The 61,342-nt window shown below is 40.6% G+C and overlaps 1 protein-coding gene across 1 annotated transcript; it reads right to left on the bottom strand.

The window, feature by feature from the left end:
* Positions 1–7,769: 7,769 nt before the first annotated feature.
* On the bottom strand, positions 7,770–51,609 carry CAB39 (calcium binding protein 39). The gene is made up of 9 exons (XM_068406953.1): positions 51,502–51,609; positions 29,587–29,743; positions 21,566–21,730; positions 16,720–16,838; positions 13,605–13,773; positions 12,826–12,885; positions 12,119–12,184; positions 11,114–11,257; positions 7,770–10,252 (listed from the first exon to the last, which is right to left on the bottom strand). Exons 2-9 carry the CDS (start codon positions 29,698–29,700, stop codon positions 10,064–10,066), a joined length of 1,026 nt encoding a protein of 341 aa, XP_068263054.1. The 5' UTR covers positions 29,701–29,743; positions 51,502–51,609; the 3' UTR covers positions 7,770–10,063.
* Positions 51,610–61,342: the final 9,733 nt, after the last annotated feature.

Genomic DNA, 61,342 nt, shown 5'->3' with positions numbered 1-61,342 from the left:
TGTAAGAGGATTGAAACACAGTATTGCATTTTGAATTGACTCGGACTAACCAAACTGTGCAATGCCCCAGAGGATCCACATCACTTTCGGATACTTTCAGATGGAGACAGCCCAGCCAGAGAGCCCAGCCTCAGACAAAGCGAGGGCTGTGTCTACAAATTTCACATGGCCCTGTGTGACTGCCACGCTTCTGACAGCCACGGCCACAAGTGTCACAGGTGCCTGCTGGGCAGGGCAGGGGGTGGTATTCAAGAATCCTCCCCAGTTACAGAGCAGGGTAGAAGGTTACAGCAGCCCCATGCAGGGATCTCCACCTGCAAGACACAGGCCTAGACACAAGCCTTCCAGTGAGGGAGGAGGCATTCTCAGTAATCCCCAGATGCCTTCTGAGCTAGCATTTCCATCTCCACGTCCTTTCCTCCCTGCTGGAACCACCTCTTCCACTGGAGAGGAGAGCATCCTGCTTTCTCCCATCCCCTTCCTCTCTCAGCTCCCATCCCTGCTCCCTCACCCCTCGTACCCCGACTGCTACTCCAGAGTAACGTACCTGCTGGCGGCTGCCACTCAGCAGCTCCACACTGATGCTGGGAATAGCTGTAGCTGTCTCCTCCTCCCCATCCCACTTCCTTTGCTGGCTGTCTTTATGCCACACAGAGACACTAGTAAACTGGGCAATGCACACATGTAGAGCCACAGCGGCCACCTCCATGCTGCTTTCCACCTGTAAGCCTGTCACAGGGAACATGAATTAGGAGACAAATCCATTGGAAAGCAGACTCCCTCCAATCCTTTGCTCATCGAGCAAAAATCTCTCCTACACCTGGGAATGCTCCCAAGGCTTGGTTTTCATTCATTTCTTTTTGCATTATAAACAAAAACGCCCGACCTCTTGCACTTGGCTAAAAGGAGGCCCTCCTCCACCCACTCAGTACTGACCAGTAATGCCTTGAGACGTGGACTGTCCTAGAGGTCAGCTCTAAAGCCCTCCAAGCCACCAGTAATCTTCTTTCACATTTCAGTGGGCTCTGGATCAGGACACAATATGCACAGAAATATCAAGGAAGCCAGATCCGAAACCTGAAACTGATGTCACCATAAATAACCAGTGTCTGGCCCAAATCCGCTTCTGTGCCCTCCGCTGCTGTGGAGGCAAAAAGGGACAGAAAACTACTCACTTTGGCACAGGAGTTTTCTTTGAGGTGTGGAGAACCTCAGATCAGAACTGGTAGTACTCTATCTGGGTAGCAATACCTTCTCACTTACTTTCTGCCTCCTGAAGCTAAAGGCCACACTGTAAGATAAAGACAATCAAATTAAAACCATCTCCTGGCTGTCACAGGACTTCTAACCTCTGATCTGTGGACGACCATCTTTTTTTCCCTCCAAATAAAGCAAAACGTCCCTGTACTGTGAATGTAAACCTGTAGACATTGCAGACCTCTCAGAAGACCACACATGTCCAGAAGTTCAGCAGCTACAGGCTGAAGGATCTCACTCCAGCAGAGTGCTCCAGACAGCATTACTTCCAGCAGCCTTCAAACAGCTCTAAACTGTGCCAGAGGATAAGGCTGGAGAGGTGTGGAAATGTTGGCACAAAAAGCAGTTTCACTAAGGTAACAAGTAACAGTGCCATGGGTATCACCACCCAGTGCTCTCCAGCACTGCAGGCCAGTCCTGAGAACAGCCTTCACATCAGGCCATGAAGCCATTGCCTGGGCAATCTTTTGAGCTCATTCGTCCCTTTGGTGCACCAATTTAAATGCTGTTTGATTTGCAGTTGCCTTTCCTTATCCTGAGAGTGCTAATGAATGAGACAGAGAGTAGTGGAGGGAAACAGGGTCTGGCTGAGATATTGACACCACATGCAAATTGCAAGGATCAGTCTGAACCTGGGCACTGGGGGCATAGATTAGTCCTTAAACCTGTCACTTCTCGTAGTGGCTCAGCAAACCAAACTACTGCAGCAGAAACAGTCTTTTTAGGACTAATGGACCGAGAGAATAGGAAATCAAAGATCTGATCTCTGCTGAGTTCAGAGGATTCAGTGCAGACTGCTGTCTAGTCACAGGATGATACAAATACCATTTGACTGTTTGGAGAGCAAGGTTCACTTGTAATAACACCCTGCCAGATAGCTTGAGATCAGCAGGAGACTGTCCCAGACACGTACCTACAGCACAGAAGTGACAGGAAAGATTGCAAAAGCTCACTCACTGACAGAGCCCATCATTGACACCAGAAACCCAAACATAAGGGTTTATTCAAACAGGGCAGCATTTTGAAAGCAGACGTAAAACACTGGCTGCTTCATATATCTGTTATCAACTCCAGGTATTTAGTGCCCCACACAGCTGTGTGTGGGTGTTGATAGCATCTGGCTTCCTAACATTATCTGGTCAACCACCCTCCATGCCAAACCTGTGGCACCTCAACCGTTTGTAAGGTTCACCCTGGTCAAACGATGCTAGTACTGCTCCCATCCCTCTTCACATCACCATCAAAATTCTCGTGTCCCTGACACAGCTCTGTGAGCCCCATATGTGCTGCACTCATAATCTACTCTCGCTTTGCCTATCCACTATTTTCTACTGATATACAAATAGTGGCCTACAGGAAACGACATGTTGCCTGCAGCAATGATACTGGATGATAAACTCTTTACAACTGGAGAAAAAAATAATTAGACATAAATAACTGCACTTCTTACTTGAGATTCCGCAATTACAGAACATTTCCCAAAATATCCAAAAGAGCCCCTTGGAAAAAGGACAGAAAAGACAAACGGCAGAAATTGGAAGGGGAGGGCAAGAGTGGAAAGAAGTGATCTGCCAAGAGGATTGGGATTTTAAGTGAAGAATCAGACTTGGTAAGAGAGGGATTAACTAACGGAAAACAGAGCTGCAGAAAATATCCTTTATAGACTTGGAAGTTCAGAAGCAAGGAGTGGGAGCACCAGAAGAGATAAAGAAGGTTTGCAAACCATCATATCCCCAGACCAGAAACAGTTCAGCTCATGTGGCTGACTAAACACGGTTATCTGAGTCAGACAGGTAACACAAAACTGCTGTTCACACCGCAGTGCTGTGTTACGAGAATGCTGACAGCTCTGCTGCAAAACGGGATCGTTTCTGACCCTTTGCTTCACTGTCCTGTCTCGCTGCACGTTCTTTTTCGTGGAGGTTTTTATCTAATGTGAAAGAAGCCTGTGGGATGAGGCAAGAGCCAGGTCAGCCAGGAGACTGCAGAAAGCTGACTCCACAGCAAGGGGCAGCTGCACTGGCAGCAGGGCCGACTCTCTCCTGCCCCGGAGCTGGCAGCAGAGCCGATACAGCTCGTGGAAACAAGCTGAAACCACAAGCCCCACCGCAGTATTTCACCTTGGCTGTTACCTGCCTAGCAGATGTTTTTCAAAACTAGGTTGCAGTTTAGCTCTCATTCTGAAGAGCCATCAGCCAACATAAATATCAATACAATTATTAGCAATTCCTAGATTTTGCACATCTTTATTAGGAAAATAAGGACTTTCTTTTTGGAACTGGGATGTCTAGAACTGTCAATAACTCACTGTACTCATGAATTTAGCCTACTTCCTTTTTCCCATATGAACCTTATAGCAGAGCACACTACAAACTATAAAACCACCTGTGCACAGCTGTCAGTGTTACTAATTACCAAAAGTGCCACATGTAGCCAAGGGAAATTTACTTTACACCAGTCAAGGCTAAAAGAAAAAACACAGCTCAGAAGAAACATGCAGCTAAAAGAAATGAACTCACAACTTAATGCTCTTTTAAAAGTTTCTGTACAAATGTTAAAATTACCCCATGCTAGCTTTTGGTTTATTCTTGCATCAAAGACATAAAGGGGAAACATTTTAAAATTGTACAGTAGCAGTAAGGAGACTTCTGCTTTTCCCTGATATTTTAATCATTTTGATTTTGTCACCATTCCTCTCCCCTTCCACCTGCAGGTTTTACCCAAACTGGGTGACTACCCAAGAGAAGGGAAGACTGGCATTAGAAATTAGAGAGCTGGGCTCCAGCTTCCCGAATAACACCAAGAAGGAAGAACACTTGCAGCCACTGCCCATCATAGCTCTTTCGCACTTTGTTCTTCATAAAATATCTGTTTCTTCCATTAGATAAACTGAAGCCAAAATTCCAATCCTGTCTGTATAGTGTGTACTGTATTACATATATTGCACCCTGATGGCCTACAACCTACTATGGCAAACCATTCCATCTTTTAAATTAAATGACATTGACAAGCTATTCACAACGTCCAGTGAACTCATCTTATGCTTCTCTATAGGTTCGTAACTGTTCCTGCTATGTTAGCTTTATCCGTGCTTTTTTTCTTTCTAAATATTGCTCTGATATTACTTGTAACTAAGATTCAACCCTAATCTGCATGTCTGTGTTTCGTAAGGGCCCCTCAAACATTAATCATGTGCAGCAACGCAAAGTTGAGCCTAAAGGATTTCCCTACTGTTCTAACAGCCTGAAGAAACATTACAAAAACCTAGCTCTGCTAACACACTGGTTTTGTTTGTGAGATTGCTCTCCTGCTTCTTTAAGAAACAATTTGCTAGGGCAAAAATGGTTTATGTAAAAAAGTAATATGATCGTAGATCTTTAAATGCTGTTTTCATGTAATTATCTGTGTATTAGCTGGCATAAGCCACCACTCTATAATTCCAGAGATGGAAAATGATGAGGAAACTCAGCTGCTGCAAGCTAACGTTTACAGCCAGGTGAACCTTTGTGCCTTTTAGTCTCTCCAGACTATATTTCTCAACCTGTCTAGATGCCTAGAAGTCTATGAGACAGTCTGATTTCTCTTAGTGACACATTTTCTTTTAATTCCATATAATCTGTAGAGGCTGTTAAAGAGCTGAGGTCAAAAACTTGGCTTGCTCACACCTCAGTTGTTTAAACACTGTACTACACGTATTTCATGCCTTATTTAGATGCCCCAAATTACAGTTATGAAGGCTTATTTATTAATGTTTGAATACACAGCATTCTCAAACTTGCCAAAACAGCCCTTAAAAAAAAAAAAAAAATATACAAAGCTTCTATTCTTTTGTTCAAATTAAATGCAAACATCATCCTCTCCTGCGAGTCTCTAAATAACGCTAAGCAATATTAAATTCAGTTCAACATCTGTTTTAACAGCAGAACCTTGTTAAGCAACACTCACATTTTTACCACCCTGAGTTTCTTCATGGTGGGATGTGAGGCATTCCCAAAGGCTGCTGCAAGAGGAAGGAACAAGAACTGTAACGGGACCCTCCATGACAGCTCAGTACAAGGAATTTGCTGAGGAAGAGATGGAAAAACACTTACTGTTAACTTAATTTTAGGCAAGAGCAGACAACTCCAGTCATAATCATTTATCTTAAACAGTACATACATAGCTGTTCCAACAGATACAAGAAGCAGCATACATATTTATCACTTGTTTTTTCCAACCAGATCCACCCCCCCTAAAACATATCTAAAATATATCTTTATATTACAGCATATTCGTTATCTTCCATCCCTGCAAACATGCCCTCTCGATCAATCCTTTCGTTTTACCACTATTGGGAACACATTCAGCAATTTGGCTAGCGTCACCTCCAGATGTGTGACGCTCTCCCTCGCAGATGTAATCCTGCGTACCGCAGTTACGCTCAGCCCCACCACAACACAGCTGGAAACTCTCCTGCCATAGATGGAGAGGAAACCTTTAGCATGAAGGGTCCGTTTATGAAAAGTGACAGAAAACCAGTTCTGGCCAGGGCATTTCTGGGCAAGAAAACACAGTATCCTTACTTTTGTTGTGTAAACCAGAATCTCCAGTATGAGCCCTCTAAAAAAGAGCTTGCCTTTGTATTTTGTTGTGAATATAACACACTTAGCAAAAATCTAATTATATGTTGGCTGTATAACTCAGGGTTTTGTGGTGGTGTTTTTTTAAATAGAGGTGAGTCAACAGATATCTTTAAATAGGAAACAGAACAGGCCTTTTCTCTCATGAAATAGCCAATTTTCTTCAAAGAATGCAATATATTGAAGTGTCCCTCTCCTCCCTCAACTTCTTTCCATGTTTTGATTTTGCTTGGTATTTTGACCTGCCTCCAGTCACATGGGTTTTAAACTGGAACTACCCAGGTACACTTGTAAACAGAGATTACATACACTGGAAACAACTCTGCACAAATTCAATGTGCTCAGATTAAGTTGAACACTGATTTAAAGAGACAAGATGCAAAAGAATAGGTTATTTTTTCCTCATTATGATACTAACCATTAACTTGAATTACAATATGCTGAATAGCTAAAAAAAACAGCACTTAAAACAGCCTTACAGAAGTCAAAACCTTTGGAGAAAGGCGTACAGATACATCATGAGAAATAACCAAAATGATGACAGAAAATAAAGATACTGCACACAATGAGATGGCACCAGCTCAAGTGAACAGCCATGCAATGGGAAGCAATACGGACAGGAAAATTATTCAACAAAGCAGCCAGCAAAGGTCTAGAATAAAGGGGGGAAAAAAGGGTAGCAGCAAAAGGAAAACGGATGAAGCTGCCTGTTAGGAATGACCTGGCCAGAAACAGAAGCAAACTTACTGAAAGCAGCTTTGTCCGTGACCTGCTCCCACGGGTTCCGAGGGCAACTTCTACTCTGGTTCCTAGAGATGGCAGCTCATAAGGCAGGTCCTGCTGATCAGCTCTGTGGAGAAAAGAGATTTTAAGAGTCAGTGCAACACCTTCTTGCATTTCCCATGCCTCCCCCGCCAGGGCCGTTTCATCCAAACACCCAGTGAAGCACCCAACTTCACCCCTCTTTCTTTGAATTAAAATTTGCAATTTGTTTGATTACAAGTATAAATTACTCCTTCCCCTTGTAACCTGTGATCTTACTGTCAGGGAGGGAGAGAAATATTAACATTTCATATAAAGGCTCAAGCAGGTGTAGCCTCTAGTGGGGGCTACAAAAGACCAAGTATTTTTGTCTGCAGGGTAAGTATGTTCCTGGCAGGAAACCAGATTTTTCAGTAATTTTGCTAAACAAAACCATCTTAAGAATCTGCAGCAAAAACTCCTGAATGTTTGTTTTGTTGTTTTGTTGTTTTTTTTTTTTTTTTTTTAAAATGTAACACACTTTCCTGACATTTGCCACCCTGCATAACTTGGGGTGTTAGCTGTGAAAAACGGACAGAGGCAGACAGCTTCAAAGCCAAAGAGACCACGGGATCTCCTACGGAAAAGTTACCAATTGCACACACTTTTGGCTCCTGAAATTCAGAAGAGAGAAGGGCCAAAAAAATATCGAGGATTCACTTCCATTAATTCTACCAGGTCCTGTCTCCAGACGTGATGCAGGAAATAGCATCTCCTCTCTTTGCCCTTGGTCATGCAAAAAAGGAACAGAATCAGCAAATAATGCTACAAATAGGCAAGAGAGGCTACCAACAATTAATTAAAATTGATGACATCTCTAATACAGCACTTTGTCTTAATTACTGCAAAATGTTTTTGCAAGCCAGAGTTTTTCATGATTTAAAATTCTAAGGCAAAAAAGGAGAACAGATGCACATCCACAAGAAACTCATCCTCTTCAGTAACACAATAAAGAACACACATTTTTCTTCAAAATTTTATTTCAATTTAAATTATGGGGCCAGCCAGATTTTTCGGATAAGAAACGCATTTTCCTCTGGAGAAATGAAATGCTACCACGGAAGTGGAATTACAATTGTATACATCTCTTAGTTTAAAAAAAAAAAAAAAAAAAAAAAAAAAAAGCAAAGAAACTGCTCACATTTAAATAACTTTTAGTAATACCCTTAAGCCTTCAAGCAGATAAGAAACCACTTCCAGAACAATAGTTTTTTAATACAAAGAGCACGTCAAATGAGCTTTAATTTAAATACAACTTCTTTTCGAAAGCCAACATTCAAATGTTTTCACATACTAAAAAAGTCACCATAGCCATTGTTTCCAAGGCCTAATATAGAGTAACCTTTATCCCAGTCCAAATGTTTTCACTTCTTTACATATATAAATCTTTAGCACGTCTACATTTTTCTAAAGAGGAAGCCTTATATGTTATGGTGAGTAAACTTGGCAAATAATATTTTCCTCCACTCAGCTATGATAAACCAAAATATAATAGACTGTTAGTACTGAACTATAACACCATCTCAGGGCCAATTCTGCTTGCCTGTGTAAGTGATCTTCGGCAAGAGTAAGCTATTTTCTTTCCTGCAGGCAAAATGAATTGGTTTGCAAAGGATATGTTAAGAACCTTTAAAAGACCAATTATAATGTTAAGAGCAATTTTAAACAACTGAGTGAAAACACTCAATTTTCTGGAGCTATCTGACTTCCCTTGTGAAGGCTTTCAAATCAGCTTAAACGTCACTTAGGAGTTTCGTCCATGCTGATTGTGCAATATTTTAATTACGAAGAGGACAGAAAGCAACAAACATTTTGTATAGCATTCTCAATCAGATTCAGCCATGCAGAATTTGAACTGTCTGACTCCAATCCATAAGTTTGCTTGGTTGTGATCTTAGCGTTACTATATGATGGATAGATACAGTTTTAATAACATCAATTAGCTATATTAGTAGATTCCTTTTGTATGGTCACAGTAACAAAAACATGGTGCAAAATCATTTGGGTTTTTTGTTTTTATAAATACTGATAGTTTGCAGCATTAAAGAACAAAATCAACAAAATTAATCACATTCTTACCCTAGGGCATTATGAAATTTTTTCATGAAGTTGCAGGGAATTAAATAATTTACTTTCACAACTACTGTACTGAGTTATTTACTGTAAGAAAAATTATGCACTGCTGGCTGCCCAAAAGTAAGAGGAATCGGTATTAATTTACCACCATCTTTGCCATTTGCAGAGCTGGTGAGCACAATGCTAGTTTAATGGAATAAGGCCAATACTATCCAGTAAGAATGTAGTATAAAGGGTTCCAGTTCTCTATTTCAGCCTACCCTAATTGATGGCACCCCATTAGATAAGTGAATACAAAGAATTTGTTTGGTTTTTTTTTCCTTTTAATGCTGCAGTACTTAAGATTGTTAAATCAGCATTTCCATGTGATCTGAAGTATTCAATTACATATGAGCATTCATTTTGCAAAACTCAATATTAGGTAATAGTTACAGACTAATACAATAACATTCCTCTGCTGTACAAATTAAATCATATTTTAAAGAAATGAGCAGCCTAGGAGTTATATACAAAAGAAACCAGCAAGCATTGTTGAAATGAAATGCAAAATGTCACTGCTAGGTCTACTGCCTGAAATACCTTTAAAGTAAAATTAACAAAAACCCTTAGAACATATTTCCAAGTTTACAAGTCAATTCTCAGAAAAATCAAATCATGTCAAAAAAAAAATTCTATAAAGCAGTGAAAGGCATATATACATTTTCCTTATGAACCTTGAGATTTCACTCTTTTAAAAGTTGCTAAGTTTCAATATCAGTTTATTTGCAAGACAACTGTTTATCCCAATAAGCTCACATCTTAGATACACTTCCCCTTTGATTACAAATAAAGCACTGCACTTTTTTTTTTTTTTTAAATCAAGGCATATAATCTTATACTATGGTGCCAGGTATGCACAGGTCACGTTGTGCTCATATCTCAAACAAGGTAAGTGCAAACATACAGATTTATTCAGATTTGCAAGCATGCAACCTGTTACTTAACTACAATAATACCTTCTTCTCCTAAACCAAACTAGTTATCTATATGTTTGCTTTCACGAACCTAGAATCTTTCTTTCCAGGACTCCTAAAACAAGCAGTGTCTTTGAATTCTGAAATGACACAAATATCAAGAAAGTCCACATTGTGCAAGAAAGCAGCAGCTATGTTTTTCAACTTGGACTAAAAAAGAAAAGAGAAAAACAAAAACCGTTCACTGAACAGCAGATTAGCAGTAATGTTCCTCATGAATCGATAAGAGTGCCTGATGCTGAATATCTAACAGCAAATGCTGAATTTGGGTTTAATATTTTAAGGGTTTACTGGAGATTAAGCTTCTTGCTGTGCTGGTCTCTTCAAATCCCTGATCTGTTTAACTAAATAGGTCTTCTCATCATTAAACTGTTCATCCTCGGTCCTGTCATTCTGAAACTTGCTGAGGAACTCAATAAGTTTGGTCTGGTTCTTTAGAAGGATGTCTAATATAGGCTGTGTCTTGTTAGGATTAGCTACAAACACCTGCAAGAAAATAAAAGGCATTTAGCATAACAGTAGGAAACAGAAGGCTAAGTTAAAAAACAAACCTAGACAACAAAACAATGATGAGAGTAACTTAGAATGATGTTTTAATCATTCCGTATTCCAGTATCTCTACAGAAAAAATAGTGGAGTAAATGCAAGTTTTAAAATAAAATCACTCCATGTTCTTATTAGAATAGAAGCTGAACACCAGTACCAAAGTAAATTCAATTTGTGGGAGGTGATCAGCCACAATACCCTCTGCAAAAGCCACTGAAGACACCCCACAGTTAAATTCTGTGGCAAATGCATGGTTTACATACAGCATCAGATGGGTATCTTAAAGTTCACTGAAAACTTTTATACCTCAAATTATATCTCCAAGCTCTCAGCTATTTGTTTGTCTGCTGCAAAGTCAGAAGGTATCTGTTATAATGTGCAAACTACAATTTAGGCTTTGAAATTTACGTGACTTGACTGAAATACTGCTGTCCTTCATAGGTCATGCAGTATGATGAAACACTTTTGAACTCCAAGATGCTTCATGATTTCACAAGTAATCATGCATTCCTCCTTATCTTACTGCACTTTTATCTTTCTTAATTCCAAAATTTTCTAAGAGAGATTACACTGATAATCATATCAAAGTCCTTAAGTGGTTTCTAAACAATTTTCAAAAGATACAAAGTTAGCTATTTGTAAAGATGGATCATAACAAAGACAAACATTCACGCTCTTTATTTAACCACCTAGCAGACATTAAGATAAGCTTCATTTAGGCTCAAATTAGTTTACTCAACTAAAGAACTTCTGGTGGGGTTCTTTTGTTGCTTGTTTAATTGTGGGGTTTTTTAAACATACCTTAAACACGTGAAAGGCCTCAAACTGAATGTTACGACTCTTGTCTCGTAGAAGGTTCATCATTAGTTTGAGATTTTCAGGTTTACTGATGTACTTCGTCATAATTGTGAAGTTGTGTCTGTCCAATAACAATTCACCAAGAAGCTAAAAGTGGAAAACAAGCCCAAATGAAAGTTGACTGACTTTGGAGATAAGAAACAACTTTTTCATAAGTGCCTTCAAACACGGAGTAGTTGACACCAATCTATAAATACAGTAACAACAGAATTCAAATATTCTGAATTTCTAAGTGCAGGGTGCATTTTCCTTTTATATCAATGATGCAGTTTCTTCTTTTCTCACCAAGTGAAAAATCGCCTTTTGTTCCCCCCTTATTATGAACTGGCATTAAAAGAAAAGTATTTTTCATTCTTTTTTCCCCATGATTTCATCTTTTTTTTCATTTATACAGAAGCTATACATCACCAATAAGAATGTGTTTTTAAAAAACGACAACAAAAAACCCCCACCCACCTAAAAAAAGAGTTAGTAGTTTAAATGAGAAATATTTACACGTCTTTTGCTACCTTATTTGTCCAGAAGGGAGTAAAAGGATATTCCCCACAAGTACCACCCTTGCTACAAATTATGTATTATATTTACGTTCACTATTTCTGACCTATTTGAATGTAAGATTAGTATTGCTCTCATCACACCATGTGAATCTTTACCAAATTATTTAAATGTGTTCAGATTTGTTGAAGGAAAAAAACGAACAAAAACAAACATACTTGCATATAGCTGTTTCTGCATAGGGAGATAAATGACTTGGTGTGTGCTGTACACCAAATAATGGAAGGACTGGACTAAAGAAAACTAGCTGATCCCAAGAATTAAAACAAATGAAAAATTAAAATAAACACTACCAAAGGCTGTTACTGAAGTTATTTCAATTAAAGTCAACCCACCTTGAAATTAAAGGAATTCTCTAACTTTGCCTTTAAGAAGAAAATAAAATTGCATTACCTTAAGTGACTGTCTCTTTGTCACATAGTTTTCCGAATGAAGTAACTTCTCATATTCACTGAAGAACTAAACACAGAATAAAGAGAAGGGTTAGGACCTTTCCAAGTGTCATACACACTCTTCTTCCAAATAACAGACTGGAGGAGATACAAATCCATAAGAAAAATGTAAACAAAATCCGGAATCTCAGTAGGTTTCTGTAAGTCACTACTGTTTAAACATTGTATATGCTTTAAAAAAAAATTATTTACTCTTTTAGGAGCCTTTACTGTTTAGATGGCAATGTAGTGGAAGTAGTTATCTCATTATTTCTTAAAACTATAGTAGTTGCTGGTACTGAACACTGTTCTCTATTTTCCGAAGTCCCCAGCAGGTGGAGGAGGGCTGTCTTGTATTCTTTGGTTACGGGTTAATACAGACAAAAGAAAAAGGCAAGGAAATGGTTCCCTCTAGCGGAAAAATCAGATCTAGTTCTCACAGAAGTGACTGATTTTTGCTGCCTTCTCTTGTTTTTACGCCTTTCTCCATTCAACAGTAAGGTCTTGATCTTAATTTTACTGCTTGGTAGAAATGACTGTAAGTTCAATTGGTTTTACATTGTGTGTACATTTCCAAAAACAAAGCTAAACAAGGAATGAAAAAACTGATTTCTTCAAATAAGATACACAGCACTAGAAAATTCTGAATATTAAAACATATCTGCTCACCCTATCATAATGTTGTTCCAAAAATTCTGCACTTAGCAACTTGTGTCTTGTAAGCAAATCCTATAAAAGAGCAGAAAAATAATATTTTCAGTAAAATATTGAAACAGTACATATACACTCTCATTAAACAGTGAGTACACATATGACATCCAATAGACAATTTTGCTATTTCATTCAATGAAGAAATTTAGGACATGAGCGCAGTTACCTGGACATTGCTAAGGATCTTTGGCATCACTTAGGAAAAGTCTGTTATGTGTTATGTTAATTCACACAGGTAAATAGCCTGTGGAGTTATCACTAAAGAATGCCATTTATGGATCAAGGCTTAAGATCCACTATTTAATACTGATGAATATTATGCTTATAGTCCCATAAATAGCTGTTTTAGGAAAACAAAAAATTTCCTCAGATAAAGCAACAGCATCAAATATACTCAGGTTCGTAACAGAATGAAAAGGAGTTTGCTCACGTGAGGAGCTGGAGACACAGATTTAAAAGCCCCTGACATGGAAGTGCACATGTATTCAGCTAACGCATGACCGTTTAAATCTTGCTTTCTAGAATAAAAGTTATCGGGAACATAGTATATATATTTAAAGCAATGTCTTGCTTTCTGAAAAATAAGGAAGAACAGTGTCCAGCTTACCTGTTTGCATCACACCTATTTTTTTCCCTTCTCCCTAGGCTTGTCTTGCCCAAGAATGTAACACACAACATTCGGGTTCACATAGCAGAGAACTACAGAAATAATAATTCAAATGTTGTATGTAAACTACCTTGAATGTGGCAAATGCATCTGAAGCAATGTCAAACGTTGACATTTCCACGTATCTGAAGAAATCATAGAATTGTTCTGACCACAAGATTATTTTAGCAAGTGGTTCATGCCTGATGCATTCTCTAAGCATTATTCCACAATTTAGAGCAATTTCTGGAGATTCGTACCTATTTAAAAAAGAAAAAAAATCACAAAGTTTCTTTAAAAATACTTTCACAACTTAGGATTGCAACATCACATTGCTAATTAATTTTCAGTACTACCATGTAAACAAAAATTCAAAAAATTAGAGGTACTTATTTATGCATCAAACTCCACTTTTAAAGACTAAAACAATTGCCAGTTAAGTGCCAAAGTATAGCCAATAAAAATTACTTTCACAAACTGAGAAGCAAGTCTAAATAAAAACATTTTCTTCATACTCAAAAACAGTTTTCTTTTTTCATATCGGTGGGATGCAGACATCTGGAAAAGCGGTAAGTGATTTCCATCTTCAAAGCTGTTTGCTTAAACATGACAGCAATTTACATAAAACTATCCATAATATGAGCATGAAGGCTTAATAATACTGGTCATAAATTCATGTCTCCTCTTTCATTAAACCATTTTTCAGCATCACTGGCTACTCTACACATCACAGGCTTCAAGCTTGAAAAGAGGCAACAGTGCCGGCTGATTGAACACCACCTCTGCACCCGAGTCTTTACTGCCTCTAGCAAAGTCTCTGCACCTTCTTACAAGAGACCTCTGGAACATGTCCACTACTGATCTGATGGAAGCGATGAAGCCATCCCTGATGGCTTCATTTAGAAATTGTCACTACACTTTCTTGGCAGGTTTTCTTGCTCAGTTACTACAGGATTCTCTCAGCTGATTTTAGCATACGCCAACAGCAGCTGCCAACATCTCACAACAGTGTCTTTAAGACACATCTGATAGAAATATACCTTTGTACTTGCTACTAGCTCCTTGTTTTCCCAAGTGAGCTAATAGTTGGAACCTGGATGAGATGGGACTGCCCTTCCAAACCAAGAACTCATCTCAGCATACTGCAACATAAGCTGTCACAGTTTACAGAAAAGTTATGTCTGTTGTAACCTACCCGGTTCTGGAGCAGTCAAAGCCTTTTATCCCTTCCTGCCTCCCACCTAAAGAATCCTTCGTCCTGTACCATTGGAAGCTAATTTAAATTCACCAGAATAATTTCGGAGCAAAGTACCATTGTGCATACTAAGCACTAACCATATTACCATACAAAAACATTTTCCTATGAATTAATGTTCATGTTAAATCCTGCAATACTTTCCCATTTAAACTGTCATGGAGATTTGAAATCTATTGAACTTTTTGCAACTCATCCCATAGATTAAATTTACATAAATTTGACTCAGTTGGACACCAGATGTAACACTTAAGTCACTAAAGCTAACTAAATGCCCATTTCAAACATCCTGACTTACAAATATGTTTCAATAATCTCTGTCAGAATAATGCTCTCCAAAGAGTGACAAACACAGACTAAGAATTAGGACGATAATGTGTTACAGCCCTCATTCAGTCACTTATCAATGAGAGCATGCTGAAAAAGTAGTTTCATCTCTCTGCACCTCAAATGTCTTTGCCTTCTTTAGTAAATTATTTTGAAGAAGTACTGAATCCATATTTTCTTTTGTGTTATGCCACAATTAATAATCCTTTTGTCCCTCTAACTTTTAAATCTCACTTCCCCCCAAAATCAGGGCTATAATGCAGGGGGGGCAAAAAAACCCACAATGAAGCACTTCTGGCAGACGAGTGTAGATCTTACACTCATATGAACTGAACCAAGTATTCCATACTGCTTCTGGTGCTGAACCTTTGGAGTCAGCATGAAACCAAAAGATGTAAAACTCCTGCTTTCTTCACAGAGGAAGTTTCTTGTATGATCCATTTTCCAGTGGCTTACACAAATGGCCAAGACTAGGTAAACGTAGAGATGTTACAATAAAATAGTCCAATTCACCACGTCTATGGCAGGTTAGTCAGCAGCTCTAATTACTATTATAAACTAGGAGGAGGGAAAATGAAAAATGTAATAAAGCTTTGTGTTTAAATGTTAAAAACATACTTGATTATCCTCACATCTCAATGCTACCAACATAACACAAGCAAGTATCTCCCTGAGAAGTATGGCCTTTTCATACATCCTCTAGCTATCTCAGTAGGTGGAACTCACCAACTGCTATAAGCTTACCCAGCAGCTTTAACACAACTTACAAAACTAGTACTTGAAATAGCTGCATTTTTGAAATAATTTATTAATATCTGATGAACTTTTCTATCCCCAAATAACACAGTAGAATTGCAATTTTCAGAACTTTATTAATTAATGTTATTAGAAACGCGAGCAGTTCTTTTTGAATGGAGAGAGCACATTCTCAATTTAAAAAAAAAATAAAAATCTTATTTTAATTTTTAAAAAAATCTTATTTTAACATGATAATGTTAGTACACCTTTCTGCTTTCATATTTGAGATCCACAGCTCTACATGTGCAACCATGCATTCAGTATGGCATGATTCTCCAATATCCAGCACACCAGATAATACAAGAATAGAGGAAGAAACAGCCATCTGGCATTCACCATATGTCCCCAATCATTCTTTGTTTGGTCAAGTCTGAGTTGGTGCATTTGTGTCACTACAAGAATATAAATCACAATGAATAAAAAGTCTAAGACCAAACTAAGACCAGGGGATAAGACAGAAAACTGGAAATTACAGTGGTTAAAGGAAAAAAAATAGCCTTTAACTCTTGATGAAGGAGTAAGTTCACAAGGAAATAGTTTAAATAGGATCAAACAGTATTCTGAAAGGAAAATATCTACACTGCCCCAGTAAGAACACTTTAGGTTACTAACAGTTCTCAATTTTCAGTCATATTTCATGCAAAAGTATATTTTTGGTGGTTTATTACTCAATTTTTCCTTTACTTAGGGGAATTACAGGCCCAAGACAAAAAAAAAAAAAATCAAGCATACTGCAAAGGAAGAAAAAACATTTCGGAACTTACTGCTTCTTCATGAATTTAAACACTTCATGTAAAAGCATATTTATGCTTCACAGAGTACATACCCTTTTAATAGCATGAACAATATATTCTGTTGAGTGCAGATATATTCAACTGTGGGAGTTCTTGTACCAATTTGCCTTCTGAGAATGTTGTTGAAAATTTGCGCAACATCTTTTTTGCCCTGTCAAAAACATTAGCAGTTCAACACATAATATTCAAGTCCACTAGGCAAATAACAATTAAACATTATCATCACCCCATGCATGCATACCGTGTGAGTTCTGCAGACCAGTCAGCCTCTGTCATCTGATCTTAAACAGATCAAATATTCTGTTTCTTTATACCCATTTCAAATACGCCAAAGCACACAAAACATTACATCATGTTAAAGCCAGATCACAGGTAATTTACATTAAGAAGTAAAGCCAGTTGATGTTTCATCAGATACTTCTATTTAGCATCAATCTCCTGGGCTTGTTTTATACTTGTTTTTGCTAATAACATACCAGTTTTTCACTGTGCTCTTGCCTGAACGTGTGTTTCTTCAGTATTCCATTATCCTCTCCCCTTCTCTAGGAACACGTAATGCCACCATTAAGAGTGTGCAGAGCGTTTCTGACTGCAGTGTTAACATCCAACTTCAAACTATCACTTATGTAAGTTAAATAAATAAAAACAAACTACAAAGATAAATCACCCACTGACCTAAAATGCAAGTCTCACATTTTTCAATGCACAGAAGAAGTTTAAATAAAACCAGGATCCAGGAACTCAGCACAGATTATACACAAAAAAATGCACAAGGATAGCACCAGACAGTATACAAGGAGCTGGGAATGTTCTCTTGAGCATATATACATCTCCTATTTATTTCTTCTGTCAGACCATAGCTAAAGATGACAAATTGGTACGGACATCTAACAAAAAGCTGATTATAAATATAAGCACTTTTCAGTGTCATTCACATGCACCATTTAAAAGCCAGATTTCTGCAATTACCTTTCCATTTTGGATTGCCGTAAAGACAACTTCAGGACTATGTGTTATCTGATCTAATACAGAAGAAGCCTAGGCAAACTTGTACTAAGCCTGGACTTGCAAATACAGGCCTGTTAAGCAACTCCACCTGAAGGTTCCCTGTTATACACAAAAACCATACACAGATCATAGAATGGTTTGGGTTGGAAGGGAACGTAAAGATCATCTAGTTCCAACCCCCCTGACACAGCAGGGACACCTTTCCTCTAGACCACGCTGCTCAAAGCCCCATCCAACCTGGCTTTGAACACTGCCAGGGAGGGGGCAGCCACAGCTTCTCTGGGCAACCTGTTCCAGTGTCTCACCACCCTCACAGTAAAGAATTTCTTCCTAATATCTGATCTAAATCTACCCTCTTTCAGTTTAAATCAATTCCCCCTCATCCCATCACTCCATGCCCTTGTAAAAAGCCCCTCTCCAGCTTTCCTGTAGCCCCTTCAGGTACTGGAAGGCTGCTATGAGGTCTCCCCAGAGCCTTCTCTTCTCCAGGCTGAACAGCCCCAACTCTCTCAGCCTGTCCTTGTAGGAGAGGTGCTCCAGCCCTCTGATCATCTTCATGGCCTCCTCTGGACTCGCTCCAACAGCTCCATGTCCTTCTTATGTCGGCGGCCCCAGAGCTGGACGCAGCACTGCAGGGGGGGTCTCACTAGAGTGGAGTAAAGGGGTAGAATCACCCCCCTTGACCTGCTGGCCACGCTTCTTTTGATGCGGCCCAGGACACGGTTGGCTTTCTGGTCTGCAAGCGCACATTGCTGGCTCATGTTGAGCTTCTCGTCAACCATCACCCCCAAGTCCTTCTCCTCAGGGCTCCTCTCAACCCATTCTCTGCCCAGCCTGTATTTGTGCTTGGGATTGCCCCGACCCACGTGCAGGACCTTGCACTTGGCCTTGTTGAACTTCATGCAGTTCACACAGGCCCAGATCTCAAGCCTGTCAAGGTCCCTCTGGATGGCAAAGGATCATGTTCCTTGACAATCTATAGCTGTACTATAAATGCCCTGAGTAACATCAGCAAGCTTTTAAGTAAAATGCAGGGCATATTTAATTAGCAAGAATTTTAAAAACAACAGCAACTATTCAAATTTATTTCATTTTTCTAGTCAATGTCAACAAGATTGTATAAGAAAAAACTGAATGCTTATAAAAATGTAGGACTGTAGTTTTACAAATGTCATGTTTGTGAATTACCATGGACAGTTTTGTTAGAGTGTTGTTTTCAGGATATAAGAGTTTGTTTGTAAACGCTTGTTTTCTCAATTACAATTCCATTGATAGCCAGCCCAAAGCAACACCAGAACCCTTTGTTCTGAAATGAGAAGAGCAGTGTTTCCAGAAATTGCTTTACTCAACTCCACATAATATAGTCATCAACTCTCATTCACTAACATTGCCAATTTTGCGCTGGATCTCACAGTTTTCTTTGGATTCACCAGCAAGAACAGCATTTCCTTATTATGCACATAATTGAACTGATAGTGGTACACAGTAATACCAAAGCCAGTTATTGTTAGAAGGATGTATTACTAAGTGATCTCATGGCCTAACAAGGGCAAACAGAGACTGACCCTGTGCCAATAGTCACGACTGCAAGAGGTGAGAGGGAGACTGTGGTATTATTGTCTGCTGAGCAGGAGGATTCAGGCTCCTTTATGCAAAAGGCGTTTGTTTTTTGGGTTTTGGTTTTTCTTTATTTATTTATTTAAAAAAAAAAAAAAAGAACAACAAAAAAACCCCACAGTTCCACAGGAGATACCATCTCTCCTACAGACACACCAGCACAAATCAGCACAGAGATAACTGGTAAGTTCATAAGGTTGGTGAGTAGATGGTTGTGTTGACTGCTTTACTGGGAAAGCAAGCTTCCAGATAAGGATACCATTTCAAACGGGCCTTTACATACAGCAAGGTCTGGACAGTCAGGCAGTTTCTTAATTAAAACAATAAAACATTAATTTTTTTTACTTTTCTGGATTTTACTTTGTTACTTTTCTGGGGTTTAACATACTATTGAGATTCAAATACATTTGAGACAGTTTAAGAGTCAGAGTGAACAGTCCCTGTCTATTAATTAGCTGTCTATACTCCTGTTCTACAAGCAAACCTTCTTTAGGAATGAGAGTTAAGTTCTTGACCAAAAAAAAAAAAAAAAAAGACTTTTATTTCATGACCTCAAGCTGTGGTGGGGCACCAGAAGGAATAAATGCTAAACCTACTCTTCAACTTTAAGAACCAACAGAAAATCAAGTTCATATCTCCATCAGTAATGGAGAAATCATTTCCAGTGCAGTAAACCATAGGGATCTGGGATATCCAAGCCACCAACCGATGGAGTTTGTAACAGCTGGGAAGCTAGTGCAGGCTTGGAGCACAGGTATGTTGACACTAATTCTAGGTAACAACAATAGCTGGACAGTCTGCCAGATCCCATCCTGAAAAAGCAAACGTGGGCCAGCCTAGAAAGCAGCATGAATGACTTGTTCTCTCTCAAGGGGGAACCATCATATCCTTGTGTAACAAAGCAGCAGAAAGTCCACAAGCAGGAAACTACTAGCAATCTTTTCAAGTCCCCTTAGAATAAAATGAATAGTTCTCCTTAATGAGAGCAAGCCTGTAACAAATTGTTATCATTCTTCATTACCAGCAGATAATGAAGGTTTCCTTCACTAATAACTGGGCTGAATAAACACCAAGCTGATAACAATCTAGAGGTCAGCAGAATCCAGATGACGTTTCATGATTTCCTTTCTTCAGCAATTAAAGGCCATCACATTTGAGCATTCCCTCTCAGCTTTCCCAGGTCTCCTTGCTTATTTAACAACCTGAATGTTTTATGTTTGGTATAAACAGTTGTGTGGGTAGGGAAAAAATACCACCGTATTATAATTAAACACAAAGCAGAGGGAGTTATGTGTGGGGTGGAGGGGAGAGAAGAAAGAACAGGGAAGAAAGCCATTGTTTCTGGAATGTCATACTACAATAGGACTTTAAATTGTTGTGTTCGCATCGTGAACAACTTGTTTATGAACAGTATCATTTTTAGGCAGCCTTAAGTGGGATGGTCTTTATGGTCAAGGCTGTGGAGTGAGATACATGGGTTTTGGCTCCTGTCCCAGACAACCACATGCTTCTTGCGGGACCCCAGGGAAAACAGGAAAATCCAATTGTACTGCAATTTCTTATAACTAAATAGGGTGATTCTTCACTATGACACTGGGAAGCTAAATTACTCCATATGATGTGGTGACAAATGCCAGATAGAGGTTTGTATAGAGATATGTTTGAATACAAAGAAGTATTGCTATTTTGAAGTAATCAATAAAAACTTGGGTTTGTTGCTTTTTTAATTAACAGAAAAAAAGATGAGGAAAACAGAAAGACGGTTGCCCCACTTGTTTCTAAAGAGAGAGCAATACTTTATTATTAAAACAGCTTTATCTTAAATATTTAAAATTCTTCATAAATGTTACAATAATTCTCTTACTTTGCCAAGTAATTTAATTTAATGAGATGATAATATAGACATGCCTGGTACTATTATAGCTTGTGTTCACTATGGTATTACTACTAAGAGATTAACCCTTCTGTGTACACAACAATAAAGAATAATTCCATAATTTTAACAGAACTGTATCATCAGGATTAGAGGTTTATCTACTTCAGTTTTGTGTGGTTTATGTGCCTAAGTTCACAGATTTCATATTCTATTTTCTAGGTAGTTTGACACAATGAGTTCTCTTTCTAATGGTTTTGTCCCAGCCAGCCAAAAAAAGCTGAAGATCGAAGGATGTCTTAACCAATTAAAGTGGCAGGAATTCAGATGTGTTTATTTTAACATATACAATATAAGAAATGTCAAACTTCTTTTCTTACCTCAAAATCAATTAGCTGCAAGTCGGCTACTAGGGTACTAAGAAGACCACTGTTGTACAGCTCTTGAGCAAGCTGTGCCACAGCTTCTGTCTGTGGTTCTTTTTCATTTGTGCCATACAAGATTTCTTTCATGGCAACAAGGTTTTTTGAGACCTCCTCAGTGGCCTAAAGAAAATGAGAAAAGAATACAGTTACAGCACAATGTCCTTTGTAACTGTACACTCTATTATTCTTATAATCTGCAAACTTCCATTAAGTGAAAAAAAAATAATCAGGAAATGATAAATTGTTAAAAAAAAAAAAAATAGATAATCTTTCTGCAAATAAGACTGTTATACGTTATTAAAAAAAAGGCAGAGGCAAGACATGCAATTTATTTGACAAGTTACCAAAAGTAAAAATCTCTTCCTTTTTACTGCCTTTAAACTTCCCATTCAAAAATCCCCTAAAGAATAGCAATAAGATGAAAAGAACCCGACAAAATTTCTATTCTCTAAAACAGAGGTACGCAGAATTAGACTGGAACACGACATGGAGACACATGCCTGTTTCTAGTGAACTGCTCAGAGAGACCAAATGTACCTCCTCCTACAGATTTTGCACTCATCAGGTTTTATCAAATACTAGGCTCCCATTCCAGGCAGTGGGAATGAAATTTTTCCTTTCCAACTAACAAAACCTCAAAGAGAACCTCCTTTAGTATCTCAGTGTACAAGAACAAGGGGCAAACAGACGCAGAAAGAGATGCACTCAAAAGAACACAGCGATACAGGAGACAAAAGTCTAAGATGCTTCCCATGTGAAGTCCATCTTACAGGAGACAGACGTTATCTGACCTCTCACTTAGGGAAGCCAGCGTAAGGAATTCTTAAGTTGCCGTGATGTGCTGAAGCAACATTTAGCAGTGGAAGCAGAGTTCTCTCATGAGTAAAACTAAAAAAAAAAAAAAATCAACAAGAACACTTCTAAAAGACACACTTCTGAATGTTAAAACACAGTTATCTTGGAGAAAAAAAAACTACTACTCCTTTCAATATATATGTTTATGTAGCTTGGGGGTAAAATACTGAAAATTATCATCATAAATAGCTGGTTTAATTACACTGTTAGTTCTTCACGTGCCTAAAAAGTATGAATGGTTTGTAAGTGCACTAATTTTCAGTAATTAGATGAACCTGCCAACAAGGTATGCATACACTTTAATGTAAAGTATTTATGATAGATAGCACATGGAAAATTAACGAAGTGAAAAAATGACCACTTTCCAGATATTGCCTATCTTACAAGGGGTATGCAAAAAGATTTTTCGCTTGTGCGTTATATCTAGAGAGGCTTAAGATCAGCATGACCCATGCACTATTCGAGCTAAAGCCATTCCAGCTTTGCTAGGTATGCAAGTAAGGATTCCGTGACCTTTAAGGAGGCTCCATATCATTTTTAGTTCCTCCACAACCTTCCACTCCCCAGTGCCTCCCTCTTCTTGCTAACTGCAGTTCCTAGTCCCAGTTGTCTCCTCCTTAATGGAAATTCCACAGGATTTTCTATGCACTGTTAGTAAGACAGCAAGAAGCAGGTGCTCGGTGAGACTGCTTAGATTATGACAGCTCCTGAAGACATAAAATGAGAAAGCCAGCTCACCATATTGTAGTAGTATTACACCACACAACTGTTCTATTGCTTTAAAATTCAGAAAAAAATATCTCTTTACTAGGAAAAGAACACAAACATCTGTCAAACGTGTAGATATGACGAGATGCCTTTGATGCACAGCTACTAAGAAAAAAGGAAGCAGCAATAAAAATTCTATTGCAGTGTGACCCTGCACACTAATTTAGAAAGCAAGATGAAAGAGGAAGACGGGCAGAGGCTCAAGGAGCTATCTATTTTAAGTAAGATTGTGGTGATATTAAGGGCATGCTTACAATTAAGAAGAATGCCAGTGGAAAACTTCTCATACCAAAACCCCAGTAAACAGAACCCTCCCAAAATTTTAATAATCACACTTGAAGGCTCTCTGCCTCACCACCATCCCAAGAAAGACGCTAGTAATTTAAATGCTTACAAACCAGACAGAAAAAAATAGTGTTTCCAAACACTGAGTGCCTTTTGTTTAAAAAAAAAAAAAAAAAAAAGCAAAGCCTTCTGGGCTGAGATAAACATACAACTCAGTAACTTCAAGAAGAGACACCAGGACTTAAAATTTATTTCTCATGCTCTTCACAACTCTTAAGACCATCTGAATGTCCTTCACTTGAACTTGGAATGACATACAGCTTTAGTGGGAAGTAATGGTTAGAAACACAGAAACACAGAACAGCTTAGGCTGGAAGGTACCTCAGTAGGTCATCAGGGTCCAACCACCTCCTCAGGGAGGGCCAACCTCAAAGCCCTATCAGATTGGTTTGGCTCATGGCTTTGAACAGCTCCATGGATGGACACTCCACACCTCTCTAGGCAACCTGTACCAATGTCTAACCACCTTCATCATGAAAAGAAACTTACTTGTATCACTTCAACCTTAGGCCAGATTATCGTTTCTGGACACATACTACAAATATAGAAATATGAGGTCTTCTGATGCACTACACTTCCTTAAAATATGACATTTCTATATTCCCTCCTCTTCTAGTCTAAAACTCAACATCAAAATGACTAGAAATAGACTCTTACAAACTTGTTATAGAATCTCTCTACTCTTCTATATTCCATGAACTCTCCAATATATTCCAAATACATGATGTGCGGGGCTATTTTTGCCATTTCAGATGCAGAATGGAATTTACACCTGAGAATGGAATTTACACCTGAAAATATAATGCTACATTAAGTATCAGTGTTAAGAGCTAAGTGAAAAACTAGTAAAAAAAAAATCAAGACAGACAAAAGGAGGCTAGCCAGCATTACTTGCAAGATTTCCTAAGATACTGGTATCTAAATGTCTAATCTGCTGCCTTCTTTTAACAGGAAAAAAAAAAAAATCCCTAGAGTAAAATCAAAATGCACAATGAAGTTCATCCGAAAACCCATGATCAATGGGAAAGTGGAATTAACAATCAGACACCATATATATATAAATATAAATATATATTCTAATATAATATATAAGCATGGTATATTTTATATATGCAGAACATATACGTAGAATATATACTGTATATAATACATAATCTACATATAGTCTATATACAAATATTATATACAACATATCATTTATATATATAAATAGATAACAGATATCTATATATTTTCTCAGTACTGAGAAGAAGTAACCATGGAGCAACCTGAGTTTTAGAGAAAAACTCTGTGGCATTTGAAATTCAGTGGTACCAAACTATCAACAACAGACTATAAATGTAAAATGTAAAGTAAGGAAAATAAACAAAGTACTTATTTCTCTATTTTTATAAAAGACAAGGAGGCATTATTTAAAGATAAAATTAAGAGACTGTGAAGTCACATGTATGATCATTGCACCAGAATCCGTTGCATGTCTTTATAGCTACAAACCAATAAGGTTTATTCCAGGCTCTAGGGTATTTCACAGATATTCCCAAAATCTACTATTTCCTTAAATGCTAAGCAGATCAAATATCAAATACTTCATTTAGACTTGTACAGCTGGAGTATTTACACTTGCCTTTACTTCGAGAAACAGCAGAAAAAGACAAAGAATACATGATCAGTCCTTAAGTATTTAAGGTGAATGCAGCAGGCTCTGGGTCTATGGCTAGGGGTTCTATCCACATCAATAACGCAATTAGATAAATTACATTATTAATGAAAACATCCATCAAAAAGGTAAACTAGCTATCCTTTTGAGCCTGTACTTGGTGAACAGTCTTACTAGTCTAGAGCAGTATCTATCATAAGTAACAAACACCATTTTAATAATTCTATTTAAATTGACTGGATTTCAAAATGCTTACAAAAACATACAGTTCTCTAAATATATAATTATCTACATCAGTGACACTAGTTTATATTTTAAAGGCAAAAAATGATCACATTATTTGTCAGCAGACATCTAGCATGAAAATATCATTAAAGAGCTAAGTTCAATTAGAAGAGAAGCATGTCTTCTCACCCATTACTTCCAGGAAAAAAAACATCTTTACCCTTTGAGTAAGAGCCCCATGCAGTCAGCAAGGCAGATTACTTAACCTGTAGCCTTCTTTCAACTACAAATTAATTGTGCACATGTGCATAACAAATTTAAAGTGTTAGTGCTTTGTAAATGACATCATTAACTCACTGACTGAAATCTGACCTATATCTATGCAACATGACATAATGTTACTCAGACAGCTGAACCAAAATAGCTTATTGCATTGTCCCATACATATAGTATACTGTCAGTTGAACAGAGCTGGTAACTTAAAGAAGAGAGACCGACCATGCCTGCAGTAATCAACCTGCATTGGGTTAACAACGTGGCTGAACGAATTATCCGAAAGCCAAAACCAGAGCTGTTAGGAGCAGGTTAACCCAAGGTCAGAGGGTAGGGAAGAACAAGTTTATTACATGAGTAAATATTTACCTTCACGACAGTAAACGCGTGCCACAAACCAAGTGAACTGGTAGTATAAAAATAAATGCTGATGTCAGCCAAAGAGGAGGAAGAGATGCGAATAAGAGACTCAATGGTCTAGAACAAGGGTAGGTCCCGTTTATATTTCCTTCCCCTTCCCTTTAGGCCCCCTTTCTGAACAAACACAAGTAATGGAAAACTAACAGCATATGTGATGAACACGTTTCAGTTATATAGCACTTGTCATTTCAAAATACTAACAGGCAGCAAGCTATCATCTCTATCCTAAGTAAAAGACTGCAGACAACAAGCACCCAGAGCTGCGGTTCACAAGGCAGACTGTCAGCAAGCAAGACACAGTCCAGCTTTTACAGCCACTTCAGATCTCAGGTCCTAAGCAGGTACCACAAACTTAAAGAACATTTCAAAATGACCTGGAGAATTGGCTGGTTCATTTTTCTCCAGTATTCACAGAGCTAAAAAATGGTAGATTAACATGCAACTAGAATTCAGTTTTTGAATTTCAGATTTTTATTTATAAAATAAATTTTCCAGTATACAGAGCAGAATGTTTCATAACTGATCAAGATGCATCGTGATACACTACTGTTGTTTTACATCTTTTGCTTTGAAGAATCTTTTCCGTTTTGATTATAAAGAACGTACAGGAACACACACTGTCCAAGCTTTAAAAATCTTCCTTAACCGCTATTGCTTTTTCTTCCTCTCACAAAACAATAAAGGTCTTAAATTTCAGTCTAAACACTGAAAAAAACTGAGGTATTCTGTTCAAACAGAATTAACTACATTTTTAATTTCTAGGGAAAATTATTTGTCTAATTTTCTTATAAATCTGTATTTCCAAGTGTGCTAGGAAACTGTCAAAGAGCATCCTCTACATAGTAGAAAACTAAATATTTTCATAACAGCATAGTGCTGCTACTGCACAGTAGGAACTATGGTGAACTACATATTAAAACCAAACCCATTGTGGCACTGCAGTAGGAAAGTACTAGTTTGTCTTTGGAACCTCGGCCAGCCATAAGGTATAAAACAAAAGGGCGTTTACAATTCATTTCGTTTTGTGGAAGAAATATTTAAAACAACGATTAAATTTTGGAACATGCAGTTCACTTCAACATGTGCTGAAATTGTTTTTAGTCTAATCTACACACACATTTCAAATTCCATATGTTCAAGAGTAAAGAAAACATGCAACTGTGTGCACTTAATTTTAAGAAACAAAGTAGTGCAGGAAAAGTAAGTATTCCCTTCACCCAAAAGGCTGTCATTACCACAAACAGTAATCAACACTGAATATGTACCATGCTGCTTAACCTTGAAAGTTCACTGCTGTTATTTGACAGGCTACAAAAGCACAGCCCTGGAAGAAACGGCAACAATGAATCAGAAATTACTGAGAGAGAGTAGGACCGTATTTTATACAAGTGTTGTCACTAATAAAATGCAGTTATAAAAAAAAAGAGAAACGCTGGCATTCTTCTCCCCTTTTGCTACAGGGCAGTAATTTTTGTGCTTTATGTGCAGTGAGTTTTTCTATTTCCGTTCCGCTACTAGCCACAGAATTCACCCTTTCATCGGCACAGAGTTCTTGTCCAAAGGAGGCTGGAAAGTTACATTGCAGGAAGGATCATAATAATAAAAGGAGTAGTTAAAGATAAAAAGATGTCTGAATATTGAGATATGGGCATGTAGAAATTTTTCTTCTTTCTTAATAATGGCTACTGCTCAGAGCCTTGCTGTCTTTTAACTTCAAAGTTACTCCAGTCATTTGTGTAGACTGGACAGGAAGAGGGCACGAATTCAGGATGTTTCATCAGAGCTGTACCCTCAAAGACGTGATGGCTGGTCCATAAGATACTGAAGAACTTTCTCTATCACAGCAGCAAACAATCTGAGAACCTGAGATAAACTGCTACAACCACAGTCACCTTCATGGAAATCTTGGCTTGCCAATGAAACAACTATTTCCTGAAGAATCTCTGTATGGAGATGTGGACACTGGTGGTGTGAATGTTCAGATTCATCAGCTGGTCTCCTTTGTGAATACCAAGGATGATGGAGGCCAGCATTACCATACTGAGCTCAGTCTTGTGAATGTCAACATTTAAACCCTCCTCACGTTTAACCTAGTCAGGATGGGTTGTCTTCTTTTCTCCTTCAAGCAGAATGTGTTGCTTTCTGTATGACAACGGAAAAATGACTCTACAGGCTTAGCACACTATTTGTCAAAGCAGCAGCCTCACATAAACGAGGTCTTTAAAGAAGATGGAGGTATGGGATTAAAGGCCAGCAAGAAGCAAATGGTACATAATAACCTTCAGCTACAGCATCAAGAACACAGGCACGTGATACAGTGCACAGCTACGCACAATGGAATGAAGCTGGCCTGTTCCACATCAGAGGTCTAAGGAAAAAGATGACACAAAAGAGCACAGATTTTAAGATCAAGCCACACCTCCAGGAATTAATAATGAGGCTGAGATGAAGGAGGCAGTGCCATGTCTCATCACAGGCTCTTCAGAATGCACCTGCCCCTCCTCTCCTGACAGATGCCTTTATTAGAGAAAGAAGAAAAGCAGCAGCAAATTAAAATCCTCCCAGCTTCCTCATAACTGCATAACACCAGCTCAAGCAAGAGAGAAAAACCATCAGGGAAAAATACTATGGTACACTGCAAGAGACCTGGAACGTACCACGCGCTAGCACTGAGGTAGAAGATGCTGATTTATAAAGAGTATCTGGATAAAGATGGCAATTCAGTTAAGACCCATATGGTTCTGCACTTCAAGTAGTAGTGCCAAATCTAGGTTAACCTGGATGTAAAGAAACTGGCCACACTGCTTAAAAACACTGGTGAACACAAAAACAACTGTGACTAACTCCTACACGTGACTCTAAGGATGAAAAGAATGGCACAGGACAGTTAAACGATGTTGGGAGAGGATCCAAGGAGGGTATCATAGCCTGCTTCAAACCATCTTATCTAAAGGAAACCACACTAGCACAGGAACTTTTCACCACATCTTCCTGTGGGCTGAAGAAAAGGCAAGGAAAGGTAAAAGCATATCCTCTACTGACATCCATGGAGACACAAAGTTCCTCGGTTTCAGTAACAGCCACTCTGCTCTGTGAATGTTTGCATGGAGAAGCACAGGCAGAACTACTGTACAGTAGTAAAGCCACTACTGTGGACACAAGCACCAGAACACTGTATGGCTGTGAGCCGCTTATTAAAGGATGCAATGTGCTACAGTTCCAAATCAAATTATTTTAAGTATCATATCAGCTGCCAGTGGCATAAAAATGCAAAGCCAACCAACATGAAACACACCTCTTCAAAGGTACATAACTTACCCTTTATCAGAGTATAAAACCCAAAAATAATCCCTAATTGATTGTTTCAACAGCTGTAAATTTCTTTTTTTCCCCTTTCAATTAATGTTTAGCAATTGCAAAGTCACAACTGTACCTTTTCTGCCTTTTTGTCAGAGATATCTTGCTTTTCTAGAACTGCCATACTTTCCTTCAGGTTCTTCACTATGTCTGCAGGAGACTTGTGGGACTTGCCAAAGGGGAATGGCATGATTGCGAGCCACAGGTCTTCCTTCTAACAGCTCTGGCTTCACCTGGAAAAGAAGGAGAAAAAAAGTGTGTCAACAATAGAAACATGAGGTCAGTGTAACACCACACATGAAGATCAAGAGAGAGTAGCAAAGGTATTTGTATGTGGAATAACATCCTTAACAGCCGAACTAGACCTTGCCATGACAAACTTAAATGCTTGTGTTTCCAATTCTTTTAAAATACAAGATAGAGAACCTAGGAACTCACACTAAGATCATTATCTTATGCTACAGGAACAAATTAAAGAGTACATTAATTATATCCAAAGCCACATACTGTATGAATGCCACACAGGGGCAAGACTAACCAGGATAAATTATTCCAATTAATGCTGTCAAGCAAAATGCCTTCTCGTATCAGGTTTTTGACATAAGTCATCACATCTCAGTTTCTCTTCAATGACTGTCCAGGTACATGCTTTTACCCATAATCATTCCATAACAAATGCAAAGTAGACCGCAAAGCCTGCGCCTTAGTGCAGGAGCTACAAGCATGATGCAGACAAGGTTACAGACAGCAGCTTATTCCTATGTCAAAACACTTGGTATGTTCTGGCTTTTTCGTATCAATATTACTGTAACTTCATACTGAAAAATACACTTTCACCCCTACTCATTTTATGGGAAACAAAACTTGTCACCAATACAGGGACGTAAATAAGGCACTTGAAAATATTAAAACCAAACACCCGATATGTATCTTTTTTAAAAAGATAAAACTTGTCTTATGGGAGCAATTTTCCTTCCCCAAAAATATATGGCTCTTGAATCCAAATACATTCATTCCTCTGTATATTTACATATATCTGCTTTTACACACGTATATATATTGACTTCTGTATACAAAATAGAAAAGTATTACTAGTATAAATGAGTATACAAAAGCTTTTGTTACTAAACACATACATCCCCATTTAAACAACAATAAAAACTTCTTGCAAGTGAATTCCATAAAGCATACTTCTAGAACTCTAATCTAGACAGAAAAGAACAGGAAATCCTGCATTAAAAATGCTGACAGTGCTACTTCTGCTAGACACAAAAGACAGCTGAAGCTGACGGAGCAGAGATTACATTGCCATTACAAAGAAGGGATATTACCCTGAAAGTTAGCAATTTCTATCTCCATACGACATCCATGAAGTTAGTAACAAGTCAACAATAACCCGTACACGTTAAAGTTTCTTATCTAATACCATGCACTTTGATCCTTGATTAAAATAGCAGCTCATTCACCATGAACTCCAAAATGTTAATCCTGATCTTATTCAATCATGTTTTGATCAAGGATTAAAAATACCAATTTGATGCTATTTGAGTTATTTTGATTTCTAACACAAACAAGTTGAGTTGGCCCAAGGGCAACAATTTAAAGGCAAAGCAGATCTTCGGACAAGAAAATTTCCATAAGAGGTATTTCAGGTAACCAGCTACAGAGATCACACCTTCACTGGTCCATGCCCGTAACTGACCTAACGCAGGCGATAAAAAGCATAGGGTAGGCAGTTTTCAATCAGATTACTTTCTGATAGAAGTATCAGCATGAAGGCTGAAACAAGACCTCCCGCCAGCCACTTCCGTTCTTTAACGGATCACAAGGACTTTCTGTTGCTTTTATTTTGTAGTATAGTAATTGTCTCGTTATAGTAACCTCTTGTTCATAATCTGCACAAAGAAGAGGTTGTAACACTGAAATTACAAATGCAGGACTGGTACCCTAAGAGATAAAAAAGTGCCCACAGGTAATTCCTTAGACAAGAGAATTCTACGCATCAGCTTCGTCACATGTAGTGGAACAGAAACCTACCTTTACGAAAAGCATTACTATTCACTGTTATTTAATGAAAATATAACGGCATTTAAAACAATGTTTAATGAAAACTATGGTATTTTTACACAGGTTTTTTTTTCTAGAAAGAGACAGGTGTGAAAATAAGTACTATTTCTCCACAACATAGATGACATACCTCGAGCATCACAGCAACATTTGAAATGTTCCCTTTATCTTTCCCTTTGATTACCACACCTGCCAAATTAAGATGTGCCCTGAAAACAAAGCTGAATTCTTTCAGGCTTGCATATCATCACTGATAATAATAGTATTTAACAACTACTCAGCATACTCATTCTGGAAGGTGGCTGTGCCCATGTAACAGAGCAGGGATTGGCTCAAAAAATTGCTCGGCTTAATTCCTTGGATTATGTGTTAAAACAGAATAAAATCCAGTAGGAATCAAAACAGTTCTTTGAGAGAATAAAAATATTACATGGAATCACAAAGTATGGTATTACAGCAATACACAAAGAAAAGAAATCAAAGCCAGGAAAGTGTCTCTGCACACTCATTTTCTGGATCATAACTATTACTTCTAAACTAAAAGACTACATAGATAACATATATATAACATACAGAAACATAGAATAATGACAAACAACTGTCCTAATGGTGTGCCCAATGTCTAGGTTTGCAAAACTTGATTTCCCTCCAGATAGTGCTCAGTTTCTTCTTTAAATTAGTCTACCACTTTGATTTATTCAGGAAACCTTCCAAGTTCTGCATAAATCCAATACACCTACATGCATATACGTCATACACAGCTTCTACTGTATGTACTAGCATATCTAATAGAAAATAATCAATTAATAGCAATTAATTAGCATATGTTTATACTAAACATTTTTCCCAATTCAGGTAAGTTCCTGGATGAATTTCTCATAAGTAATTGAGAAAAATGAGGAAAGGCTGCCAGCACCAGCAAGAAGGAAATCCACATCCTTGATTACTGAAGGTGACATTTTGCTTCAAGGTATTTCATTTATTACATAAAATAGAACACATGCATTGTTTCTGCTATTTCAGTTTTATTACTGGAACGCAATGCAGTGGCACTGCCAGGAACATCATCTGGGGCCTCAAGACTGCAGACCCCACCAACCCTGAAGCAAAACTCTATTACTGAAGAACCTGTGCCACATCCTGCCAAAAAAAAAAAAGCAGGGGCGGTCCTTTGTCCCTCAGAGCTGTCCTTCATGCAGCGAGGAGAACATAGACAGGCTGTTCCCTTTTCAGCCCAGCAAAGCTACCCCAAGCAGCGCTGTGCAAACAATAGACAATGACAACATCTGTGCGAGATCGGAAAGAACTGCAACCACCCACATCTGCAAAACCAGAAAAAAAGGAAACATCACCAAATGACATCTTCTGTAAATAAGAAGAGACCTTACATCACGTCAAATGGTAACTGTTTCACATTACGAGCTCCTGGTTGTCTTGCAAATTCACAACAAAATTTTGATTGTGGCTTAAGAAAGGGATCACAGGGCTCTTGAAGAGTTAAACTGCAACAAGTTCATGGACAGCTCTGTGCTCTGCTAGGCTGCTTTGGTTGACCTTACCTTCCTAGAAACCTCACTGCTTTTATCCATTCGTTAAAAGAGACCATGAACAATATTATACAAAATTCAGACTTACGCATGCGTTTTATTTCACCAATACCCAAGCATGCCAAACCTAACAAAATTTAAGGTCCTCAAAGTACTGGTGTCACAGCCACATTTAGAAATCTTAACTGACGTTATATATCCAAATGGACTGCCAAACACCAATATGGCATGCAGCCAGATACCCAGAGATTTAAGCACGAGTGACACAGAGCGAGTGACACACACTCAGGCACACTGGGACATTTGGACTTTTGCGATAACAAGAGATAGTAGTCCTGCTGTTTCAGATAGTATATAATTTCCAGCTCTGTCAATGCAGCAGGCATCCATGCACAATTTGCTTTATGTGTAAGGCTTTATATTTTTTATTTACTGCATTGACCACACAATCAATTAATGTCCAATTTAAAACTAATGCGTTCCATATAAAAAATTGGTTTTTTTTAACTAAGCAGGCAACACTTAAAAGCATTTCTCTATGAGGACAGCCCTCTTGCAGCAAAAATTTGCTGCAAGAAAAAATACAGAAGCATGAAAACCAAATCCCTCTCTTTTAATAATTCTCTAAAGAATAGATTCACTAGCTTGGAGTATGCTCTCTGTTGTAATTGTTAACTTTTTCTTATTTGAAGGGTGAGAAAACGTGCTACCTGTATAACAGTACAAATGAATGCCACAGTGTAAAATCTGATTACTTAACAGTAGAAGGGTTTTTTTTGTTGTAGGTGGTGTGTTTTTTTAAATAAAGCATACTGTAAGATGCCTGCATGGCTGTTTTCAAGAAAAACGGTACAAGAAATAGTACAATAATGCTCCTTGACTGCAGTGACACGTGCAAAATGTTACTCCACACACAAATTACTGACACTGAAGTCTCAGCAATGCAGGCTTTTAAAGCTATAATGAAGGTAAAGGAATACTAGCTGTATAAGCTAAGGCACAAAAGCAAACTCAGCTTTTCTGCTTATCACATACCATAAATTACCACACTGAAAAGTTGTAACTTTTTTCCTCTGCATAGAAGTATAATCCATAAATAAAGCATCAAATGAATTCAAGTATTCACACTATTGCAGCTCAAGAGAGCAAACGTCTGCCTTTCCCCCATGCAAAATGCTACTTAAACAACGTACAAACAACCTACATTCACAATTTTCTGAAACTACCAGATACGATAAACTCAATTTCTTATTCTATTGTAGGTCTCACAGTTTAATTGCACTATATTAAGTCTTCAGATAGATCCTGTTGCCTTGTTTACACACCAAGAGTTTAAGGTGACTGCTTTTTAGTAAGCTCCTAAAGCGGAAAAGAGGAGGAAAAAACCCTTCAGTCACTTTCTGGCTACAACTGCACACGCTAAAAAAATTCAAGCCTAGTGAAAAAGTACATGTAACATCCAGTTCATGTGCACATAAGAAGAAAATTGCCGAAGATCCAAAAAAAATCAACATAATTTCAGTAAGGCCAAATGATTAACAGTAACGTCGCCAACCCAACAGCTGGCTCCACTGACAGGGAGGTCCCATTCCCCCTCTGCTCCCAGCACCACACTCCTTCCCCTGCTTTTATGCCACGGCCAGCTGACCCATCCGCGAGCTGATTCAACCCACTAAGGTATCAGAAAACTAACACACAAAAGGAGAGTAAGGAATGAGAAGTGTGGGGAATGTAGGAAAAGCATCCCTTTGACCAGCAAGTAGCTGGGAATCAGCTCCCTCCTCTCACCACCTCAGCATAGGGGCACTTCATGGTAAGGCTGAAGCTGAATCAACAGCAGGACTGAAGGGGGAAGGTCACTCTCCATCGGTTATTTTGAGTGGTCTGATGTTTGTCTGAATGCCCAGTATGCCAAAATGGCAGAAGACAAACCCAACAAAAACAACGGGGGGGGCGGGGGGGGAAGAAAAAAAAAAGAAGATTTCTGAAAGGTTCTGAAGACAAACCAGTAGAAGCACTGACAGCTGTGAGCCAGAGCCAGCCCCAGAGAGGAAGGAGGAGAGGAGAGGGCTGGGGCAGGCAGGAGGGGAGGGCACACCACCTCCTCCTCCTCCTCCAGCGCCAGGCACAGGGAGGCTGCCAACCTCTATCCTGAAATCGTTATCATGTGTCGATTACATTCAACAGTGTTAGTAACACACCAGAGATTGACTTAAGCAAATACAATTAAATAAATTAATGAGTCTACAAAGGCAAAATACCTAGATTCACAACAAACAGTTGGGTCTACTCTGTACGCAGATTTTTAATTGGTAATTTATTGGTCATCTACTGAAAAAAACATGCTGAATCTTGCTAAAGAGAGGCATACTTGTATTAAAAATATAACGCAGCAAGCATGTGTTTGTCCTGACAGAACTGATTTCCCCTCAGAACCTGCTCTTTAGTTGTATGCCTTTTGGATTAACAAGGATCATTAAGCCAATATTGAAAACAGTAACGTAAATCAGTTTTCATCAGGTCTTATTGTTAGAAGCGTCTGTTAGTTCAGCTAGAATTCACTGCTTTGAAGGCTGGTTGGAAGATAAAACCAGAAATAGATCAAGAAATTATGCATTTTTAAATGCACTGCTTCACTCTCAGACATGCCCAGCATCCAGATGGAAGGCTGACAGCCATTCCTTTGATCTGAGAACCATTTTTTTTATGCAAGCTACCAGGCTCCTTGGTAAAGGAACATTCAAGTACTTCAAAGCCAGAAGCAGACATCATATTAGCTGTCCAGCCCTCTTGTACAAGATTATAGAATTTTACGGGTTATCCTAGTATCTGGGCGTACTTAAGCTACTGACTGTACTTTCTGTAAGTCCCATCAGCAAGAGGAGCAGCAGGTGCCCTGCGCTGCACCGGGGCACGTGCAGCAGCTGGCACAGCAGGACTGCAGCCAGGTGCCACTCTGAAGCACCCCAAACACCACTGCCAGCTCATCACTGCAAATTCCTGGCTACAGCACGTCTTCCTGAAAGGCCTTACCAGTTCTCTAATTGCAGAAGTACAGGTGACCAAAGGCAGCATCCATCATTTCCTTCAGTATATTATTTAAATTGCACACTCACATTCGTCATTGAAACATTCTTCCACATTTTTCATGCGCTGTTGTCTCGTACATCTTTCAGTACCCTGGTTCTGGATATGGGCTTTACCACTAGAGTAAACAACTTTCTAGAGCCGCAGCATTGTACCAAAACAAATTTTCAGCTTTCTTTTTGATAACCTAAACAAATTGAAACACTCTCACCAAAACACATGTCTAAATAGCATGATTTATTAATACAACCTCATATGCAAAACCTTCCTATCATGGAAGAAATGAGACTGATAAAGAGCAGAAGCCACACCTCCATCTATTTCAGGGCTCCAGCATAAACTCTTTAGGATAACCATGGCTTTACATCCCCAAGTATGCCATTAACAGAATAACTAAGGTTGTAAATAATAATTACCAGCACTACCAGCTGGCAAAGTTTAGGAGTACACTCCAGCTCAAAGGCATTTACACTATCTTCTAAATACTTGTGCGTATCTTTTCAGCATTTCTTTGAAGATAACTTTAAATCATGGACAGAAGGACTGCATCAACTGTCTCACATATAAGAAGTAAAACTTCTGATGTACTAAATAGCTAAAGCAATCAACAATCTGTTTGGACCTGTTGTGATAATTTGTGAGGAATATCATTTTTATATATATATTTTCTTGCAAGACAGGTGTGTTCATCTCATACCTGGCATGTCCTACTCACCATTGAACACTAGCATCTTCCTTAAAATTCACTATTAATTTATTCCATCAAGTCTGCAGTACAAAAAAACTTTAATCTGACTCAAAAACAGTTTCACAACTCTGCATCACAGAAATATCTGTGGTGTAACTCATTTAAAGATGAAAATGGAATAAAAAATCCCCTAAGAATGCTAACTTAATTCAGAGAAAAATTAAAATCACGAAGAAAAAAATTCTCTGCTGTAACACAGATGCGAAGTAAACGAACGAAAAATATCAGCTCAATGGATCCAGAAAAAAGGAAAATTGGAAAATCTATTTCTAAGTAAAAATGGAATACATAACATGAGATAGCTTCTCACTTTCTGAAAATTTCAAAGTAATTAAGTCCCCAGCAGTTCCCAGCCCTGCTTGTTTCTTTAGCACCAAATGCCAGCAGATTCCTTGCATTAAGCAGGCTTCTCTCTTGCCATTCAATTACATTACTGATCCTTCTTCCCCTTCAAGAGCCTACTTCTCCAGCAGACACCTGCACCATGCTGGGGAAAGAGACTGGCAGCTACTGCCATTAAGCTCTACTAGCTCACTGCAGCCTCCTAAAACTACATTACATTTGTGACTTTTACATTATTTTATCCATTGCAGTTTAACACACAGCTACAGAGCTTTTGCAGAAACTTAAGTAGAAACCGGTTTTAAATAAGGCTGCTGCCTTTAAGAGGCTTCAGAGATCCAGCAAAAGCACGAAAGCTTGTTAATACTAATGCTTAGTATCTGAGATCCCAGTTCTTTCTGCATGTTCAAGAAAATCTTATGACTCAGCTTCTTTCCCTGGTGTGCCGTTTAGTTACCCCACCCATTCATTTCCCCACAAACCTTACTGCTATAGTGCAATATGGTATACAGATGAGCATGCAAATGCCTCACCCATTCCTTGGTAAATATAAAAAAAAAATATCACAAGTTTCACTACAAAAAGTAACTAGTATCTCTAACACACTGCACACAAAAAAGAACTTACTTCAAGCTTTAAGAAAAGTTGTCAGACAATATGCCCACTTCTGGCAAGGTGGAAGCTCAAATAATTTTCTTGTAGCCTGGCATTAGTCAATCCCCTGTTGTCTCAGATGCCTTTAGCGTATCATCACAAAACCCAGAATATTTGTTACATGACAAAAAATGCTGCAATTATGTACGTGCCATTCTACCCACCCTTGGAAGCAAAAAAGCAAAGCAAGAGAGTCTCCTTTGTAACTATTTCTATTCCTTAATGTATATTATTCCCATTCCTTTCCAGAGGTGTTCTCTTTGCATCAGATTTGATATACATCTAAGGGTTAATTTGGAGAGTTGAAGAAGTGGCAAAAGGGGAGGCGGAAAGTACACTGCAGTTTAATCTCTAACTTCATTTCACATAATGCAATATGGTCTACAGTTAACACGTCCCAATAACCAAAGGCGGCTGTACAAATACCAGAAACCGCACAGGCGAAGCACAGGAAACCCCACTAGCGCCACAACATCAGCATTTAGTTTTTAACCAGAAAGCCGGTACAATGGACACAGGAAAAATAGATTATCTAAAACATGAATTAGTTACGTAAGGAAGGAGGATGAGAATCATAAGTACTAGCACAAGACAGGAAAAGAAACACATGTGTGCTTTTGGGGCATTCTGTTTCAAAGAGAAGTTGAGAACAATTAAACTGTGAGAATGGTCCTGGGATTGCTCCAGGTGCAACTGAAGGTGCAATTTTCTTTAGAGAATATTCCCTCAATAAACAAAAAACTACACTCAGTAAAGCCGTTCTCTAGAAGCACAAATCACAAAGCTAGGAAAAAAAATTCAAAATGGATAAATATTTATCCAAATACAGTTTCAATAAGAACTGTGTTACAGCACTACTTTTAAAAATAATGTTAAGAACACCAACATTTTTCCCATGGTTCCTTTACTTTCTTTGGAGACCTAATTCCTTGACCTTCTAGAAGCTTCTAATGTTCAACCTCAGTTTATCTAAGTTCAACCCATCATAGCTCTTCATCTATCTTATCTGAAGAACAACAGATCTTTATAATAAACATAACCTACAAAGGAACAAGATCACTTAAGGAATGACAACATTAAAGCATGAAGTTAATGGGCTATAAAACAGTGATCCTGATGTAGCTCAGGAACATCCTAAAAACCTTGACTTAAGAACTGGGAACATGTACCAAGGAGTATCCATCTTCCTTAACTGATTACTACTGGCCACTGCCATAGGCAGAAGGTAACAAACTACATCAGTCTGCTTTGACATCTTACACCTGCTAAGGCTTCCCTTCCAAAAGAATCAATATGGGAGTTCACAATTAAAGACTATTTATGTTATACTGTACAATTCACCTCAGGCCCAACAGCCCTTTAGAAACTAGCTGAGATGACATACAATCAAGCATGGCTTAATGTCTCCACGTTTACTTTTGTCCATTAGCTTGACATAACTAGGGCAGAAACCCAAAACCAAGAGGCACAGCAAGCTGCACTGCAAAAACATGTCCAGTCAATCGGTCAAACTCCTGAGACCACAGCTGACTTCTCAATTCCATTTTTACCTCTACTGAGAGATCTCATTGGCATGACACAAAGATTAAAATGTAAATTATTCTGAAATCAGCTCTCACAATCCAAGCTGATTCTTGCTGCACGAAACCAAGAGAACTTGGCACATTATTCAATGATTACACATCTCCTCTGCGAAAGGGAGTTCCTGACACATAACCTATGGGAGTTATGCACTGAGTCACGGAGAAAGCAGGAGAGGGCAATCAATAAACGACTCAGAACCATGACCCCACCATAACTGTGAATCCTTTCCTTCTAGTTCATTACATCCTCATTCAGTAAAGGGAAAAAGCTGATCAGGTTTTTTTTTTTCCTTAAATTATCTCTTACCTAGTACTAGGAGCTGATGTACAGGCAACATCTCAGCTGATCCATAAGGTCACCATCTATTTGACAAATCTGCTTTCTGTCAAACTATTTTTTTTGCCATGGTCCCTGGCACTTAAAACAGCATTTTGATGACAATACAAAGGGTTTACTGACACAGCTCTGCTGGTAAATCCTACTAGTGCAGATACAGCTTATATTAGTAAAAAACACAACCCCTGACCATGATAACTGCAACTGTGCTAGGGCTTTACTGGTGTAAGTACCTCTATAAAGAGCGCTCTTTCCTTCACACTGCCAGCCAACATCGGTACCACCATAAATCAAGTGTCCAGTTTTCCCAAGCTAGCTGCGTGGAGTTATCTTTTGGTATGGAACTTTCATCCATCTTATCCGCAGATGAAAATCCCTGCTTCCTCCCGAGTACACTGTACCAAGGACAATGTGGCAGATGGGAAAACAGCACGGAGATTGACAAAATCAGAGGCTAGCCAGGAGAAATTTATCTTTTTTCCCCTAAATACTCAAGATCAAGAATTAGTTTCATGGGCATCACCTGAAACAGTGAAAAAATCAATACATATTATAGACTAGAACACATCTGTGATATTCAGATGTACATCTCATTGCTACCAAGACACCAGTGTGTTTGTAAGAAATGAACTTATGAGAAGTAGCTGGCTGAAATTTAGCTTGAACAAAACTGTCATGGATTCAGGAAAGAGAAAATGCATTGATAATATTATCTCCCTTTTCAACTAAATCTAGAACTCATTTCTGATTTGATGATCAAACTGTGTGCCATGATAATAAAAAACAAACAAGCAAACAAAACAAAACCTTGAAGGATCATTTACTCCATCCTCCCAAGAGGAGAACCAGCCACAGGAATACAGAAACTCCACATAAATAATTTCAAGATCACAATATACCTAAAGCAGCTGTAAAAAAAGTGTCCTTTACACAGTTCCCTCAAACCACCTCTGTTTCTCCTGACAGTTGACATGTTTGGTCTATATCTTCAAAGTTACTAATGGATTCGGTTTCTGATACATAAACCACATCGCACCTCAACTGCCAAGACAGGTGTGTTCCTTTGGGCAAGGCAGATCAGAGAGCACAGAAAGATCTATTTAAGGGCAGAGATGATGCATACCAGGGTTAGGAGAACTATCCATGGCACAAAACTTCAGGAGAGATGAAGTGAGAGCCAGAACTTTTAACATCATCCCATTGTACTTCCCTTTTGTAGCAAATATTTTGAGGCAGAGGGAGAGAAGTTTCAACTCAACCCTGAGCTCCACTTCATGCTATGAAATGCTCTGCAACAGAGGAAACGAGAAGGGGAAATGATCTAGATTGCCCCCCAAAATGTGTCCAAGCTCTCGCCATGCCAACCTAAGAATCCTTCCAATGGCTCACAAGATGCCAGTCCAAAGATCTAAGATACAGCAGGATACGTCAGTACACACACTCTGAAAAGCCAGATATTCCTGAAAAACCCACATGAAAGTCCTTTCCCCTCTTGATGCCACCTGAGAGTTCCAGTTACTAAAAGTTACTTGTACATTAAATGGCAATAGGATAGAAACAACGTGCTAGATGCCTGTGTTGATCCATCATACATACATGCATGCTACATTTCATCCCACTTTCCCTTCTAGGGACACTTGAGTTATCTTTCCAGCTAGACCCCATCATGGCAAGCAAACTGCTTCCGTCAGAGTAACAAATACAAGAAAATAACCTTGGGACAGGCAGGTAGGAGGTCCTCATAAAAAGTTTAACATTTAAATTTATTCCAGCGAAAACTCAGAGCAAAATACGTTGCAGTTCCTGCTTGCTAGAACTGAGACAAGTTGCCCAGACGTTTCAAAAAGCATTTTTGCATTAAAAAAGACGGGGGCGGAGGGAATACTACAGCAGAAAGATACCTTTCCAAAAGGACGACTTCCCAACCGATTTTACTTCAAAGCAGCTAGCAATAGCTGTTGTAGATGTGATTCTCCAAGGCAGAACAGTTCAGAGGTTCACAAAACCTAACTACAACCAGCACTGTTGATATTTTCTATACAGGAGTCAGCATCTCTCCTGCAACACACCTAGAGGTCCACAAACCAAAAACGTTTGAGAGCTACTACTCTAGAGACAGCGAGTAAAACACGAGGCTTGTAACAAGAAGCGACTAATATTAGGCCAGCTAACACAGTGGAAAAACTGAAGCATCTCTGAGGGACAGAGTTCCCTTATCTGATCTGCTAAGAGTTCGACTGGAAAAAGGAACTATCAAATTGTTTCACAATACTAAAATAAGAGCTCCCGACTTTCCTCTAATGCAATTACTGTGTAATGCTACCAAGTGAAACTTGACCACTACCAGAAGAAGTTATCATCTCCACAAGTTTACCCACAGAATGAGCACATATTATGTCTGCAACTACTGAAAAAATCATTCCAAAGGACAGTAGATCTTCCATAGGGCTGACAAGCAGCTCAGGTGGAAATGCTTGCATTTTAGCTGATACTTATACTCCTATATTGTGTATTATTAATTATTTCAGCTACATCAGTATCTTGTCAACACCTTCTCTTCCTTAGGTCTACATGGGGAAAGAAAAAAAACAGCCTTTAAAATTGTTTATTGGTGCACCAGCTTAACAGTAATTTTATTTAAATATGGGATTATAAAAATTATTTTCATAGAAGTTTACTTCATAGAAGTATAATGTCATTGCTTTCTACATCACCAAAAGGCTTCAATCAAACAAGAGCCCTTAAATCAAACAATCAAATACTCTAGAAATAAAAGTTTGCAGCTACCAAAATTCACAGCGCTGGTAAACTGAAGTTACTCAAAAAAACTGTTTACAAAAAACCCAAAACAAAACAAAATTCTTTTCTACACTAAAAGACTTATTCTAATTACAAAGGCAAGCCAAAAGAAGTCATAATTCTCCAAAACGTTTTCTATGCTATAGTTCCATTTTCAACAACAAAAGTAATCAACATATTAGGAAAATGCTAGACTTAAGGAGTGGGTACGGTTATGCTTTCAAGACTCTGGTTTAAAACTATAACCTAAGGTTTGACTGCAGTCAAAATGTACTATGGGTTATAAATTCTGTAAGATAATCTGTAATGGTATCTTTAAAACTTCTGAAAACAACAAAAATAAAATGCATGCAGTGACAATTTCAGAATCTGATCAACCCATGCATTAGATACAGAAGTAAATCAGAGGACTTCACAAAATTCAGGTATCTAAATAATTTTTTTTCACTAAGTCAAAGAAGATCTAAATAAACAATGTGAAAGACTCTATTGCTTTTCAAACTATCCATATTGCCCTTTTAGCTCCTAAAATATAGATTTTAATTTTCACATTCACAGTCATTTTAAAATTATAGTTTAGTTTGGTTATCTAATTTAGGGACCTAATGAAAGGCCAGATTTTCTCAGTTTTGACATAAATCTCGGAGGCATGAATCCACAACACTGGAAGCTACAGTACCATAATAAACAGAAGTGAAAAGTTGCAGGAACTTCCGCTGTACTTACTAAGACTTTTCAATGCTTGTAAGTAATTCTGAAAGTTAAAAAAAAAAAAACATTTAGAGAGGAAAGATTCTGTATTTGTGGCCAACAATCCTTCTCCTTGTTTGCTAAAGAGCTCAAGAACGGCTAATTCTGAAACACAGATTTGACATTTCTTCCTAGATTTGATACTGCTAAGTCCTCAACCTGCGTAATACACGAGAGGTGACTGCCAATGCCAGAGGGAGAGCAGGACTACCCTTCAGACTCCAACAACTCAGCTGTAGCTATGCTGAGACCTTATCCAGTGCAATTCCTAAGGGAAACAAAAAGCCTTGCATGGTTAGTCTCAAAGGAAAAAATGTAATCCATCTTCTGTTGGATGTACACTATAAATCCACGCTTCTATGGCTGGTAAAGTTTTTTATTTATACATGTGCACACACGCATATATACATGTAAGTTTTCAAACAAGAATGAAAGCTCACTGAACAGAGCTCATTTCTCTTTAAAACAGATAAAAACGTATGTATACAGCTAGGAAGGAATAACTACAATCATGAGTTAGAAAGCAGGAGGTTGGGGGCTATTTGTTTTTTCCAAGTTAAAGGAATGAAGAAAACTGACAGGCAATTCTTTCACAGAATTTAAAACTTCAATACATTCATAAGTTTGTCATCACGCATAAACACCCTGAAGTTTTTGTGACTTTTTTTGAAAATATTCCATAACCTTGAAATAAAAAGTCTCTCTTGGATCCAAGAACATTAATCCCCTCACCATAACACATGGTGTAACACCAGTCAGACTGCACAGCTGTGCCAGGACTCTGCCCAAAACGCTCTGTGAACGGATGCAGTTCCTAACAGAAAAACTGTTTACTCCAGCTCCACCCTATTACAGAGTGAGCAGAGTTTAAGTATTGCTCAATGTCAATCATAGATGTAAAACGGAACTATGTTAGTCAATACTGATGAGTCAATATACTGCTTTTCTTAGAGATTACAAATCTAAATAATCATGTCCAGAATGGCGCTTGTTTAGAAAAGTTAGAATATTTTCAAGCAGCTTCCTTTGTTGTCAATCATTATCCATGAAATCCATGGAAAAAGATTATTTCACCTGGTTGCTGGAGCAGCTCGGCGACCCGGTGCAATGAGGTGTCACCAGGCAGTGCACAGAGAGCTTGCAGCGCGGTGGGAAGCCCTTGGGGAGGCTGGAGTGTGAAGGTGCCGACTTTGCTGCCTGTCGACAAGGGGTCAAACGTGGCCCTGCAGGACAGAACTTGTGTTTGCTCTCAGACTGCATTTAACACAAGCTGCATTTCTCATGTTCAGGTAGCTAAGGCCCTCATGTCCAACACCCAGCATTTCAAGATTTAAGGTTTTCTAATGATCTTGATTATTTTAGTTTTCCTCACTTGTACTTTTGAAAGAGAAGCCTTCATTCACTCCACTGACAAACTATACCAGGCTACAAAAAAAATAATTTTCCACAGGAACTGTTCCTTATTTGACTTTGAAGTTGGAAAGCACGCAACAAGGCAGAGGACAGCAAAACCAGGTCCCTCAGTCAAGACTCTCAAGTACTACCCTGGACGGCAGAATTTTATCCTGAATCTTCCTTCCTCATTAGGCAACACACAACCCAAGTGTCTAACATGTGGTCACTATTTAAGTATCTGTCCCCTTTTGGGAGCCCAAAATGACATTCTAAGGCTAACAACTAATACCATGGTAGCAATTCAGGTGCCTAAATGACAAATACCACTGCAAATGCACTATAACAGCACAGATGGTCTCCAACTGCCCCTTCAGAAAATCATAAGCCTCTCACCTGCCTTGGGTAGATGCATTGGAGCACCTAAAGTAATACTAGATATCTATGTTTAGGCAACTGAATCTCACATCACAAATGGATGCCACTGGAAAAAAAAAAGCATTGGAAGTGTAAGCTCTCAAGTGCTCTACCAGACAACACACACAACATCACACATCAAACACAGGTGAAAAATCTCTGTGCTTAAGCATCATTACCTAAAAAAAAAAAGGGGGGGGAGAATCACCATGCTGCTGAAGAACACTGTGAAAAGTGCTCTCATTAGTATCTGTGAACCAATGAAAAACCCACAAGGACCTGAATCCTCCTGTCTTCAGAGAATGGAGTTTTATGCAATAAAGCAAAAGACCAAATACTACATTGTGACTAAACAAGTACATGCAAAGGATGCTCCTTCACTGACTGAACAAAAGATCCTGCTGAAAAAAAACCTGAAACCAATCACATAACCAAACTTTTTGTACCAAATCTGTATAAGCAAAGTGAGGTTCTGAGTATTTGTTAACTTTTGAGAGATTAACTTCGCTTTCTCAACATCCTTCTAATGCAGTACTGAGCATATACAGAGCCTTTCTCAAGAACCATGCCTCAACTCTTTCCCCTGCAAGGTACCTCTTCATATTCCCCTGTAAAGTTTCTCCATCACATGCAATCTCAGGTCAGAAGACACTTCGGACTTGAATAGCAAGTGTTACAGGTTAGAAGAACGATGCATTCATAAACTGTGTGGGAGAGACTTCTCGGTACTCACCTGTGTTACACTCTGTGCGTGTCTGTATCACTGAGGTCTCATTTAGGTAGAATAAAATCCCCTACATTTCCTTTTCTAAAATGTTACTTCTCTGTGAACAAACTTTTCTTTTGCTTTTTCTTTGTCTAGATACAATGTTCATTAAAGTCAAAATGTTATATGCTGGTTAATAGCCAAAGTAAAATACAATGACACAAGTAACTTTTGCCTCTTTCCTACCACTGCAGCAAAAACTCTTGAAACTGCTTACCCTGAGGAAGAGACCAGAGACTCCACTGCAGCAGGATGCTCTGAATGTTTGCTATCAACACACACATCTACCACACCATACAAGATGTTACTAATAATTCAATGTCTACAGTTTTTTTCAAGTGACCTCCTCAGCAAATGAGCTGGGAAGCTGGTTTTGCTCTGAATGAATACTTGAAAAAAAAAAAAAAAAGGTATCCATCCATGGTAAGCCTTCCCAGGGGGGCTCTTGGCTGGGCGAGTAAAGAGAAAAATCATAGCGAAAGCCGCAGAGTCGGCTTCTGCCTGGCAAAATCTGAAGCGGCACCAGACACGAGAGCTGGCTGGCAAGACGGAGGGGCCTTCCACAACTGTCTGATCAACCAGCTTTCTTCATGTTTCTATGCACTAGCATGTTTCACTTAAAAGCCCGTAAATAAAACAATAAAAACCTTTCAGAAAGGTATTTCTTCAGACGTCAGCTGTCTGCCTGGGCATCTCCAGCAGCCAGAAAAAGACTATGCATTCCACATTTCTGGGAACGCTCCTCAATTTTTTCATTATATGTTTTAACACAGATAACTTCAAAGGAGATAAGACATTTTGCACACACAAATGACTGAACATTAAGTACTGCTCTCGCAATCATGCATATTCAACTCCCTGAAAAGCTGATATATTAATTTAATTTATAGCCAAGTTCTATCTTAGCTATTTTTAAGTGTCATTTTTCAAATCTTGCAGGGTTTGCAGTTAAACATTTAGTTACATTCTTTTAGTAAGAAAAATTAATTTGTTATCAATACAACTTGATAAAAAATACACAACAGGGTAAGGATCAAAAGCAGCACACAGCAATTTTTCACTGATGCAGCCGTTTCGCTGTGAAACACTTGACAGTATACCTGAGTGCTTTAAAATAACTCCAAGTAGTAACGTAACTCCTAAATAACTTCATCCAAAGATGTTTCTGAACTTGGAAAAACATGTTACTGTAATACCACAGTTCTGTACTAATTATAACTTCTCAATTTTTGAACTGTCTTGCTATATTTAACTTTTTAGTGATGAATTCTGCAAGTGTTTCAAGGGCAGGGAAGAACTACAGAGCAAACGGATCTTCAGAAAGGAACTAGGTATTTTGTTAGAAGTAACAGATTTCCAATAAACAGAAATATTAGCTACAACATGCAGTAATTTCCCCCAAAATTTTATGCACTTGTGGATGGGCTTAAAATTTGCTTCCTTTTAGTGTATTTGAAATCCAGAGTCAGGAACTTTCTATGATGTCTTTTAACTACACAAAGTATTAGCAAGCATACTCAAAACAATGGAGTTAGAAAGCCACCTGCAGTTGTTTATTTAAATCCAAGCAATTTACTTTCTAAATTAATGTCTGGAAAAAAAAAAAAAGGCCATGAAGGCTGCTGAGGAACAACCACAGTTTCTCCTGTAAACACACAGTATTTTGGCTGCGTCCAGTTTGGATCAATCCTGAATTTGATCCTTTATAAAGAGTATTTAAATAGGGACAAATTAATGTGCCATTTTATCATAAAGTGGAATAACGAAAGCACATAAATCTGCTCAGGCTAAAGAAAGACCAAACTCACATGACACCAGTTTAAGCCTTAGGTACTCCTGAAGCATGCATTTAAAAGCCTAGCTCAAGTCTGTCAAAATAATTCAAGACAGCATCATCTTCTAATTTAACCTTTGTGTTTGCACTGGGGGGGTGGGGAAGGATGTCAGCATAAAGTTTCACCTTCTAACTGATGACATTCAGTTTCCTAATGGCTCACACCTCTGCATCTTGTGGTGCAAGAAGCGTAATACTGAGAGAAAACACGGGGCAAGAGAGAGCCCAGACAGAAGGGAATGAGAGCTGAACTGCCAAACAATTCAGAGTAATGAACACCCTAAATTAGACAATAAATTGGAGGAGTAGTAATTGAAAAGTTCTCCTGTTAGAACAGCACAAACTTGAGCACTAATAGCAAAACGGATTTTTCATTTTGCTTAAGGTTTATCTACAGCTACAAAAACAAAGTGAACACTATGACTTAGGATCACTGAACAACTGGAAAGGTTTTTGTCCAATGTGGTTAATATCTGGCTTCAACTTGCAGCTAAGAAGAAGTGGTAAAAGCGCATGTAGCCCACTGTTTCCTTATCAGAAATTGCTAAATTTGCAAGATTTCAACTGTTCCGATGTAGATAATACAGTATTAGAAACTCAACTCATATTTTTGCTTTGCACATTACTCCCATAAATAGCCGCAGGCTGTTGCGGTACTATTAATTTTGAAGGAGCAGATGAGTTAAATCTTATTTTTGATAGAAAGCTGCAAGATGCCTCCAGTTAGACAAAGGTAATCATACTTTAATAGCTGCTTTTGTAACTAAACCATATTGTAAAGAGTCAAAAGTACAGAAAAGCAGGGCCAGAAGGGAATTCGGAAGGTCATCTAGGCTCCTTCCTGTCCCCTGCTCCAAACCAGCTCCAACGGTTAGTGCGCCATTCCAAAACTCTACATGCAGTACACAAAAAAAAAAAAGACATCATTTAAGGAAGTGTCTAAAGCACGTTACAAAGGTTATCAAAGCTTTCAGAAAGATTTTTACACAAAAATCAAGGCTGCAAACACCTCATTAAAAAAATTTTCGAAAACTCAATACCGAATTGATTCAGAAATGGGGACACTGGTTGGTAATTCTAATATTCACAAAAATGCCATAAAAAACCTAGAAACTGCAGCATGTGCAGCACGACAGTAAGGTCTCATTCCACTACCATCCATTAATTAATAAGAGACTAACGCATTAGCTTCCACGATAGAATACAAAATAGATACCGGTCCCTCCTGAATAAATGTTTCATAAAAGCAACCAAGGAATTCCAAGAGGTGGAGTTTTCTTAACATTATCACACCCCACTGGGAATACACATTTGTCTGCGCTTGATAATACCCAAAGAGCATAATTATCTCTCAAAGACATACTGTCACAAAGTATTACTTAACTGGTACTTTTATTTAGAATTTGTATTTTTAAAGATATACATATTTATACAAATAAAGGAGACTGTTTTATAATTCTCCATCCCTAATGATGCACTAAATACCTACAGAACACATTAAAGTGTCAGAACCCTGAGTCAACATAAATAAGAGAATGCAATTAACCTGAAAAAAACCCAATGCTATCAGTATTTAGAAATATTCAGCAGCATGTTAGTCCATACCTACACACTTACGCTACAAGACCTTTATTCTCCTTGCTCCCAATGTCAGAAGACAATCTCCTCTTGCACTAAGGTACTTTTTCTGTCCGACCGAGGAAAGTCCCCAACGACACATATATCACACTACCATCAAGAATACAGTTTAAACACAAGTAAATTTAAGCCAAGCGTATACTAGCTGGCTGACTCAATAGTTTTTCACGTCACAAGACAACCATGAAGCTAATTGTAAAATCCAATATTCTTACAACAGCGAGTCCATGACAGACAGAATCCTACCAAGACACAGTGCCATGGGGCACCATGCCACTCTTACAGATCAGATAAACTGCCAATTCATACATGAGAACTGAAAAAACAAACCCAATTGAGTTATTTCTGACCCCGAAACAGGTACCATGCTTATTCTAATTCACAGATTATTTCTTGGCCTTTTTTTCCTCTGCAGTTGAATGCATGTGCCACATCAACAGGTATTAGGTAATAGGTATTAACTAAAGGTACACGGTGTTTTAAATGGTAAAAATCTATTATTTAAAAGCTTACATGCCAAGGCGCAAGCTCAGGATGTTAAATTTCCTCTGACTGTATATGATTTCATGAGCTCGTTGCATTAAAAAGGAAGACGCATTTCCTGATTGAGAACTATGTGGCTGAAAGGAAAACACAAGGCCTTGAATTAGAGCTTCTGACAGGTAAGTCTAAAAAACTACACAGGTAAAAAACTTTACAATATTCTGATGCTAATCAAACTTCATTTCTGATCTGCGTTTAAACTGTTCTTCCAAGCATTGTTACTTGCCTCACTGAAACGAAATAGCCTAGGTCATGTAATTTAATCTTTGACTCATCATGCAAATTAAATCACACCATTCTCACAAAACAGCATACAGATTTTAAATAAACCCTATGCACTTACATGATCACTCACCAAAAATTAAGTTTTCTTAAAAAAAAAAAAAGGAAACTAAAACTCCCAAAATACTGGATACATCCTAATTTGAATACTAGTAGTATTTCACAGATTTACATGAAAAAATAGTGAAAAAACTTTTTTTCTTTTACAGAACAGAGAGATCACGCTGTGTTAGCTTTCTATGGGGTAGCACAAAAAAAAATAGGATCTGAACAGCCCTCACGTAGTTATTTCTGCACAGAGGCCTATTAGGACTACGAACATGAATAACAATTGTAGGAAGAGGCCTCAGACCTGGACACCGAGAGCACTGCGTTAAGTTAGTGCCGGCTCCGCGGCTCCAATTAATTCACGTAATGAAGGCCATAATGAAGCAGAGATGGTAACTGAGCGCTCTCCTGACCAACAGGCTAACCCAGGTGACCACTGCCCACCCGCACTTCCCCGCCGCCCGGCTGGGACAGAGCGCTCCCTCCGCGGCCCATCCCGAGCCGTGCCGTGCCGGGCAGCAGCCGCTGCCTCCCGCCCCGGGAGCGGCTCCGCTGCTGCGGGCTGAGGTCAACCCTGCGCAGTTTTGCATATTAACTCGTTACCCGGCTACGGCACTTGAGGAACTTGGGGATAAAAGGCGCTGCCGCACCAGCCGAGCACAGACACTGCTCCGTGCCCTTCCCTTCAGGCCGCGCCCGGCTTTTACACACACAGCCCCCCGGTGAAGGCAGCACCGGCCGGGAACTGCCCCCTCCCGGGCCACCAGCGAGCCCCGGCCAGGCACCGCCGCCTCCCAGACCAATCTGGACGGCAGGACTCGGCCGGTCCCTCCCAGCAGCGGCCGCCGCCGAGCGGGGCGACGCGGCCGGAAAGCGGCGGGCACCGGCCGGGCCAGGCCGCGCTCCCCGACGGCCTCCGCGGCCCGCAGGGCACGGCCCGGCACGGCCCTGCCCCGAGCGGCCGCCCCGCACGCACCGGCCGCGCCGGCGCCGCCTCCCGGCCCGACCCGGCCCCACGCCGAGGGCAGAGGCGGACAATGCGCGTCGGGCCCGGCGGCCTTCACCCCCCTCACCTCGCGCAGCACCCACCGCGCCGGGCCCGGGCCCGACCCGCCGCCGGCCTCCCCCACCCCAGCCCCGCCGCGCCGCCTCGGTACCTTGGTGCGGAGCGTGGCCTGGCGCCTCCTCGGCGGCGTGTCCGGCGGGGCCTGCCCCTGGCGGCCCGACCGCCCCGGCTCCGGCGGCTGGCGGCGCGGCTCCAGCGGCTGCAGGCAGAGGCGCGGCGCGGCCCCGGCTCGCCAGGCCCCCTCCCCCCCCCCGCCCCGTCGCAACGGCCCTTCCCTCGCCCGGCGGCGGAGCGCGGCGGCGGCGGCAGCGGGCGGCGCAGCGCGGCGACGCTTCCGCCCGCTGCCGCACGCCACCGCCCCCTGCCGGCGCGGAGGGCCGAGGGCGGCGCCCACGCGGGACCCACGCAGTGGCTGCGGGGGGCGCGCGGAAGCCCCACGAAGCCCCGTGTCCGCCCCGCGGGTGGGTGCGCTGGGGCCGCGCCTTCTGCCCGGGGAGCGGGGAGCCGGAGGCAGGCGGCCCTGCGGCATCGCCCCCCCGGGCTGGGCTGCGGGGGCCCAATGCCCACCCCAGTGTCTGGGTGTTACTAATATCGAACGCTTTTGTTAGTTATTATTATTTAAATGTTATTATTTGTTATTCTTTTTATTCTTTATTATTATGATTTTGTCATTTATTATTTTTTTAATTATTTAAGTATTATTATTTAAGTAGTATCTAGTATTACTGGGGTTTTTTAGTTATTATTATCCCCCACCCCGTGCCCTAACCCCCTGCAGACCCTTTGCACTCTCTGCACTCTCAGAAAACTCTTTTTTTTTTTTCCCCCCATGCTGCGAACCTCAGGGCTCGGATGTGGGGCTGTGACGCAGCAGCATGCCTTGGACTCGGACTTCAGCCGGCCCCGCACGTCAGGTTGTCAGTGAATTATAGTCCGAAGGTTTTCTGCTGGTTCCCGTTGTGGCGTGGAAGGGCTTCGGGCTGTTTCTGTGTCCCTGGCAGGCAATGTTCATATATTATTCTCACCGTGACAAATGCAGATTAGCCTGAGTTGAGAAAAGCTCTCATGTCTCCCAGCACAGATCAAGTTGATAGTGTCCATTAGTGCAGTATAATACACAACGTGATTTTAAAGCGGAAAAATATATATTTTATGGAACAAGTCATGAATTTCTTACAAGCCGTGAGGTGAACCCTTGCCCCGGCGGGTCTGATGCATTACAGCCATGCAGCAGTGTGGGACCAGCCTGGTTTCCCCACACGTCCTTAAGCTCCTCGTGCTCTGCTGCACTGCACAGCTTCAGCTGACAGCTTCTGTCTTCAGCTTCTTTTGAATTACATGTCTCCACATCCCTCTCCTGCACTTCCCCGTCACATCACTGGGCAGGGTTTGGGTCGGGCTTCTCGATGCTGTAATTTTTTCCTGCAGCAGCATGTTGCTGCTCTGAGCTTCACGTGTCACGGTGGCCCTGTCTGCCGTACAAAAATCAAGCGGCGTTGGGGGGCCGAGCTGTCTGCTGCGGCCCCAGGGGCTCCCACTGGGACACCGCGCTGGAGACGGCAGCTCTTGCTGGGTGCCTTGGGCAGCGGGGCACAGCAGGGCTGAAGCTGCTCTCACCTAGTCTGCTCACAGCTGAGCAAGCTTGTATTATAGAGAGTGAGAATTTACCCTAGCCACAGTGAGGTGACTGGGCAGGTGAAAAGCAAAAGCAATTTCTGTAGTGACACCTGAATTAGTTGATGGGGTTTGCACAGGGTGCTGGACCTGCACACTCCCCTGGGGACTGCAGAGTCTCCTCTCTTCCCCCATGCCTGGCAGGCACTCCCTTCCCTCGAGCTGGAAGTTCACCAAGTAAAAAAACCCCACCAAACTCAAACATAAGCAAAAATAGTCTTCATATGCAGACAACAAATACCATCCCCAGATGTCCAAGCAAACACAGAGGTCCGGCGGTCCTTGTGGGTTGCATTTTCTGATATACATCCCACATACTCTGCTCTAGCTGTGTCTCTTAGCAGCCTTGCAGCAACCCCCAGTATTTCACAGTCCAACTTCTCACCCCTGTGAGATGGATTTTCATTCCGGGACCCTTTGCACGTCATCCGCCTGCAGCATCCCGATGGCTTCTGTGCTCAGAGTCCCCTTGTTCTCCTCCAGTTCCCACCATGATGGCTCCCTGGCCTTGGCTGTGACATCTTGCGGGAAACAACTCCCAAGAGCAGAACAAAAGAGATTCCTGGTACCATCTCTGATGTGAAAAGATCTCCTAGAACACATGAAAGGCTTGGCCAACAGGTCTTCTTGAATCAGCCTGCTTAGTCAGCTGTGTGCTACAGCTTGGACGCAGAAAAATGTTTCTGACCACACTTGCAGCCATCCCTGCATCTGACAGCATGGAAGCGCAGAGGAATTTGCACTAGGCAGCGTGGCTGGGCAGCTGCAGCAGCTCTGGTTTGGTGGGGATGCTTCCCTGGACCGGCACCACAGGCTCTGGGTGCAGCTTGGCAAAGTGCCGGTGCTACTGGGGCTAACCCAGCCAGCCCTGCCGTACTCAGCAGCTCACGGGACGGGACGTGGGCGTATAAGCAAGTGTGTGTGTATAGATAGATAGATAGATAGATATAAAAAGATATTTAAAAATATATAAGAGCCAGTGTGTATATATATTTTTTATATATATATATATTTATATATACTTGCTTATATCCCCCAAATACATACTTGCTGTTATATAAAGATAAAAGAGATGAAGCAGCTCTGGACCCAGAGCAGGCAGGGGGGCACTCTGCCTGCATGAGGTGACAGGACCCTGGAGAACGGCTTGCCAAGCTTGCCTGGGCCCACAGTGTGCAGTCAGTGAAACGCTGGCAGTTTGTATATCCCGCTTGTGAGCTGGGAATCATTGTTTTCAAAGCCAACATGGAAAGGGCGTGTATGTCTGAGTTCCGATTGTTAACCTGTAATTATGCTAAAAACATTCAAGTTTAAACAGATAATATTCAGGGTACTGACTAGAGAGAAGGAGGAATTAAAGGCAAGCGCTGGTACAGGGATTTGACACCAGCTCCTGGAAAATGGACACCACTGCTTTACAAATGGCTATTGGAAAAAAGATCATGCAAGTAATGGGCTCAGTGCGGTTACCATCCCATGCAGTGTACTGCAGGGAAATCCCTGAGCAGAGGGAGCATCCTTTTTCTCAGCTCTTAGAAGCAGGAATTAAATTCAACATGTGAGAGAGCTCTTAGCACACTAGCCATTCACTGATTCACAGCCACCACTGAGACATCCGTTGTGAATTAATTAATCCATGCAAATTAGGAAGTGAATAAACATTAAAAAAATCCAAGTTACTTCACTGGAAAAAAAAAAAGGTAGTTAGAAAGGCAAGTACTCAGGTGCTTTGCTCCGGAGGGACAGACAGCTGGATGGGATCCTAGGGGGTTTCGCTGCGGGTTTGAGGCTCAGGGAGCCCCGCAGCTCAGCTTGAGCTCCTCTGATCACCATCCTACACTGACAAACAGCGAAAGCAGGGAAAAATGATACATCATCCTGTGGAATTAATCCTCCTTTGAGCAGCTCTGTTTTGCTCACCTGTTTTCTTCCTTTGACCATACCTTAGGCAGAGCCACCGTGCCCCACGCGGCATGCCAGGTCCTGCATGGTGACAGCTGGCTGACCAGGGCCAGCGTTCCCGGCTCTCCTTGGGGCCAGGAGCCAGTGGAGGCAGGGAGCTGCCCAGAGCACTGAGGGCTCCTGCGGTTCAGCCAAAAACCAGGCTGGGCCAATGCATCCCCGCAAGAGCATCACGCCCGCAGGGTGTCATTCGCACCGAGCTGGCTTTCTTCAGAGAGCAGCAACACAACTGGCTCTCAAATACGATTTTAAAGTAGGTCCCCAGCAGCCCCGAGGGTCTCTGTCCCACCAGATCCCCAGGGATCGAGGCTTATTTCTTAATCCATCTGCTGCACCCTCCTCTTCCTCAGTACTTGACACAGAGGAAGTAACTCATTGCCTGGTTTATCTTCTCCAGGGCTGTAATGCAGTAGGACACACATGCCCTTTCCCTTTGGAAGGTGTTTCCTCCTCTCCCCCACCACCCTGCTGCAGGGGCAGGTCCCGAGCGCCCCTCGTCACGTCCCGCAAGGCGTCCCCCCAGGTCTTGCAGCTTGCCGTGTGCTTTTGGATGTCACTGCCCATAGCCCAATGGGGACAATCCTGAGCAAGGCAAATGTCACTCCTACAAAAAGCCCCACGCCGAGTTTTACTGGCAGCGGTGCACATGAGTGCTCCCCAGCACAAGCCCCATTTGCACAGAGCCCAAACCATCGTAGGAAAGTGGGGCAGGAGCACAGAGGCAGAAATAACTGCCCGTACCTCGGGCACGTCACCGCCTCACCATGCGATGGGATGAAGGTGTTCCTCTGCCACCTACATGGCCATCTCAATAGGCACCACACAGACCACCTGAAAAAAGTAAACTGGGTCTTCTTGCCAGCTGCCCTGACAAATATACAAAGAGGAAAGGGCATAACCAACATCCAGGTTATGTTTTAATTGGGCATGGGCATGCATTGGTGTGATTCACAGACCAGAGCCCGGGTTCCTGGTCCCTGACAAAGCGTTTCAGGTAAAAGGCTTTGGGGAGGAAATATTAGGAGTAGGGATGACTGCAGTTCTGCTGAATATCTTCTACTTTATATTTGGAAGAACAAGAACTCTGAGTCTGTCTGTGGACTTTGGACCGAGCTGAAGTGGCTGCATTTAATCACCCAGGTTTCACAAGTGCCTGTGACTGGTCCTGAAACTGCGTTTCACCCGTTACTGGCTGGGGAGGTTCACTGCAGACTCTCAAAGGAACACCTCTGGGTGAGCATTTTGTTACCTTCCAGTTCATTCCATTAATCCAGAATGAACAGACTCACACTCCCCAAAACCTATTTACAGTAGAAAGCACAAATAAATGTAATTGTCATCTGTATCAGTCTTTTTTTTTTTTTTCCCCTCACAGGGATGCTATGACTTATCCTCATTCCAAGGTGCCATTTCAGAATTAAAACACATTTTAAAAATATTATTGCAAATCACAAGAACTAAGGGTAGCATGTAAAGATGGTCAGAAAAGAAAAACAATTGCCAGAAGAATCATAGGAAAAAAATCTGTTGCAAATTCCTTTCCTGGACAGCAAGAAGAGCAGTATGTCATTCTGCAGAACCGTGTCTTTTTAATAAACTTTTTATTACTGTGGAAAAATTGAAAGTTATCTATAAAGTGCAACATCCATTCCAGTGAGAATCTACTACTAAAGCCAAAACCAGATTTCCATCAGCATGGTAAACATGAAAGGAAATAACAGAAGTCGCCCTGGAAAACAGCACTGTGGAAGAATATTGTCTCCATTTAGCCCACACCCAGGGCTAAACAATAACCAGTTGCTCTATCACCCAGGACCCCTCCCCATCTGAGAAATGGAATTGGGAAAAGGAGGGAGACTCGTGGGTTGGAATTTGAACAGATTTAATAAAATAAGAAAACCAATATCAATACTAATACAAGAGACACAGAGTTATACTCAGCCCCTAGAGTAGTGGCAAGTTCCTCCAGGGATCACAACTATTGAGAAGAGAGAAGAAGGAGAAAGAGAGAGGGAAGAGGAAAGCAGAGCAAAGAGCCTGCCCATCCCCATCCAGCTTTCCCATTTATAGTGAACCTGATGTTAATGTTACAGAACACACCTGTGGGCCAGCCTGGGGCAGCTGCCCTGGCTTTCACTGCTAATGGCCTTGATCACCATACCATGGCTGGCCACAAACTAAACCGAAATGTAACAGAAAAAGTGATTCTATAAATTTTATCCCCATGAAACCAGAACAAAATATATTTCCCGAGTTAAAAAAAAAAAAAAAAAAAGAAATAAAACCAAATACATCCTTAATTCAATAGAACTGGAAGCAATACATCTACGAAATCTCAATCACACAGGAAAGACATGAGGCTGTGAACACTGGTGAAACCATTAAAAAGGCAATTCCCTCTATGGGCAGGAGCCTTTGGTTTTCATCCTTTTAACACCTGTACTGTACGCAATGGCAGAAGACAGCCGAGGTCCAGGAACCCGCGCAGGTGCCCCCCAGGCTGGCAGCCCACGCGGGTGCTCTCCGTGGGCGACGTTCTGCTCCGCTGGTCACCCAATGCGCCTGAACGACCATCATGCCCTGTGAGCCGGCCTCACTCCACGTGTCCATGCCAGGGCTAAGCTGTCCGACGTAAAAATTGCACAAGAGCTTGGAGAGAAGGGGCGAGGCTGAGCTACCGCAGAGGGTAATTGCAGGGAACTTTCTCTACCGACCTGAATCTACCACCAAACTTTCCTGAAGAAAGATTTACCAAGAAATTGGTAATTTTTCTGCTTTTCTTCTACTATTTCTCAGCACTTTTATTCTACCGCTTTTACCGAATCAATTCTGAAATAGAAAATTATTGAAGGAGAAAGGTTTTTCCTGGTTATGCCAGTGGGTTAAGTTGAAAGCCAGGGAAGAGGAACTGGAAGCCAACTGCTTCTCCACTGGGAAGCTGGCTTCTTTTGGTGACTCTTCTTCAAGTTCAGAACTACCAAAATGACTGGTGTTTTTTTTTTCCAGATGCTTTCCTTGTTCTTTTACATTTTGAAGAAATTATGAAACAAATTTACTAACTCAGTTCATATTTAAGGAGTGCCTGCTAAGCTGTGGAGCCCACACCCTCTTGATAATGCTGCTATGCACTTTCTTAGCACTTTACCCCTTCAAAGGGCTTTGCAGAAACTAATTAATTACCTCATACAGCAGAAAATCGCTGCAGTGAACGGCATGGGCTCAGTGCTGCACTTCAGCTGCCTTCAGTCTCAGCTGCTGTGAGGCTGACTTAACACAGGAGCCATTGCCATGTCACTGGACACTTAAATCTATGTCGAGCTCTTAGCAGTCGGGAAGAAAACTCATCCACACGAAGCAGATAAGCAGGCACTTCTTTATTGCAGCGCTGGGGACATGAAGGATAGCTCCTCCATACGTGTCCAACCAAACATTAAAACCCATCAGTTTTTATACACTTTTTCTGTCGAGTCATTATTGCATAAGTTCATTTGCATAGTATGCTCATTCTTAAATTTAACCTTTACAACGATTGGTTACGCTTATCAGTATTCTTATTCTAAAACAATCATTGGTTAATTCTACCCTATTGACTGGAAACTATCCCTGATATTCAAATCAGGATGGGAAGGGTCAGGGTTTTCCAAGGGGCATAACTGGCGTCCATGATGGTCTCCTTAGTCTCTTAAACAAAACATAGAAACTCCAGTACTTCCCTGGTGAGGTTTCTCTGGTTACCTATTTCAAACCAACAGTTATTTATTTCAAACTTAACAGTGTCTATGGTTACCAGTGTGCCTATAGTTACCTACTTTAAATCTGATTCTTTTATATGATCAAATTTTGATTATTTTATCAGAGTATTTGCAACAGAGCCACTCCAGCAAATGCGTGCAGGGATCTTCCCTGAGCCTCTGCAAAGCTTTTCTGTGCCTCTCCTCCTCCTCCTCCTCCTCTTCCTGATGGGTCCCTGGCTCCCAAGGAGGAGGGCACTCCAGAGCTCTGCCTGCCCCACCTTCAAAGTCAGGCACTGGTTTGGGGAAGGGCTGAGCCCCTTTCCACCAGCTCAGTGGGATTCACCTTCGAAAGTGAGTTCATTTACATTCTACAGCAAAATCTGTATCTTCTGACAATCTTCCATGTGCCGGTGTGTGAGTGAGTCGCTGTCTGCACGTGTGTACACGTACGCACCAGGAACGGGGAGACAGGAGGAAACATCACCTTTGAAACAACAAAACACCCAGCCGATCACACAGGTTTCTTCTGGAAAACTCCTTGGGGAGCTCACGTGTGTTGTGGCCTCTCGCTTTTTGGCAGAGCAAACCCAGGGCACAGCTCCTAATGTTAAAAATAGATAAGAAAGAAAAAAAGGGTTGTGATAGTGGGGGTTTTGTTATTATTTTCACATGGCTCATTATGGAGAAGCTGAAACAAGTGCAAGCTCTGCTTTTCCCCTTCACAGACCGGCCCGTGGAGCATCACCCACATTCTGACGGCTCCTGGCTGCTCTTCACCCCATCGGGGCTCTGGTTTTCCTTCCACTGAGCGACTGTGCCCCAAGAGCTAGCAGGACTTCCTACACCCCTTTGGTTCCTCCAGAGGAATAAGAAATCCTCATCCCTATAAAAAAGGACAGCCTCCTAGATATATTTGAAGAGGGAAAAAAAATAAAGAAATTAAAGAGAAGAGAGATGGTTAAAACCAGACAGTATTTATAAAACAAAAAGCAGTATAAAACTTTTTGCTTTAATTGGTAAAAGATTTAGATATAAAAATACAGATACAAAAAAATTATCTTAGAGCAGGATGTGATTTTATGTGCAATCCAGGATGGACTTGGCTCACAAAGACCAGAGACCCAGCAGCTAACGCCCTCCCATCCTAAACCCTCATGCCTTCTGCTGTCCCAGCAGCAGCTGGGCTGTGCCGAGACTGAACCGTCAAGTGCAAAACACCCCCGTGAGTGATTCCCCACTTCCTCGGGTGCTGCAGTCCCAGCCCCGCAGCACCAGAAACAAGCAGCATGTAGGAAATACTGCTGCTAAGCCTGGTGCCCTCCCAGCCATCCTGCTGCCCCCCTGCCCACAGCCCAGGACAAGGTGCTGGCAGGAGGGCTGCAAGTCCCTCTCCCTGCAGAGCATTAATGATGACCGGTCTTGTGTCCTCGTTTGTGCTGACAAGGGACATTGTGTCAGGGGTTCAGGATGTGGTGTCAATACACGTATACACACATACTATAAAAAGAAATCTGCTATTGGCATGGGGCCAAGCCAGGACGAAACCCGCATTTACTCATAGCAGAGATATTTGTCTCACAACGGTGAAACTTAACCTAGATCCTCCTTGCGGCCTCGGGAACCAAGAAGCTAAGAAGAAACAGTCTGTGCGGAATGTGCAGGGGCTGGGGTACGGGGCGCGCAGGGGCTGGGGGGAGCACTGCTAACCTGCCAGACAGGAGACAGCTTGAGCAACAGCAGGAGTATCAGCTGATCCTTAACACAAAGGCTGGAGCAGGGTGTGTGAAAGCAAAGCTGAGAATTACTCAGCTGGTACCAGCCTTGTAATTATTTCCTATCCCAGGAGTCCACTCCACCAAGATGTAAGAGCCAGCTGTACCGAGGAAGCCAAGTTGGGGGTAGTGAGGTTTGGTGCACTCAGTAAAGGAGCTGGATTGAGAGATGTCAAGAGCATTTCCAGAAGATATCCAATGCCACTTGTGGAGCTGGACTTCGCCTGTGATGAAAATACTGCAGGTAGCACTGTCCAATGCTATATATGCCCTCTCTCTCTCTGTCCACCTGTAAATGTCTCTGGAGCAGGTGAACCTCCAACTGTGCTCCTAATCCTGTCGACACCATGGTGAATTGCATAGGACATTGCCTTGACAGGCCTCCACTTGACCATAGACATCAACACTCATCTCCAGATCCTCTCTGCCTCTTCACCACTTGCCACACAGCTCTCGCCCAGCCACAAACCCCATCACCTCCCAGCCCTCTGCCAAAACCCATGACCTGGGACAGGCAGTGTCACCCCAGCCCCAAGGATTTAATCGATACAGCCTTCCAATGCTGAGGGTCTCTGGAGCAGCCTTCCCCAGCACAGCTGCAGCTCCCCTTGCTGTAAGCTCTGACGGTGCCTTCGGTCCCGTGTCCCGTCATGGATGGTGTCTGCTGCATTGGGACTGTGCTCCCAGGAGACTCTCCTTGTAATACCAAATGACCACAAATGCTCTTCTCCACGCCCCAAGCACAAATAAATCATCCTTTGCTTTTCTGCCCTAGGTTATTTCCAGCACT

Source organism: Nyctibius grandis, chromosome 8, assembly GCF_013368605.1.
Source record: "Nyctibius grandis isolate bNycGra1 chromosome 8, bNycGra1.pri, whole genome shotgun sequence".
NCBI lineage: Eukaryota > Metazoa > Chordata > Aves > Nyctibiiformes > Nyctibiidae > Nyctibius > Nyctibius grandis.
This window is presented reverse-complemented; position numbering and strand designations above follow the sequence as displayed.

Coding starts and splice junctions, on each gene's coding strand:
- CAB39 (XM_068406953.1), bottom strand. CDS start 29,700: ATGCCATTCCCCTTTGGCAAGTCCCACAAGTCTCCTGCAGACATAGTG. Junction 11,258..12,118: donor CAAAGAGACAGTCACTTAAG/GTAATGCAATTT, acceptor TTCCACTTTTAG/CTTCTTGGTGAATTGTTATT. Junction 10,253..11,113: donor AGGCCTTTCACGTGTTTAAG/GTATGTTTAAAA, acceptor ATTTTCTTGCAG/GTGTTTGTAGCTAATCCTAA.